This window comes from Aphidius gifuensis, linkage group LG6, assembly GCF_014905175.1.
Source record: "Aphidius gifuensis isolate YNYX2018 linkage group LG6, ASM1490517v1, whole genome shotgun sequence".
Taxonomy (NCBI): domain Eukaryota; kingdom Metazoa; phylum Arthropoda; class Insecta; order Hymenoptera; family Braconidae; genus Aphidius; species Aphidius gifuensis.
The window spans coordinates 733687-805775 of record NC_057793.1 but is presented as its reverse complement, the minus strand read 5'-3'; the positions used below and the strand labels follow the sequence as shown (position 1 = coordinate 805775).

At 26.3% G+C, this 72089-nt stretch overlaps 1 protein-coding gene across 4 annotated transcripts; it reads left to right on the top strand.

The window, feature by feature from the left end:
- The first annotated feature begins 29969 nt into the window (after positions 1–29969).
- LOC122858639 (endothelial transcription factor GATA-2-like) lies at positions 29970–68721 on the top strand. Of its 4 annotated transcripts, none has more exons than XM_044161632.1 (8): positions 29970–30593; positions 35565–36068; positions 42181–42846; positions 45356–45501; positions 60498–60632; positions 66441–66630; positions 66803–67002; positions 67209–68721. In XM_044161632.1, the coding sequence occupies exons 2-8, from the start codon at positions 35888–35890 to the stop codon at positions 67233–67235; spliced, it is 1545 nt and encodes a 514-aa protein (XP_044017567.1). In that variant the 5' UTR covers positions 29970–30593; positions 35565–35887; the 3' UTR covers positions 67236–68721. The 4 variants fall into 4 exon arrangements, with proteins under 4 accessions (XP_044017567.1, XP_044017564.1, XP_044017566.1 ...); XM_044161629.1 differs by having other exon boundaries at positions 42181–43290; XM_044161631.1 differs by having other exon boundaries at positions 30018–30593; positions 35568–36068; positions 42181–43290.
- The last annotated feature ends 3368 nt before the right edge of the window (positions 68722–72089 follow it).

Below are 72089 nucleotides of genomic sequence, written 5' to 3'. Positions count from 1 at the left end.
TTACCCAATTCCCAATAAAAAAAATAAATATTAAAATTTCTATTACCATTTTAATTTTATATTTAAACAATTTTTTAGTGTAATATTTTTTTAATTTTCACATTAGAAATTTCGGTTTAGAAAAATTAATATTCATAAAATTTGCAGTAATTTAATATTTGAGAGTAGTTCATTCATTTTCATAAAGCTACTTAAAGTAGTGCAGTTTTAGAGTAAAAGTAAATTGCCGTTAGCGCGTGTACAGAAAAATTGCTATGCCTATAAATTTAATACACAGAGATGGCAAGAAAAATTTAAAACAAGGTGTTGTAGCAAAAAAGAAAAAACCGAGGGGTATATACAGTAGAACGATTGACTGTCACAAATATATATAGAGAAAACGTTTCATCGTTGACTATGTCCCAGGGTATGAACAACTTGGTCTGGGGTTGTGAAATACTCTCGTGGGGTTTGTGTTATATTCTATCTAGTTATACTACCATCATCCACGAGGGAACTTTAAGCTTATGAGAGAGAAAGAGACACAAAAAATTATACCAACCAAGCCGAATCAAATTATACAGAGAAGTGTGTAGATTGTCAAGAAAGGGAAAGAAATAAAATGTCATTTGGAGAGTCAAATAGCCGGATTAAGAGACTCTTGATCATTAATTCGTTTGCCCAGTTTTACTAGCATTATAATTTTTATTGTTTTTAATTATATTGTCAGCAGTGTTTGTATATTTTTTTTTCAAAATTTAACATCAATTTTTCTCTGATAAAAATTGAATTTTTCTATTTGAAAATTGAAAATAAATTTTTTAATTTAAATTATATTTTTCAAATATTAAAAATTAAATCAATCAGTAAAATAAATATTGACAATCGCGAAAAAATCAATTGGTTTTTTTAAATCGATGATATAAAATTTGTTTTATGATTTTTTAAAAGTAAACTTCACGACGGGTTCTCATGGGACAGGTTGGCCCACCCATGGATCACGATTCACCTCGTGACAATATATTTTTTTATTTATATATTTTTTTTCTCTTGCTTACTACCATACAGTAATGTTGAGCTAAAAAAAAAATGAAATGGATAGAGTTCTTCGTGCTCATGACAGCGGGATGCCACTTCTCGAACTCTTCTTATTTATATATATTTTTTTTCATTTTTGAATGTTTCTTACCCTCACACATCTTGTCTACTCTGGTCCATTTATTGTTGACCAAATTGTAGATTACAGCATTGTTGTCAATTGTAAGATATCCCGTGGATTGGCATTATTCCACGCAAGAGTTCTCAACAAGAACTTTTCAATTCGTTATAAACTTATTTTTTTATTCCTTTTTTTTTTTTGTATACAAACAAAAGCGATGTATATTTTTTTGAGATCCTGCACTTGACTCTCTTTCGATGGAAAAAATCCGTCCGTTTATTTGTCTACCACTGACTCTGCAAATATAGAATCAAAAAATAAAAATAAATCTCACACTCGATTGATTATCACCTGTGTATAGCCACATGAATAAATTTTCAGGTAGCAATTTAAAAAACTCACCTTGATTTTTCGACTTTTCAAAAGCTAAAAAAATCAACTTGTCATTTTTTCAAATGGTCCATTTAAATTGAGCCAAAAATGAAAAAAAAAAATATATAACGTCATCATAAAACATTTTTACGATGTGAAATCCAGAAAATTCACACGCCTTTTCAATTGTCTGGATTGATATGAGGATAGCTGGTTATAATGTGTATCAATATAAAATAATATATTTGAAAGATATGTAATATCGACAGCGAGGTTAATTGAAATTGCCAATTTTGCGATTATTATGACAATGGTATAGCCAAGTTAAATAGATACAAACTATCGTAATGTCATAGCTTGAATAATTTTATTGGCTTGTGTTGGTTGGATATTTTAATGTAGTGACTTGTCTAACAGCCATTATATTAGCCATAACGAATCTGTGTACAAAATAAGGATAACCCAATGTCGTCACGGTTTTACTAGCCAACAACAATTGAAAGGAAATTATATATATATTTCAAAGTGATATATAATACTGTGGTCCAAGGGGATTTGTTTCTTTTTTTTTTTTTTTTTTTATTTATAGTATGATGCTTGCTTGCTTTTTTTTTTTTTATTTCTATATGTATTCGGTGGGAGGTATGAGAGGCTCGCGAGTTGCCTCTTCGAATGTGGGACTGATGATCTTGGATACCCCAAGATACTTATAAAGTGTTTACTCCTGTGGTGCAACACAACGCAGGGGCAAACCTTGTTTTCGATATATATTTCTTGGAAGGCATATTTTTCATCTTCGATTTTTAGAGGTTTTTTATTTATTTATATTTATTATTTTTATAGAAATGAAAAAAAAAATTTTAAATAGGCATGGAAGAATATAAGTAATTACTTTGAATTTTTTATTTTTCGGTTTTTAATATTTAAGGTTGTTTAAGGAGGTATTGTTATGATTTTTTTTCAATTAAATATGTCTAGTTTTTTTATTTAGCTATAATTTAATTGGTATTTTACATTTTCAATAATTAATTTTTGAAATGATTTTAAATTTAATTAAAATAAATTTATTTAGAGTATTTTTTTGGTAATTTATTTTATAAAAAGTTATATATTAATTTAACACAAAATATTTAAATTAAATTAATAATAACAAAATACAAGTATCCTGAAAGTTTTAGAAATTAGTTTCATTTTTTTTTATTTTTTTTTTCAATTTAGAAATTTGATATTAACTGCAGACGAAATTCGGGGCAGCTCATATTTGTTAAAAATTACAAAAATGATTTTCAAGTACTTTTTTCATAAAATTATTTTTCTAATATTTAAACAACAATAAAATACAAGTGTCCTAAAATTTTTATAATTTAATTTCAATTATTTCTATTTTTTTTTCAATTTTATAATTTTCTAAATTTTTTTATTTTTTGCTCAACGTTATTTCAGCTTCAAAATATATTTTCTAAATAAAATTTTCACAAAATTATTTTTCTAATATTTAAACCACAACAAAACACAAGTTTCTCAAAAATTTCATAAGTTAATTCCACTTATTTTTATTTTTTTTACACAATCCATCTCAAAACAAAATAATTTTAAATATAAAATGAAAATTAAAAGTGTCTTTTACATAATAAAAATGATAATGCAATATGTATATATTTAAATGCAGTGATGATAATCAATAATATGCCAGATGAAACTTTAACAACTTTAAAACTAATACCCATCGAAATGTCAAGACTCGATTAGCCGATTCATTGTGCCCTATGTCAATGTCCACAACGATATATATTATTCATCATCATTTCTCCCTTATTTTTTATTATACATATTTATTTTTCAACTTGGCTTTTTTATTTCATTTCAACTTGGCTTTTTGTTTCTCCATACGAATGTGGTTCTCGTTTGACGTTGTTAGTATTTTCTCTATCGTGTCTGTGTGTTCACTGTGTCCACGTCATTGTTAACTGGCTGAGGATTTAAGTGATTTTCAAACGCGTTGTACCATAACGATTCTGCCGATGGTGGATATATTATATATGAATAAAAGACAAGCTGTTTCTGTTCTGATTGAACAGGTTCGTAGTTATTTTTTTTTTTTGTTCTTTTCTTTTTCATATATTCCAAATCTTTTGTTTGAATTTATTTGACAATTTCTGATGATCCACTCGATGAGTCGACAAGTTTTTCCTTTTTTTCTAATTTCATCCAAATGTAAAAAATTTCGAACAAATTTTAACGAAATTCTTTGCTCGTCAACGAATCAAACCTGTCAGTCAAAAAATTTTGTTAAAAAGATTGAGGAAGGTTTGATTTTTGAAGAACCTTGGAGTCGGCTAGATGACCAATAACTTGCCAACTTGACCATCAAAATATGTCGACTAAACGTCACAACGACCATTCCAAAATCACCACAATGAACAATCGCATGTCTTTTTCAAAATAATCTAAAGATTGTAACTAGATATCTCTTTATCTATTCTCCTTTTTTTGACTAATGAAAATTAAATGGTTTTTCCCAAAGTATATATAATATGCTAAAGACCTAAAGTTCATGGCCTTTATAATAAAAAATCATTCCACTTTTCACATGGAGACAAAGAGAATGATAAATTACAGCCATTGGTTCATATTATTTTTTGAATCAGCCAATAAACATTCAGCAATGAAGTCAAATGTTATTTATTTATTTTCAAGTATACCTGCAGGTTCTCCATTGGACTTTTAGCATCAAATAAAAATGAAAAAAATCTTTAAATCGTGGCAGTTGTATCGATTACTCTATAGAATTTTCGAAAGTAACATTCACTTGATATTTATAGCTTTGATTGTTTTAAATAAAATTCAAAAATATTCGCATATTTATTTTCCAAACAAATTTAACAATATATTGTTCAATAAATTTTCTTCAAAATATCTAAATTTTTTAAAAATTATTTCTGTTTTTTTTTTCTTCATAACTTTATTATTTTATTTATATAAATAATTTTTTATTTTTTTTTATTTTTCATTGTCATTTTATCTCATCTAGTGTTCTTGATTTAGTATATTTATGAAACGATGTATCATCATTGTACAATAGATCATAATACACATTTGAAAATAAAAAAAAAAAAGTGTTCACCCTCAACAAAAAAAAAATGAAAAAATGGTTGATGCGCGTATGGTTTTTTTTTACAAGAGAGAAACTGGAGTTTTTGGTCTTCCTGGAGAGCGAGATAGAGAGAGAAAAAGAGAGGGCTGGAATAAAGCTTCCAGAGCATTCCCCACAGACAAGGCAATAGCATCCCTTAGCAACGCGATGTGTATATAAACACCCCACGGAATTCTATCGTATCGGAACTCGACAGATAAGTCTTATCTTTTCCCAGCAGAAAAGTGTATATCTTAAAAAAAATATATATATATTACATATAAAATTGACGGTTGTATACAGACAATTTTTTTTTGTTTGTTTATTTTTTTTTTTTTTTTATGTTTAAACATAATCATAAAAAAATATCATAAAAATGAAACAAAAAAATCATAATATTTTGATATCAAAGTTTTAAAAAAATATTTAAAATTTAAAATTAATTTATTAAGTTATTGAATAATAAAAATATATATTTAAGGGTATAATTAAATGAAATACATTAAAAATATATTTAAAGAATTTGATTTGGCACCTTGACTATTTTGTATGGGGTTACTGGTGTGTATAAATAACTGTTAGCACTTGGTGTGACTAAATCCAGGGGTTGGTTACAGCTTCCAAAGATACATATATACATGTATATAAATAGAGGGGTTGTTTCTTTCAAAGCAAAAAAAAAAAAAAAATTACCCCACTGATGCGGGTGTTTAGATCGAGGGATGAACCATAGAAAATCAGCTAAACTGTAGTTTATAAAATACCTTTTACGCTTGGTTTGATCAAACGAATATGTTATGAATTTACTCATATATACTTAAAATATATTATTCTGCAGCTTGTCTTATTAATGCTAATTAAGATAAAAAAAAAATATCAATATTAACCGATATAAATATTTAGAAGAATAAATATAAATAAATTATTTTTTTTTTTTTAGAAAAATCAATATTCCATTTAAATAGGTTTTTTAAAAATATATAAACATTTTATGATATTTTAAATTATGGGGTATATTAATGCAGATCAAAGGTGAAATTCCATGATGTAAAAAAAAATTTATATGTATGTATATAGCGAGAGAGAGAGAGAGGAGAGCGAGAGAAAGAAAGAGAGGATATTTATGTATATAGGGAAAAGGAGGATTTTACGTTTAGTTGGCAAATGACGAAGCTTCGAAAGACCCCAGTATTTTTTATATATGTGTAGAGTATAAAATGAATGGAATTAGTGAGGAGGCTAGCTGAATAATATCAGTTCTATCTGCGGGACCAAGACGGGTGAGAGTCCGTCGACTGAAACGTATCTTGCAAACGTATCTACATAGAGAAAACGGTATGCACACAGTTTTTATGTTAACCCGGACGACGGCTTCTCTCTTGCCCTCTGAAAAAAAAATAAAATAATCTCTTTCCTCTCATTTTAAATCAATGTATATATCCAAGCCACAAGCAAACTACTCAAAACTCAAAAACCTCACTCTCACTCAATATGTACATGCTTTAATCCAAAGCAGTTTTTTTTTTTTCATTTTTTTTTTTTCATATATACTTGGTATAAGAAAAAAAAAATAAATAAATAAAAAGAAAAACAGTTGGTACACATACTTTACATATGATCAAAGACAATTTTTTTTTTTTTTTTCTTTTTGTCAACGGATATCTATGTATGTATAATAAATATTCTCGAAAAAAAAAAAAAATATGAAAAGAAGTAAAAGAGATGTTGAAAAGGTTCATTAAAAGGTGTGTGCTTATTTTAAAATAAAAAAAAAAATAAAAAAAATACTCTGGCCACTTTTTATCTCCAAAAAAGTCCTCATTCGATTAACCCAAATGGGTTCTTATTAAGTCCTGCATTTTATTGACTCACTGTACACAGTATTTTTTGAGAAAAAAAAAGTATTTATATATTTTTTCCTTATCAAGTATGATCAACTTGAGTTTATGATTAAAAAAAAAAAAAAAAAAAAGTGTATATTTAAATGAATTGTATATGGCTTCTGTCTGTCAGAGTATATAAAAAAAAATGAAAAAAAATTAATGCAAATAGGTATATATATGTATGAGTTGAAAAGATGGCGATAATCTACAAGACAAGACAGCAATCAGAAGGAACAGGATGTTATCCCTTGGGAAACACCCATGCTTAACTTGAATTTATATATAAATATTATGCATTGACTAGAGAAAAGAATACAATAAATTCATAATAATAATTTTAAAATTAAATAAATTATTGTATTTTTAAATGCAAGCTATTTGGCTACTGCCACACCTTTTTTTTACAGCTATCTTTCTATTCTCAAGAGAATCAAATCATCCACTTAACTCACTATATATCCATCAATTTTTAAATAAAAAAAAAAAAAATGAATTCAGCTCAATAAACAAGTTCTTTGTATAATATTATTATTTTACTTTGAAAATTAAAATGACACATAGCTTCAAATGAATGAAAAATAAATAAAAAAAAAAAAAACTAATAAAATGGTTGAATTAAAATGAAATTTCCGGTCATCCATTAAGTCCAGTTAATATAGTCAAAAAATAAATAAATTGACCAGGTCATTCATGCTTTCCAAAACAGATAATATTATTCACAGATAGATACATCCTGACTGACACAGTGACGAGGGTCAGGTTTTGTTTTTTTGGATATTAAATTTTTCTATGGAATCATCAATATACGTTAAATATATATAAAAATATATATCAGTTTTTATTTTTTGTTTTTAAATTTAACAAATTGACAGATTCTTTTATTTTTATTCTTTATGACAACTTTAGTTTTTTTTTTTTGAATTATATTCTTTTGGGGATGCAAACTGATGGAATTGAGGATGAAGCCAGGTGGCGAGATTGATACCCCGTTGATTCAAGATTCTGCCTTCCTTGAGAGAGTTAAAAAATAAAAAAAAAAAATATATAAACTGATAAAGAACACAGAGGAAGACCTCCTGCAGTGATTATTCATTCTGCTACCACTCCTGCCAACATAGGTGCAGTATATTTTGACCCATACAAATGACCCTCATACAATTCAAATTATCAACTATTATAAATTTTCCAAATAAAATTTCATATATAGTATTTCCATCAGTCTGCCATGTATTTTATAATAAATTAAATTGCAAACAAATAAAATGATAAATAAAAGCTCAAAATTTTTGTGTGTGTATACAACAATCACGCGAACAAATTGAATTGTCATGAGATGATGGATATTCTGTCAATATTATGAAAAGCTTGGTAATTGAGAAATAGAAAATAAAATATCAAGGCAACATGTCGTCACTATGAACACACATATTGTCAAATATTATTGTAACAATATGGCTTCAACAATAGTTTTTAAATTACAGTCGTTTTATAGTCAAAATAATGTTGCCTGGTGGACCACAGAGAGACACACAATCACGCCTACAATCTAGGCTCTCAATCTAAAAAAAAAAAAAAGGAAAAACGTTGCGTTTATAGACAGAGTAATAGTTGAACACTGGGTGACCACCACAAAACTGCGTGGCAGCTGTATTTTGAGTTATCATGAATCACCGATCTGCGGATTTTCAGTTTTTATGAGGGACACATTTAGACCCCCACTAGGCTTCAAAAATATATTTTTTTTTTTATTTTTATTTTCTCTCAACGTCCAAGCGCATGTTTTTTGTATGGCGGCGTGTTGATGACTGAATGTCTTGATAGACTAATGCGTGTAGAAATGAAAAAAAAAAAAATTTATAAAAAATAAAAAATAACGATTCAAGGCACGTGGCTTGGTTTTAGATTTTAGATTGATAATTTTGATGATTCAAGATTTATCAAAGACTCAAATTAATACATAAATACAGTCTTGTTATTGATATACAAAAATATATTCTTCGTTGAATAAAAAAAGCTGTATGAGCTTTTTTTTTGTAAATCATTATTTTCATATATTAATGTGGTTTTCATTCTATAATTTTATGATGATGTTTTATTTATTTTTCATGTTGATTATTGTACATACGCAAATGTACACATATATTGAAGACAGTGTTGGACAGCTGTCGCCCGTTTATTTTTTATATTTTTTATTTTCATTGTCAAACAATGTTTGAGTGTTTTTGAACAGAGGAGAACACCCGGTATTGTCCTGACCGAGATCCACCGATTACGCGATCACGATACGATCTCATCTGCATCCAATTTTTATAAATATATATATTTTTTTTTTTTTCATTTATGTTTAAACTATTGCTCCCATCGTCTGCCTCCCCATTGACGCGCAGGCATAGTCAGTTTCCCTTGTAATGTATGATGAACCTTCAACCTTCAACTGATGTGTATATGAAGCTTGTAGCCAAAAGCCCTTCTTAACCCTAGGATCCAATAACAATCATTTTGCATGGATTTAGATTCCAAGATATATTCTCCAGTAGTTTTGTGTGCATTGATGTATTTTTTTTTTCTTTCGTAGTCTCGTTTCATTTGGAGAATATTATATATGCGAGCTTTTTTTTATTTGGGAATTGTACAATGGGGTGTTTGATATTAAATTTCCGGGAATAGCTGGAGCTTCATTGAGTTTTATCAAGCGGGTTTTATGATATTAATGCCATATTATGCGGTTAATATGAGAGCGTCGGACATCAAGGCCCTTTTTAAGAATTGACGAACGAAAAATTTTGGCGCCCGACGCTTGGGCGTCACTCTGACGAGACGGGACTTATGAGAGTTTGGGAAATAAATTTATAAATACCACTGCAACCACCGTGAAACTGACATTCAGATTATATCGAATATCACGCAAATTTTTGTTGATGATTCCTCAAGTCAATCATGATTATTGTATATTTTTTTTTCTGCGACAATATATTTTTTTTAAATGAAAAAAAAAAAAAAAAAAATTATATTATTGATTGCGTTAATTTAATATTGGTTTTGAGGTTTTTAAGCTTGTTGAAAAAAAATTTAAAACTGAGGAAGTTATCAATTTTTAGATGATTGATGAGTTTATAAAAAAATTTGAAAAAAAAAAATATTTAGTTTCCGGTTGTTTGGTTGTTTGATAATTTTGGAAATTTTAAGGATCCACTTGACACGTGATTATCTTTTTCGAATGTTGATTTAGTCCATTTCAACTTGTAGTAAAAAAAAAAAAAAATTAATCAACTAGTTTAAAAATAATTTGACTCAGATAAAGCTCTTATTTTGTTATTTTATTTTCACTTGTATATAGATAAAATTATTAATCACATTTGTAAAAAGAAAAAAAAAAGCGTTACAGAAAATTCTGAAAAAATGAAGATTAAGTCTGGCGACAGATAAAATTAGAAGAAAAAAAAAATATATAAAATTATCTGTAAGCCCTTGAAATGGATAACAAAACAGACAGTTAAAAAAACAATATTTATCACAACTCATGTGTCTGAGATTTAAAAACAACAAAAAAATAAAAAAAACATTTTAAAATTCCCGCAATTAAATAAAAAAATAATTTTTATACAAATAATTATTATTTACACTAAATTCATGTTGAAATAATGCTAAAATAAAATATTTATGAAATATAAATTGAATAAAAAATATAAATAAAATAAAAAATCATATCGTTGAATCAAATGAGTACGTGACACAGACGTCACATTAGATTTAAAAACGACATGGTGATATACAAAGGTATCTTGCTCTCATCTTGGTCCTTTTCTTCATCTCTCAACTAGTATAAATATATGAATACTACCAACACAACACATGCATTGTAAACACAAAAATATACATACAAAAATTTTATAGCCATGTACATTCGCACATTGTATTATTATACTCTGCTATAAATGAAAAGAGAGAAAAGCCATATGAACCAGTGGGAGCACTTGGTGCTTTTCGGTGACACACAGATACAAAGATTATCTATAATCTACGATAAACAGTGAGAGCCACGTTCAACCCTTTCGTATAAAACATACACAGATAGCATTCACTAAATAAAAAAAATATGTATATAAAAAAAAGAGTTGCAGAGAGAGAAAACGAGTTCGTTTATTTATACCCTTTCCTCATTGCCACCCTTCAATGAATTCAATAATGGCTTCCATGAAGAATCACTGAATGAGTTCATTGTTGATTTGTTCATCAGCTAAAATACATACTCAAATCATTGGACAGTTTGTTATATAAAAAAAAAATTGAATTAATAAAAAATATAAAAAAAAGAATTAAAAAAAATCTGAGCTTTTTTTTTTCTTTTAGAAAAATATTGTTTTATTTATTTATTTGTTAAAAATATAAATTTGGAATAAATAAAAAGGATTTGTTTATTTTCAATACAAATGTTAAATTAACTTGATAAAAATTTAATTTATTTTATTAAATTTAAAAATTAAATAAAATTTTTTGAATTTATTTAAAAAAAAATGCTTTTTTTAATTTTTTTTTTTTTTCACAGAAATTTAATGATATAATTAAAATATATTAATTTTTTATTTTTTTATTATTAATATAAATAATAAAAATTAACAATAAAAAAATAAATTCATTTATATTATTTTATTTAACCAAAAATCTTTCAAAATTTATGAATTTTATAATTTTTAAAATTTAAAAAACAAAAAATCATTAAATTTATAAAATTATCATTGGAAAAAAAAAATGATTAATTAATTAATACAATAATATAATTATAAAAAAATTTATATTAATATATTCCTTATAAAAATACAAAATTGTATAAATTTTTGTTTTTAAATATTTTTCAAAAATATGAAATTTAAAATACAGTTGATAATCCGTCGACACTTTTTGTGTACCAGTTAAATGTCGATAAGTACATGTTTATAATATGCATTACGAATATAAGGTGTACGAAAATATGTGTGTAAATATGTATAGATGTATATAAATATGAACAACATTGCCCTGCAGAGGTTGCAATAAGCCATAAAGATACCGTTGGGGATACACATCGAGCGCGCTTTAATACGTGTATCTATATAATATACAATGGTGAATATATACACAAAGAACAGAAAACTTTTGGTGAAACCTTGCTCATGAAGATATCTGTATTTCTCATATATTATATACACTGAAAATAATTATAGACGTGCACGAGGATCACGTTCATGATCCGTAAACTGAGCAGATACATGCGCAAGATGTGTGTGCATATACTCATTTTAAATATATTTTTTTTTTTATTTTGTAATAAATTTTATACTCTCTTGTCTACTTCGAGTGGATCAACATCAAAAATATAAAATTAAAAACTAATAAACTTTATAATAATAATAATAATTACACGTAATAATTTATGCTTTTTTTTTTTTTAATCAAATTCGTTGATCGTTACTTTTTATTGCGATTAAATTTATATATCATAAGTCAAGATTATAATTTTATATATATCAGACAAGTATCGTAGTAGAAAATTTTTTTTTTTAATATACCACCTGCAAAAGTCATCGTGTGTCGTCAATAAAGTTCATGTAAAAACCACAGAGAGAATTAAAAAAAAAAAGTGTTTTTCATATAAAAATATATATTTGTAATAAAAAAAAAAAATAATAATGATAAGGTATAATAAAAAACCGTTGGTATGAATTTATGAGATTCAAATTATCGCGGTTGCACATATAATAAGAGGGAGATTTCAAAACCACATAAATCGCAAGGTGCGATCAAGAGCAGGTCGCGAGTATGCGACGATAAATGAACGATGGGTATTATGAGCTGTGATAAGACTTTTAGCAGGTGCATCAGCTGCTTACTATTTGGAGACACCTGATACGTCTTTTTGTAATTTATAACTAATAATGTAATAATTATGCTAATTTTTAATTTAAACGGATATCAACAGGTACATGTAGAAAAGTAATTTCAAAAATTTAATTTTATATTTTTTTAAACAATTTATATTTGCTTATTATTTGGAAAATTTTTAAATACAAATTTTATAATATTAAAAATTTAATTAATTATTTATCATTTAAATTATTTAGCTATTTTCGAGACTCACTTTGATGATGTTCAAGTCTTCTGGGCATTTAATTAATTTTATTTTTATAAAAATTTAAATCACATATTTTTGAGTTTTTATAAAAATTCTCCTGAAAAAACGGTTCGACAGATATTTTTTAAATTTTTCAGGCAATTAGAAACATGCTTGAACAACTTTCAAAAAAATTTTCATTATGATCCAAGCATTATTTATTGTAAAAAAAAATTAATTGTATTTTGGGTTTTTAAAAATTCTCCCAGCCAAACGCTAGTCATTTTCTAAATTTGTCAGGCAATTAAAAAAAGGCTTGAATTATTCTTAAAAAAATTCTAGACATTATAAAAATAATGATTAAAAATGACACTATAAATTTCAATTATTTTAAATGACTGAAAATAATTATAAATAATTAATCTAAAATAAAAGACTAAAAGTTTTGTAGAAAAAAAAAAATATATTTTGAAATAATAATAATTGTAACAAATTCTTGTATTTTTTGTTTGAAAATATATACATATGGTCTGAATGGTTTTGGTAAACTGAGAAGATATATATATTATATGTGCAAAAAGTCCAACTTGTCAAGACAAGAATCTAGAAAATGAGACGATGATGGAAAATCTAAGACAAACCCAAGTGTATAATATATGTTCCAAAGGCATAAATGTTTACAGGGATTAGTAAATGTTGGATCCATCAATGTATTGTCATTTTCTCATGTACAATACATTGGTATTAAGTACACTCCTATTATTACGGCGCCAACTCTTTTTGTTTGGACTTGAGGATTAACCTGATCCCTAAAATATTCAACAGCAGGAGGTTAAAATCTTCACATCAGTAAAAAATTTCTTTTTTTTTTTTTTACAACTATACCTTCAGTTTTAGAGACACACAGATTTTTAGTGCTTCTACAATTTGCCACTTTGACAATACACACACTAACTGAGACAATAAACTTAAAAATGTCTCAGCCAAAAAAAAAAAAAAAATAAATAAAAAGGTGTCCGGTATACCGAAGATCTCTTGAAAGATTTTAGAAATATTTTTTTTCTCTTCACCAAGATGGGTGAGATCGCAAGATCTTGTCGTAGAATAAAAGTAGGCAATGTGGAGCAGAAAAACCATGCCAACTATAAGCTGAGAGAGAATTTTCCATTTCGGGTCATCTAAAAAAAAAAAAAATAAATAAAAAGGTAGAAAGAAAAATCTTATCTTAACCAGACAGGCGACATGAGATTTTGTCTTTTTTATATTTTTTCTTTATATAAAAAAAAAAATATCAGGTTTTGAATGAAACACATGTTATTATCAACGAAAATTTAGTTTATTTCATCGTCAAATTTATCGTACAGTTTAATTGCAAATGTTGTACCTGATAATATCAGATTTTTTTATTTATTTTATCTCGTTTTATTGCGGAGATGATAAAATTTAATCTTGATCAGTTTAATCATCAATACATGATATTTTTGGTGTAATGATTTGATAATTTAACTTGACAAAATTTACTCGATTATGTTGACTATTTGAAAGAGAAAAATAAATTTTTAGTTTTTATTTTTTTGAAATATCTGGTGGTGCTGCATACGAAAAGGATGTAGACGAATGAACGACAATTAACTGACATCACGTGAATTCTCTCTGTATATTCTAAATAAATAAATAAAAAAATTTAAAAAATAAAATAAAAAAAGGTGACGTTTTAATTCGCAGTTTGATTATTTTTTCAATTAAAACAACATTCTGAACATTTGTGGGTGGCTTTGACAATGATATTAGGTTTCTATGGTCGCAAGTTCATAACTGCATTTTTTAAAATACCAGTTTATCTCAAATTTACATTCGATGTTTGTTCACGATTGAAAATACATATAGTTTTTTTTTTTTTTGTTAAGGTATTTTTTATTTTTTTATTTTTGACAAATAATTTAAATTAAATGAGATATGCTAATTGTTTTTGTTTATTTAAATAATTTATAAATGATTTTTAAAAAAATTTTAAATTAAAAAATTTTCATTCTGGGAAATACAAATTATGTTAATCAAATTCCAGGGATTTTTTAAATTAAAAAAAATTATTTTTAAACAAAAAAAGCTTCTTTTTTAATTGTAGTATTTTTTGTTCGAAAAATTTTTATTTTTATTAATTAATAATTGAAGAAATTTGTTTTTTAAAATTTTTTTAGTATCACAAAAATTATTGCAATTAATTGGCATTACAAAATAAAATTTTATTCAAATTAAATTTATAAATTTTGATTTGAAATAGTAATTATTTTTCCAAGCTAAAAATTTTTATTTAGCCATGAAGAAAAATATTTAGATTGACAGATAATCATGTTTATTTTTTATTCGTCTCTATTTAATTTTTTGATTTTATTTTTTTAAATTTACATGCAATGTTCTTATGTTATCTACATTCACTTGCTCATTTCATCTCACTTTTGTTATCATTTTTTCTGTATACTATACAATGTTTTTTTTTTTATCCCCTTGATTTTTATTTTACATTTTCTATATACGCGAATATCTGTATTCTGCATATATATTTTTTTATGTTTATATACATTGCTGCAATGTGAATTGCAAAGGGAATGAAGATTCTATATTTCTGTTAAAAAACAAAAATTGCAAAAAAGAAAACACACTCACTGTAAAATAAAAACACAAAAATATAAATGTTATTTGCCTCGAGCTTTTGCTGTTTTTTCCTCCCATTTTCTTATGCATGTATATTCTACAATTGTGTATTTAAAATTTACATTTGTTTCTCAGCTTATACCTCGAAATACACGTGCAATAAAAAATTTTCATATCCCAGAAAATTTATCATTAAATCTTTCCCAAAAAAAAAAAAAAATCTTCCAGAGCGCGCATATATAAATTTAAAAAAAAATTTAAATTATATACACATTGTTTTATATTTATACACTTTTATTTATATTTTTTTTTTTTGCAAGCTAGTATTTTTTATGTGTATATGTAAAAGTATATGAAAAAAAAAAATAAAAAATTGTGATATGGCGTGCGCGTTGCCCGTGGCCACGTTTCTCATAAAAATGACCTTTTTCCATGAGAGCGTGTGTTGAGGCCATAGCCAAAGCGTGCGTGTATTTTGCTTGGTATAAAAGTAACGGGCAAGGGTGGTGTATATCTGGTTGAGATAACAGCGATATCTCTGATATATTGCACCGTGGTGTACCACATTCTCCCTCTCTCTTTCCCTCTTTGTAAATTTGTATATTTGTTGCTGCAAAGGGTCGCAAGCTGCAACAGTACAAAAAATAACAACATTTAAAATAAATAAATAATCAATTAAACAAAATTAAAGAAAGAAAAAATAATAAAAACATGATTAACATGAGCAAACACAAAATTAAACAAATAAAAATTAAGGGATGAAATTCAAATGAGAAAAAAAATAATTTTCACTTGTGTGGTTTTTAAAATACAATTCTATTTTTTTGTAATAATATTGTATAAAAAGGCGATGAAAAAAAATAATAATGAAAAACTTTGAACATTAAGAGTGTGCAAATGTGTTCCGCAGATATTTTTTATTTTTTATTATCATTTTAAATAAAAAAAAAAAAAGTTGGATTATGTATTTTTCTTTGGTGCGACAATGAAGAAAAACAAGTTCACCACGTTATACTTATACTCTGAAAAAAAAAAAATTTCCGGCACTTTTACATTAGTGAGATAAGTTTTGAATAGAAAAACGTAAAAAAAAAAAAATAATAATAATAAAGAATAAAAAGAAGAAACTAAAAGAAGGGGGCAACAGCAGCAGCAGAGATGAAAAAAATAAAAAAATATATAGAGTTGGGATAGGGTAGGAAATCGGATTTTTTTTTTTCACCCTTTCTTGTAATAAATCTGGCCGCGGGAATTAGTTTGGAGATAAAGTATAATATCGGGCCCTGGGCAAAGTGACGTCAGAGGCTTCTAGTATTTATGGCATTGATAGTGTCAGTCGTGTGCGATGGTGGTGCCTTTTGCTCATCCTCCCCTTGTTTTATCCTTCATACCGATTCTTCCTTCTAACCTTCCCCCAAAAATAATCATAAAAAAAAAATCTTCAAAATTTGAATTATTATTTTTATATAAATATTTCTTATCGAAAATTTGATTATCATTTTGATATTTATTTTTATCTATTGACATCTTTCAATTTCCTTTTTGTATTTAAAAAAAAAAAACAATTATTGTATAATTTAGAAATTTAAAAATCTAATTTTTCTTTTTATTTTTTTTTAAATTTAATTGTGAATATATTTATTGGACAATGTGAAGTTTATGTGCAGTCACATATACAATTGACATGTTGGCAAGTAATTAAGAATAATATAAAATTAAATGATAATTTAATGTTAGATGACACTGATGTTATAATATATAAAACCAAAATAAGACATATATAAAACCACACAATAATAGGGCAAAATAATCGAGGGGTTGTTGATGGACCACCCGTTGCGGTAAATTGGCCAAATCAAATGTGTTGTCCATCTGTTTCTCTGTATATCATTGTACATATATACACACACTTGACAATATATACAATTTAATTTAAACACTTGCACAAATGTACAATATCTGTATGTGTATATTATTGAGTCAATATTTTGATTGTCAACTTGTTTACGCTTGGCTAATAAACCTGCTGGTGTTGACGATAAAATTTTATCATTGTTGTCATATGTGTTACTCTACAGTGTAACACCCTAGAAATCATTCTTTCATTCTTTCTATATATAAAACAGTTGGACCTTTTAAAAAAACATTTAAATAGTATTAAATATTTTTTTAAAAATATAACAGTGATTTATTTTGATATATTGTTTCAGTTGTTTTGTAGAAAAAAAATATGCTGATTAAAAAAATTAAATTTTATTTTATTAATTAACAACGAAAAGGAAAAAACGTGAATTTTGTAATATGACAATTGAGGGTCTGGAATCTGTATAACGTATTATTGCATCCAGACCCTCAATTGTCATTTTTACAAAATTTACGTTTTCTATAGTATCGAGGGACGTATACTGAAAATATCATTCAAGATATTATTTTTTTAATGATTTTTTTTTATTATGTGAACTTTTACATATTTATTGAGTATTCAGAAGTCATTCATTTTATTATTATTTTATCGAAACGACCCTTATCAAAAATAATATTCTAAATACTGAAATACAAGGATGCTATTCTCATTTCCGTCAAAGGTGTCATAGACAATCTGGTTCAATACCATAGTTAAAAATATATTTATGCTGGTATTTACATTTTTGATTTTTATTTACTAGCCTTTTGTACAAGCATTACTATGTTTATTTTTTATCTGAAATTAAAACTTTATTATTTAAAATATAAATTTTTATTACTATTTTTAATGAATATCCCTGGTGGAAATTTTTCTCCGACTTTTTACGAAAATGACCCATGGTTTGAGAAATCGCGGAGAAATGGGTCGAAAAAAATTTGATAAAGTCGGAGAAATATTTCCACCAGGGATATTCGTTAAAATTAATAATAAAAATTTATTTCATAAATAATAAAGTTTTAGTTTCAGATAAAAAATAAACATAGTAATGCTTGTACAAAAGGCTAGTAAATAAAAATCAAAAATGTAAATACCAGCATAAATATATTTTTAACTATGGTATTGAACCAAATTGTCTATGACGCCATTGACGGAAATGAGCATCCTTGTATTTTAGTATTCGGATATATCACAAAGTATATAGATTATCTTAGATGTATGATAGGTATGATTCCTATAAATAAAATGAGTATCTTTGTCGATGATATGCATTTTTTGGTTTCTTGATACAGAATGTCTGGATGCAATAATACGTTGAGAGCTGTATTTTTGGAGCCCTCAACGTGTTATTGCATCCAGACTCTCAATTAAATTATTTTGTTAACGATGCAACTCGAGTGTTGCTACTGTTGATGTAATCTTTCTCTGATTATCCAAAATGTTATTAGTACTTCAGAGTATATTGAGCCATTGATTTGTGTGAAATTATTAAATCTTAGTTTGGCATATATAAGGCTACCAAACATGTCATGAACAGTTCATGATTATGTGTGTTGATTATAATAGTTAATAATTATTGGCTTGACTATACATCTAGACCATCAAACTTCAACAATATCTATATATAATATTTATTGATAATCAATACACTTGTACACGTAGATTTGATGCTACCAATTTGCGTAAATTAGACGATTCACGTTGTATATATACCGAAGGACATACACACCTAGGGTTATCATCGATAATTTTGTATATATATATTGTATAACTATGCTGTACTTACGATTATATCACAAGTTCCACGTTCTTGGAATAATTGCATCCATTTGGCTTCGATAGATATCATATATTCACATCAACATCTCAATCAGATTGATCTAAATCTTTAAAGATTTCTATTATTATTATACATCTAATATATAATATCAATCTTTATAACTTTCATCTTGATTTTTTTTTTTTTTAATAATAAACAATATTATTATGTAATTTTTAACTTCAGTTATTATACAATTGAATTTATTTTTAACTGTAAAAATTGTTTTAATAATTCAGCCTATTTAAATAAAATTAATAAAATTTTAGCCTATTTAAAAATTAAAATATTTTTTTTTAAATTAAATTATCATTTCATATTTAATGTTGTAAATCTCAGATTGACTTTTAAAATGCATCATTGTTATCTGCACATTATAATTGTTATTATTAATCTGGTAAATCCACAAAATATTATATACAGAGAAGAGAAGAGAAGATTTGAAATATTCCCAGTAGCAGTATGTCATTGATGAATGACGTAATCACAATTTGCTTTGTTATATATGCATACAAGAAGACTGCAAACACATATGTCTATATTCATTCCCAGGTAAAATTAATTGTACTGAATTTGGCTGTATATATTTTATGCCAACACACAAATGGATAAGATAAAATTTTTATAAACTCAAAATAATTATTGTGTTTGTGTGTGTGCAATTTATAATATATTCGCGAGATGGGTTAATTGAAATTTAACTTGTATGTGTGTGTGTTATTTATACAGTGTATGTGTAGTAGATGAGATAAATCCCAAAGCACCGATTGTCAGAGAGTCAGAGAGTTATGATACGATATTACGATGCCCAGGTCTCGTATGTCAGATTCAAATTAATTTCAATGTGAAACTACATATCCAGAAATTATCCTTTATCGCGTGCATATATATTAATGAATCCTTGAATATTGAATTTTAAAATGAAAAATTAAAAATATTAAAAACTAAAATACTTGTGGGAGATGAGAAACAAGAGAGATTGTGGATTTCTGTTATCAAAATATGTTGAGAGATGATTATAAAGGTGCCTGATTATATCTACATTATTACTTGATTATTATTTTGAATTATAAATTTGTAGAACATTCAAATTATTAGTTAATTCAAGGGACAATTCATTTAAACAAAAAAAAAAAAAAGTTCGAACAATTTAAAACAACTTTTTTTTATTATTTAAATAATTGTTTATTTATTTTTGGGGGTGTGCGAGTATTTGAAAATTCGAAAAATAAAAAAAAAATTTCTATCACCTTTATTTTTCAACTACTATCAATCCAAAGCAACCCATACAATAATTAAAATATCTCCGACAAAAAAATATGAGTTTATAATTATTTTGAAAATTTTGTTTTTTTTTTTTTTTCGATTATTTTTTTCTAAACAAATGGACTATGATTGAAATGTCGAATAATTCGATTTGAAGACTATTCGCACATCCCTATATTCATTTAAAAATTTTTTTTTTTTTAATAATTGCGATTTAGTAAGATAAATAAAAAAGCTTGAGTTGTGTTTTTAAATTTTTTTTTACTCTTTGAAACAATCCATTGATTGAATCTGTAAAAAATTCTTATAATTGTTTTTTTTTTTTACAAGTCAATTGAATATTTAAAGAGAAAGAAAAAATATGCTGACTTGATTTTTTTTTTTTTTTGTGAATGCTAAAGTCTTTGTGCATTACAAAGACTGTATACTATTATGTACAATTTATATACAAGTTTCATAACCCTTGTTCTTTCGGTTGAATTGATGAAGGGGTGTCCAGCCTGCTCTATCAACATCTATTCTCAGTTAATACGTGTCGAGAACACACGTTTCATCTGGGCCACGATTCTTACAATTTATCGAGTATCCATCGTCTCGTTAAAGTTGCCACTTAACGTTACGACCTGTCAAACACTTTGTGAGCACCTTCTTATATATACTGCATATACTTTTTTTTTTTTTTTCTTTTATTCTTTTCCCATAAATAACTATAACACGTGCATGTATATACTGTATACTTGTTATGAAATAAAAAACCATTGATTGTAAAAAACAAAATGAAAAAATTGCTGAGAAAGTAACATTTTTATTTATTTTTTTTATTTAAAGTTTATAATTTTTTTTTCATTTAAAAGAATTCTGTTCGGCCTTGCGTCAGATAACAAGGAGGTGTGTCTGTTTCATCTTCATGTTTTTGCCTCGTTTTTTTTTTTTGACCCTCTGAGACTTGGATTTTGAACTAAGTGAAAAAAAAAAAAAAAAAGTGCAAGCTCATCTTTTGAGCATCAGTTGGAAAAAAAATTTGTATACAAAATTCTCACGGGATTAAGAATAAAAGTTCATTTTAACATTTGATTTTCTTTGTTGCAATAAGAATATATACCACTTGAAATATCCAAGAGAAATTAATTTTTTTTATTGATATTTTACGGGGGATGATGAATACAGTTGAATATAATTTTACCAAAAAAGTGAAAATAAAAAATAGCTATGATCAAGAGCCATGAAAAAGGAATTTTAAATATAAAAAAGACAAAAAATAAAAAAAATTTTTACGTTGCATTTAAAAAAGTCACCCTTGGTTTGGGGATCAAGCTATGGGGATATAAAATATACCTAGAGAATGGTCGTAAAGTCATATAATGAACAAGGCCATGAAAAAAGAAGACGGTCGTTGGATCAACCGGAATAAAATCGTTATTTACGAGGGTTGAAATCGATAGTCCAGGCACATAGTCGATCATGAAAACACGCCAGCATTTACAAAGAAAAAAAAACCAAAAAAAAAAATCTTTTTTCTTATTTTAATAGTTTTAAAAATATTCAAATACATTTTACAATTTTCTATTTTCACTATCAAATTTTCTTTTAATTTTTCTTTTTAAAAACTACCTCAAAATTTAATTAAACTTGTTTTTTTTTTTCAAATTTTTAAACACTATTAAAAACACTCAAAAATAAAAGAGATTGATTAGTTTTTTTTATTTTTTTAATGAAAATTTTTATATATAAATATCAAAGCTAAGAAAAGAAAATAAATAAAAAGTTGACATCAAGGATTTTTATACATTTTTTTTCCTCACACAGCTTCCATGTCTCTGGCAAGATTTTACGGTATTTTATGTTGTTTTACCGTCCATAAATCAGGACCGGTGAAGTAGAGAACCATAAAAAAAAAAAAAAATAAAATAAAAAAAGTCTTGAGACAAGACGATCTGAGTTGGCTCACGCGCGTACATTTTGCCGCAATCCTGCACGTTTTATGAAATTTAAACTCTCCTCCTCCTCCTTGATGATAGAGACCTGCTTGAAAAATCCTGGCAGGGGGTAGTCGTTTTATGTGTGTGCATTTAACATTTTCATTTTCTATCTTTTCTCCACCCTTAAAGCAGCTCTAAAGACTCTTGTCTTGGATATTAACAATGCCGCTTATAACAACCCCTCTTTATACCCTTGTTCATCATTTGATTTGTCTCTTTTTTTTTTCCTCTTTCTTTTCTCTTGAACGTGTATAATATTACGATATTTTGGAGTAAAGGTGAGAAATACCGTTTACCTGAAAATTCCAGTCTCGTTATGTGTCTGAAAAAAAAAAATAAAAAATATGTATCCCCTGCCATGAGACCAAGGCCAAAGCTTGCAGACTAAGCCTTCTCTCTATGTCCGAATAGAGAAGATTGACATTGGCGTGCACAGCTTGATGCACTATGAGAAACACAAGAAAAGCCGATAATGTCAACAATGAAAATTTATACACTGAGACAGGTGTCTTGTTCACAACTATTATTTTTTTTCTCATTGCAATAGTGCCCTAGTTTTACTTAAACACTATACAGCTCTATTATTATTGTTTAAAATATTTTTTTTCCTCAATTAAAAAAAAAAAAGGAAAACACTGTAAATGTGAAAATGAAAAACAAACTATTTTACAATTACTGGAAGAGTTTTTTTATTGTTTAAAATATCTTCAGAATATTATTGGTAATTTATGGAATTTATTTTTAATTAAATAAAAAAAGTACAAAGAAATTTTTCCCCAAATTCGAAATTATTGTTTTTCATACTACAAAAATGCTCGAATTCTAAAAAAAATACCACAGCTTTGTTTTAATTATTTTTAAATATTTTTTTTGATCAATTAAATGAGGATAAAAATCAAGAATTAATTTTAATATTTCGAAATGTCCAAGATTTATTTACACACGTTGAAAAAATTTCTATCTGATAATTTTTCTTGTATATTTAAATTTACACGTGTAAGAAAATTTAACAAAAAATATTTATAAATTTAATTAGCATCGTAAAAGTCATATGAATCAATGCATTTGTATAAAATAAAAAAAAAAATATAGAAAAAGGTTACGGGAGCTGGCGCCTAGTTGACAATGAATTCCAGACGAATTCTACCAAAGTCTCGCCAACACAAAGAAAACTCTCAGGTAGCTAAAAGAATTGAATACTAGTCGGTCTTTATGTGTCTGTATCCACATAAAGCAAACTCAATAATCCTCCAAAAATAAAAAAAAAGGAACAATGAGTAGAAGAATTGAAAAGAAAATAATAAATATTAGAAAATAAAATTTACAAAATTTACAACTATTTGGAGAACGCAACGAGTATATTACTTTAAATTTAAAAAAAAAAAATTAAAAAAGGGGAAAAGTCTATATTACATCAGACATTTAAAAAATATTTGCGACAAAAATTACAAGAAAAGCATACAAATATTACACAGTTGAAATGAAAAAAATTAAATTAAATTTTTCAACAAAATGATAATTTGCAAAAAAGCTTGAAAAGTGTTGTATAAATATGCAGAAGTCTGATACTTGTTATCTCTGACACGCCCACGACATCGTGTAGATGCAGTCAGTATCTCGAGGCTTCTCATGTCGGCACCAGTTAATACAAGATAAGTGACCGTTTAGATGATCTTTTACTGATAAGTCTTTTACTCTCCAACATGCATTATTTAATTTTTTATTTTTTTATATTTTTTTTTTTTTTAAATAATACAATAGTTGAGTTAAAATTATTTTATCAATATTCAACACCTTTATAGTTGATAAATAATCTGTCTAATTTTATTCTATTTAATTAAAATTTTTACAGCTGAAAAATTTAATATTTTTAATTAAAAATTAATAAAGATTTTTATATTTTTTTCTTTTTTCAATCCACGTAATCATTGTTAAATATATTTGTAATTTTATAAAATTTTTGAATTATTAATTTCATTTTAAAATGAAAATATTTTCATCTAAAATTAAAAATAACCAAACAATTTGGCAGACATTTAATCAACCTCGTAATTTATAAATTAAAAATGTAAATCTTGATAATTAATTTAAAATATAATTTGCATATTTATATTTCAAGTGTAATTGTCTGTTAACAATTGTTGATTAGCCATGTATAATTATTATTTTCATATATAAATGAATTTCAAAGATAAAATATATTATTGGATGAAATAACTTTAGTAAATGCTTGAAATAAATATGTTTCAAATATATATGAAACTTTGTTGCTTCTGAATTTTTCGATAAATTAGCTTGGTATTAATTTCTATTAGCTGTCGATTAATTCATATGTATTAGTATTTAATGCGGTAGTCAAGAGCTAATTACAGACATAATCTTCAGTTTGAGAAGGGTTGTAGTTTTGGACTTTTGGAATGCTGAATATGCATTGTGTTAGTTGAAATAAATATACGGTTGCGTCATGATGTATTTTATTTATACACATTATATTATGTATTAATAAATGTAAAATGTATGGTTATATGGACTCTTTGATGTGGGATTCACTCAAATCTTTCACGGGTGTCAGTCAAAGGCGTGGCTCTTTCTTTTCTTTCTTTTCATGGCTTTTAATCTCTTACGTCATTTTTTGCTTCCGAAATAATATTTTTAAAGGTACGTTTTATTTATTTATATGTTAATTTTTATTTTTTATGTTACATTTATTATTTTTATTTACTTGGAAATACTAAATAGTAATTTAATATAACTATAAAATATTTAATTACTTTTTTTATATTGATAGAAAATTTAGTTAATTGTTTAAATTATTTTACAGCATTTAAAATTTATTTTATTCAATTGACAAATAAATTTAATAATTCATCAAAATATTAAATCACATATTTTATTACCTTCTTGAAAATTAAAAATAAATAAATAAATGTTTTCTTATTTTTTTTATACTATAATTCCTAGATAAAAATTCAATTTGTTTATTTTTTTTTTACAATTGAATGAATTAAATTGAATATTGCTTCTTTGGATTTATATAAAAAGAAAATTTGTCTTTAAATATTTAAAGATTGATTGATGAATATCATAATACCCACAATCAAAATAAAAAAAATAAAATACATAAACATGATATTGATTTTTTTTATTTAGTATAAATATATCATTTCTAGTATGTTTTATTCTTCTTTTTATTATTGTAAATGTTTATTTCCTTGTCTTCTTCCATTTGAACACCCAAACCGCAAATCCTCCAAACTCCATATAAATATATCTATTCAATATATTCTCATATGTATATATTTATTGTATTTTCTTCTCGAAAAAGAAGAAAAAAAACATAATAATGCGTCGATTCATCGACCACGAGATAGTCATCGACAAATGTGCAGCAGAGTCGAACAATGTTCACATATATATTTTCAAGTGGGCGACGGATCTTACAACAATCCGAGACAACTGGACACAAATTCATCCTTGATTTTTTTGTCTCCTTAAAATTCACATTGTCAAAATAAATAAAAATATATGAAAAAAATTTTCTATCAACAAGTTTTTCAAGTGCCATGTATTTTCTATTCATTCATCTTCAATTATCAAAAAAAAAAAAAATAATTTATAAAAAAAAATTTATTTATGTCAGTTACTATATTAGAGAGCATATTTTTCTATTTTTTTTTTTACTTTTTGCTTAACCCTTATTCTTGATCATATCACGATGAAACTATTTCATCAATCACGTTTTTTTAAAACATTTTTTTTTCATTTTTTTCTTTACAAGTATTTTTATCCAATTGCTTTATTGGAGGCTTTCAAATTTTTCTTACACACTCCTTTTCAAGACGTACATATACATCTAAAAAGGTTTTTTTTTTTTTTCTCTCCCATCAGGGTAAAACTTTAAGGTTCATCAAGATAACACGCACGACCAAGTCGTCCATTGTGCGCCCTTTTCTAGGCATACGTAAGCTTCCGCCCCCTCTTCAACCAGTTCAGAGTTCTCGCGCAGATTCAAGGCATTCGTCTTTTTTTTTTTATTTATATTTATTTTTTTTATTTTCATACATTATTCTTTTTACCATTTTTTTTTTGTGTTCGTCTTTTATGTACATATACAGTGTATGACAAAAAAAATATATTCAGCATTACTATCCACTCGTGCGATTTTAGTTTTTCATTTTTATGTGGATGCTTCATTTGTTATGAAGATCGATTTTACATCAAGATTTATAAATCTTAAAGAGACACAGTTATGATTTTTATCGATTTTCATATTTCTATTCTTCAAATCAGCAGATGATTTACTTTTTTTTTAAGTGCATGTTCTTTTTTTTTTCTATAAAGCTCTAGAGTATTTTTATTTTCACAAAATAAACGACAAAAATTGTGCTTCTTTTGCCATAGAAAAATAGAAAATAGAAAATTGAGTTGTTTTATTTTTATCAGTGGGGTATGGGGTCATTGACACTGACGAGATTTTAACTATCAATTAATTTTGTTGATAAAAATCCCATAGCCAATTTACAGTGTTTTTTATTTGTAAATAATTAACTTGATATTGTCGAGAAAGCAAATCATTGTTGACCTAAAAAGCTGATAAAAAATGTGAAGGTAAAAATATTTTTGTTTTGAATAATTTCTTGGAATATTGAAAATAAAAAAATAAATAATTATGGGTTATAATATACTGATGATATGACACGTGAAAGCCACCACATTTGACACCCTATATTTATAAATCTTCAGATAAATCGCAGACGAATGAAAAATGAAAATTAAATTTCCGTATGATTTTTTTTTCCTTTAAATCAAGAGGCGCCCCAGCAGTTTTGTTTGGCGCGACAGTATAAGGGCGTAGCAAAAAGAAAAAAATTTTAAGCTCAAGAATTTGGAGCTTGTCTGCAAAGATCTCCGCCTATTTTTTTTTGTCTTTTGCTTTACTATATTATACATAGCAAAATAAAAAAAAGAAAAGAAGGAAATAGATTCACAACTGTGTCTAGAATTTATTGTTTGAAATAAAGTGGTTTTAGAGATAAGGATCGACCTTGGCACGCAGCTAGCTGGACGTCATTAGTGTATGTCATGAAGTGTTTAGCGTCGGCAGTAAAGCTTCAAATGACTCTACAATTTTTTACCAGCAAATTCAGTCGAGTCATTATTGAAAATTTATTAACCTTTTTTTCTAAAATATTAACGATGATTCATCAAAGCTCCACCAAATTTTAATACTAGTTCAAACAATTATAACCCTTGCAAAAAATGAACAGGAAAAATATTGCTCAAAATAATCTCGAAAGTTTGATATTTTTATTATGAAACTTTATATACACCGGTATATATTTTTCAAAAAATTTTTAAGTTATTATCAGTAAAAGTTTACTGATAATTTTTTAAAACTTCTTTTTTTCGACGCCTGATATTTTTCGGTGGTATAGTCATGGAAATATATAAAGAAAAAGTAAAGATAAGGGAAAATAAAAAAATAAAAAAATAATATCCCAGAGGAATCTATGAATAAAAAAAATAAAAATGTACGTTTCTACTTCGAATGTAATATGTATGTATCTGTATGACTCTTTCATTCGTAAACTTTCTTATCGTGTTCTGAAAAAACTTGGTGTCTCTAGGGCAGCACAATAAAAGAGCGCACTTTTCTCTCACCAACTTGCAAATATTGCAATTGAGCTTAATGATAACTGCCTCAATATTTGTATAAAAAAAATTAAGCAGAAATTTTGAATTAAAAATAATAAATAAATTTCCAAATAAATGTAAAAGCTTTTAATGAAAAATAGGTAGAAAAAAATACAGGGTCACAAATGTGCGTGGCAAAATGACATAAATAAAAAAAGCTCGATGTTAAAGGTCCGAATTTTCTTGTGAATTAACAAAAAAAAAATATATAAAGTATAGAACAAATAAAAAAAGGGTAGGAAAAAAAAACGTGATATAAAAAAATGAATCAATAGGCGGAGTTTTTCGTTGACGCACCGCAAGAGGCGCTCACTGAAAATTTTCCAGTGGGGGTAAAAGCAATAGGCGGAGTCAGTCTGATTTAGAGCCGCCATTTTGTGACAATGAATGAGAGGGGGTATGACTATCTGATTGGCTGATCTACGGACTTCTCTTCGTCCTGGACAAGCTTCTACAGATTGTTCAGTTGTCTTCAATGCAACTCCAGCCACCTGGCAACGTTATATACAATGTTTTCTCTGTACTCAGTACTTGAAAATGCTCTCCCTCTTTTTCTATGCTCATACAACTACCACTGATACAGCCTTCCCTCTCCATGGCTTTTACATCAAGCCTACAGCTGCTTATGTCTTTTAAATAATTCATCACATGATAAATCTAATTTTCATCAAAAAAAATTATAAACAAAAGCCTTATAATTTTATTTAAATTGAGAAAATATTTATCATTTGCGATTCTGATGATTGTTGGATAAATATTAATGTGCATAGCTTCTTGTGATATTTTAAAATTTATGATTTATCAGATTAGTGTCCATTTAAATGATTATAAAGTTAAGATTATTTACTTAAACATAATAGAATAATAAACATGACCTAGGTCAACCTGTAACTCAATGCGTGTGTCACTTCCGCAGTCGCATCCTCGCACTCAGATTACAAACTTGAGATTTCAAATATGGGCGTAATATGTATATATAATATCGTGCAACCTATCTCATCTTGATAGTCAGCAAATTTATCAAGATTAACTCCTCACGCGTTTATAGGCGTTTGATATATATCTCAGACTTGATCTGTTTCTATTTTTGGCCTATGTGCCACATGACTACTTGTGTAATTTTGATTTTTGTTTGGTTTATATTTTACGGACGTACAATAAATCTAGCGAGGAAAATGCTTTAACTTCATAATTTTTTTTTTTTTTTATGGCATTATCATTCATCGGGCTACACAATATCACGCAATACAATTCTATATCTACATTAGTATATATGGTACATGGCAGTGCTCAGGATGCGCGTATACATTTATCAAAATAATGGGCTAAATTGTGAGAGAAAATTTTCACGATGGAACCATATAGAAAAACCACTGGAGTAATAAATTTACATTGGTTCTATTGAATTTTCCAGAGCCAACGTTTGTGAACATTTGAACAAGTAAACACATAAGTTGCTGTACTTATTACATAAATTATGAGCTTGAATATATTTGTGTTTATTACAAATGATATACGACAAAAGCCAGCCAGATTCGTTCAACGAAAAACAAAATTATTCCCATGTTTTTCAACTTGAATTATTTTTATTGTTTTACAAATAAATATTTGTCATTTTATTTTACAAAAAGATAAAAAGTTCTAGCCCTATAACATTATTTTTTTAGATGGACTATCTATTGATTATGAAGAAGTGAAAGAGCAGTTTATTCTAGTCAAATATATCAACATAATTTCAGCTCAATTTTCTGTAAATATTTTGTAACGTGTTGCACTAAAAGTTTATTATTTGTTTGTCGACATTGAGCACTGACAAAGAATGAATAATGCTAAAAAATTGGCAAAGATATAAAAAAAAATTTTTTAAATAACACAAAAACTAGTGGGGTTATTTGAAAAAAGATAGAAAAAAAAGATAATAGAGGGGGTAAATCAGGAGTAAGTAGCTGGAGTTAACGCCCGTGTGGAGGTGGGGCCGCGCGCGTCGAAGGCGTTTCCACAGCGATACGAGCGCCACCGATAGTTTACCGAATAATACCGATTGTATACGAACGTGGGGGCCTTGTCATGTTCGTGTTTTCATCCGCTTTAGTTCCGCGCCGGGTGCCACGATAGTTGCATCGACGAGCGCGTGCGTGTTTTTTCAAAACGTATATTACAAACTCAGTATACAACTGTCATTTCATCGATAAACAGTTAATACAAATCATACACAAAAATTATTTGGATAATTGAAAATTAAAAAATATATTATCGAATTTTAATTATAGAAAATAATTGCTAGTGCAATTGTTGAACTTTTTGTGTATTTTTTTTTTGATTTTTTTTGTTATTTAATATTGTTTTTGGAAATATTATTTCAATCATTAATTGTTTTGATTTTTATGGTTTAAATTTTACATGAAAAGACAAGTGAATGCTACTTTGGACCATTTTGTTCAATAAATTATTTTTAATTAATAAATTTGTGGCAAAGATTTATCAAATAAAAAAATCTTGAGTATCAACAATGTGTTGTGAATGTGTTTACAGTGCAGTGGTTTAGTGTTTACTATCTGAGTGATTATAATAATTTTATGATAAATAATATTGAGTAAAAAAAAAAGATAAACAAAACTCCCTATTATCGTGTTTGGTCAGTTGGATAGAAATACTTGCGAGATAAGGTAAGGGAGAATCATCATCATTACCCAACATATCGCAGCGATAAGTTTTTTTATTAGTGTTTTACATGATCGGTTTTATTGGAACGCGTAGATTTTAAATTCAAATAATTTATGATTGATGATTGATAGGATTAATCAACGGTGGCAGCAGTGTCGCTTGTGTCAATTTTCTACCTGCAATTATATTTTCTCTAATGATCTCGGTTTGATAGAATAATCATTAATCAATCTTGCAAATTATTATAATTTCAATTGAGCTGTATATTTTAAATTACACTCGATTATTATTTTCATGCAAAAATATAGTGACAGCTTTGTAAAATAAATAGGCTACAGTAATTTGTGAAGTGAATTTAATTAGTCCAGTGATTTCTATTGTCCAACAAATATTTCGACTTGATTTTTTGATATTTTTCGAAAAAAATCTCATCTAAATTGTTATTGTTGGCTTATTTGTTTTGAAACAAAATACAGCTAGTGCTAAAGTGCCGACGGAACTATCCTCTTAAAATTCATGCATGCAAAATAATTGCAAATAATTCTTCGAATTTGATAATAAATATTTTATCATTTAAACTCATCTAAGTAAAAAAAAATATTGCCCATAAATTATGATGATGTACAATATATTTTTTCTCAATAATATCCTGACAATTATTTGCTAAAGCGGCTTTATATCACAGTACTTAATCCATTTATTTTCAAAATTGATGAATTTTTTTTCCCTCTGGCAAAACAAACGGAACCCGTCAATCTTGTTTTCATTAAAAAAAAAACCAACAATGTATAGCAAAGTTTCAAGCCGAGTTGCTCGCTGATGTGTGCGTTTAAATAAATATCATGTACAAATTTTCAAAAAATAAATAACTCGAAGAACGGGTGGCCAGTTTCGATGTACAAGCTAAAAGAGAATATGCATTACATTGAACAAACGTTCCGTGTATATACCCTTAGCATTAGTGGAAAATAATTGGTAATTTGCAAGTATAATAATCAGCCTCGACTTGTGTTTTCATTTATTAGCCGCGAATTGCTACCGCTTATTAGTGCAACGATGCATTTATAAATATAAAACTTTGTTTAAATAAAGGTGTATATCATCAAGTATTCAAGTAATTCATTCAAATATTCCAAAAATTCATCAATTGTTTTATTTTCTTTCCAATAATGGATTCTTAATTCTTAATGCAAATTTATTTAATAATTCAATATAAATTTTGATTGTTTCAATTTTATTTCATCAAAATATTTCTATACACTTGTCAATTTTTTTTATCCGAAATTCTACTTGCTCATTTCAAATATCTCTCAAATTTTGTTTTTATTTTCACATCAGTTTAATACCAACTTGAAACATGTAATTTTTTAAAAATAATTTCAAGTAATATACTTTATCAAATTACACAAAATTTTATACAGTAAATGACGCGTGCGACGGTATATATAAAAAAAAAATACAAAAAACGTTATAACGCCAGGCAAGGTCCTACACCGACCTCAAGGTATTCCTTTTTAAACGTTGTTTTCTCAAAGTTTTTAAAATCATTATTATATATTTTTTTAAATCCTCTTTATATTTATTTTTTTTTCTCCATCGATATTAGGTTACCATCGATACAGAGGTATTGGTCCTTATTATATATTTTTGGATGGTTTTGTCATCTTCTTCTTGCTCTCATAAAGAGTTTGGATCCTGGTTAGTCTCTTTTATATTTTTAACCAGTAAATATATACATTGTTCTCGCCGTCGGGCGCCGATCGCATCGTAGCACAATATTACAAATACCAATATATATTTTATATGTATAATATACCACCGTGTATAAAATATAAATACCAACACTGTGGGATACACACAGAAGTTGAGATGGAATATTCGATGGACCACATAGTATCACGATGAGAGAGATGAGCAAAGAGAAGTTAATCTTTTTTTTTTCTTTTTCGCTCACAAGGTCGGATTTGCCTTCATCCAAGTACAATTTCGTTCAGTCAGCTTCACGCGTGTTTTTATTTTTTTTTTTTTTTCGATTCATTTTCTTGCCTGAGAATGTCATGGGCCAATACACCTATTGTTCCTTCTGTCCGTTCACGAGATTATTTATTTTTGAGTTATTTTATCGTTTCTTTTGTTTTCATGTTATGGACTTTTTTTTTTACTCGTTTTCTTCATTAGCCAATGCTGTTTTATCTCACCAACAATTATTCCACTGTCCAGATCAGGTATCGTTATACATTTTTGATGTCTTCTATATGAAAAATTGAAAGAATTTCTTCTTTAAAAATTCAGTCAGCTAAAAAGTGTTCTAATCATATTTAAAACTCGTTTTTTTATTATTTTTTTTTTTACAGTTTAACGATAAACATATAATTTATTTATTAACGCAATTATATATTTTTAAAACACTCGTTAATATTTGAAAAAAAAAAAATATAAAAGTGTAATTGCATTGAGATATTACAGTTAAATGACAAGTTTGTAGTTATGATATTTATTGCTTTTTATATGAGAAATTGTGCATAAATATAGGCCTTAATAAAAAGACTCGTTAGAGCGTGTGAATAGATATTATTTATATATAGACATATATTTTTTTTATGAGTTTATTAAGTGTTTAAGAGAGAGTGAGAGAGGGAGAGATTGGCACGGGCCCAGCTTTCACGCGTCCAGGCCTCAACATTTTTCCTCACGTACATATTATTTCCTTAATAATTAAAGAAAAAAAAATGTAGAATATCAAACACCCAGCTATTTAAACACCCAGATTGACCTGTTTGTCATTACATAAATCTTGTCCACAAAACCAAACGAGCAATTGATCATAGGAGAATCAAGAAAACTCTTGAAAAAAAAATACTTATAGTTTTTTTTAAATTTAATTTAAAAATAAATAGATATCAGCTATCAGGCACGTGACAAGTCAAAGTTTTTCGTTAAAAGTAACATTTTTATTTCTCAGATTAACCAAATTTTGATAAGATTGCTGAACGACCAAAGATCGGTCCTCGATAATTCAAATAAAAGTCGAACGATGACAATCTCTTTTTTTTTTTTTTTTTCATTATTATTTGTGATAAAAATTTATATCTCATTGTTACACTTGGATATTGGTATTTGTAATAAAAAATTGAATATATTTTTAATGACAATTAACTGTAAATTAATGTATTTTGTCTGATTAATTTTATTCAAATTGTTGAGATTGACGATTTAATACTTGCAGACATGATCGTGTCGATGATATATTGCTCACAATCTATCAATTTATTTTTAATTTTATAATTATTATTTATTGTCTAAATTCAATGAGATACATGTCTACATTTTGTGACAAATTTAATTATTCATTGATCATTAATTCAGCTGGTATTTAGCTTTTTAATTTTTAATTTTTAAATTTGTTCAAATTTATTTATTTTATGAGTTTTTGTCGATATCTTGAGTAAATATTAAATGTATTATCTTGCGAGAGCTTCCCTGCAAGATTATCAATTTTTTTTTTTGCTTTTTTTTTTTAATATTAAACGCTCAATGTCAATGGTTTATTCTCTGAATGTTTTGTGTCCCAAATCAGTTGTGAACCCGCTCTTGTCTCGCATACCAGATCGTATCGTAGTTGTTGCTTCTTGAAGCATAAGTCTTTCACGTAACTTTTTATTCGTCAAACAAGTATCTCGCTCTTCAAGTTCACATTTATATATCCAACACCTAGATGTAGGTATGTTTGTGATACATACAACAAACTCAAAACCGGTACATCTTTCACTTCCAGTGTGTGGATTTAATTTTGTGAATGTCGTTTTAACTTGATTGCAAAATTATATTTATTTATTTTTTTTTTTTTCGAATTCATAATCACGATTTCTCCATTGTTGATTTGATTGATATTTGTCTGTGATTTTTTTTTTTTTTTTCTTTGCGCCGTTTACTGTGTAGATACATGTCAATTTACCTCATTTTTTATGTAAAATATTTTGTAATTTTTTAAATAATCAATATATATTCAAAGATATCATTTAAATTTAATCGAATTATTGTTAAGAGCATTGTAATCATGCTTGAAAGTCTCGCAGTGATATGCTTCAATATTTTAACCAGTTTCACATTTAAATTTTGTTAATTTTATTTTTAAAGCTTTTAGTCTATTTTACGCACAAATTTATATTTTTTTATTATTTCCTTTTATTTTTTTATCAATGTACAATTTATTTGACCGTGTCGTGTTCTTGGAATTAATCTTATCATCTTGTTTTTTGGCTATAATCTTATCAATCATTGTTTTCGAGTATTTTATTTTTTGTTGATGAAATATTTTATGGCCCGCAACTCCCAAGTCATTTATTTTCATTACTCTAATCAAACAACGTCGTAATTTCAATCAGTTTTTTTTCATGTTCTGATTGAAAAATTGTCAATCAATTTTCCTTTTTTTCCAAGTAAGAAATTTTATTATTAATTTGTTAAATATTTTTTTAGAGATCATGGATTGTTTTATCTTGTTGAAAATTATCTTGTTAATCTAATCAAAATATATCAAGACTGAATTTATTTTTTCATCATCTTGTAAATTATTTTAGTGATTGTGTGTTTTTCTAATATCAAACCAAGATCATCAGCCAACTAATTAGCAATTAATTTTAATCCTCATCACGTGTATTATATTTTTCTATATTTTTTTATATTTTTTTATATAGCAACAGTCAATCTTTTGATACAATCTATTGTCATTCATCCTTTTACATCATCAATAGTGTCAAATTATTATTTATCAATTTTTTTTTCTTCTAAAATCAAGTAATTCTTATAAAACTGGTTTTAAATTTAATAATAAAAAGCTTATACTCCATATCTGATTGATTTTTATTGTTGTAAAAACTTGATTTTATTCTTCAACATAAAATTATAATTTAAAAAAAAAAATATATACTTCTAAATTGTAAATTAATTTTTTTATTTTAATTTAATTTCAGAAGACAGTCAGTGACATTTTTGGATACAAAATGGACTCGATTATAGCTGAGGCGTGATCCTCGAGGATTTAAATTTAAAAAATTTATTAAATTCACAAATTTCGTGATTAAAAATTCTTTTTTTTTTTTTTTTTTTTAATTTTTTTATTTATTTAAATACACATATTTAAAAAAAAAAAACATTTCAATAATTTTTGGAATTAAATACAAAGGCTCTAGTCTCACGTGACACAATCGTGATTATATCAATTTTTTAAATTTTAATAATTGTACTGGAGCGCCTTCGTAGCGCACGGTAAAAATCAATAAAAATTCTCGACATAATGGACATGACCAGTGAGTCGAGCGCGGCCCGGTGGTATGAACCACCGCGAACCAGTCTCGAGCCACCTTCTGGTAGTGGTAATGGTGTTTCTGGAGTTGTTGGTAATCCAGATTACAGAGGTTACTATCCACATGCTGGACCAGCTCCTCATCATCCAGCAGCAGCTCACTATGCACACAGTAAGTTTCATCAAATCATTTTAAACATTTTCCAAAAATATTTACATTATTTTTTTTATCTCTATTATCTTTTGTGTCATCAAATTTTAATTATTAAAAAAAAACCCAGTAATATGCTGCAGTATTGACTCATCAGCATAAATAAGCTGACCTTTGGGCTTTTTAATTATTTTTAAATTTCAAAAAAACATAAAAGCCAATTCATAAGTATAACGGAATATTTGATATGTTTTTTTTTTTGCTTTGCTTTTTACTAAATGAGATATGTCTTGTGTAAATATATACATATAACTATGTGCACATGTATTTGCACTTTGGGTCGATCACCCTTTGTGACTTTTTTTCGTTAGTTTTCTTGGCATGTGCCAAGTATTTAACACGCTCTACCGTAACGAGAACAGCATCAATGTTATCATATTTTAAAATCAAAGTTTTTTTTTCTTTTTTATTTATCTTACAACTAGTCTTTGACTCTCAGTGTATAAAATATATTACCAAGGGAGTGTGATTCAATACTGACAGTATCACTGATATAAATTTATATATAGTTACGCCGACGGGTTTTTCATGGAATAAAAAAAATACATGCACTAAACATCAGACAAAATGATGATCATTAGACTACGTGAACTTGCCAATCGCGTATCATTATTAATTGTCAAGTGATTTCGATTTTTGTCAATTGTATTTCGATATATTTTTAAATATACACAAACACAATTGCAATATAGTTTACCCAAAAATGAAATATAATAATACAAAATTTAAAGACCGTTTCCCCTATATATGGGACAGGGTAGGAGGAAGGCAACATTGTAACTCGATCTAGCCGCTTTGGATCGACATCCCTCGGAATGCGATATCTCTGATTTATACCGACCTGCATGGATCATATCCGACTCTTATTCCTTGTAAATATAAATAAACTTGAAAAATAAATAATAAAAAATTTCAATAAATTAAATTCACCATATTAGCAATCAAAAAAAATAAAAATGAATTTAAATAAAAAGTTATTTTGGAATTTTATATTTTACAAATGAGCTTGCAATAAAATATATTAAACAAATTTAAATAATCGTGAGAACAAAATAAAAAATATATACAAAACCATCTGGTGATGGTGATGGTAAATCACATGGACAACGAAAAAATAAAAAATAAAAAAAATGACGTGTAACAGCGGGTGACGGGTCACGAGTACATGAAGATAATATTGAAAAGGGGTGTGTTGTGAGAGGGGGTCGTGAAGGGGTTGTAAGGGGGTTGTAAGGAGTGATAGTAGATTGAGGTGTGTAGCTAAAGAAGGGGTGATACACGGAGAAGAAAAAGAGGCGTACAATAGATATATATACAGTGGTTGTAGCAGACAGGAAGGAAGCGCAACCAACCGAACAGCCCACGGGGTCTGGAAAGAGGTAATTACAGACCACAGGGAGGCGCTTCTGATGATACTTTTTTTTTTTTTTTTTTTTTTCTATAATCTTCTCCGTTTTATGGTAATGAAAAATTTCCTTCTTGTAAATTCATCAAAATTGATTGAAAAAAAATTTTTTTCTTTTTATTTTTAAATATTTATTTAACATTTTTTTTTTGAATTTTTTTTTCTTTGCAATTTATTAATAATTGAGATCGAATTTTGTAATTTTTTCATGTGTTAGTTTAAAGATTAAAAAAATTATAAATTCATGTGATGTGAACGCAGAGTAGATGTGAATAAATAAAATTAAAAAAAAAAAAAAAAAACAAGGGCTTTAACATCGCGCGAACGATGAGAACGACGCCATCTTGTGCAAATGCACACGCCAACTGAAGGCGGAGCTAACTGGAAATTCAACTAAAGGGGTCATCTTTTGATTTGTATTTTTTTATTAAATTTTTTATATAATTATTTTCAAAATTTTGGTTAAAATATTATTTTTATATTGCCAAAATTCATTATGAATTTTAAAATACATCGCGGCAAATGTTTTTGTAAATTTTAAATTTAAACAAGAAGTGGTCTGACTAGTGTTGGTCTTTTCTACTGCTGCAGCTGTATTCAATTGAGTTGCACAATTAAAAAATAAAAATAAACATATAAAAAGGCCAGTTTTAAGTGGATCCTTAAATGTATTTTTCAAGTTTCCATTGAGTCAGGATATTTATTATTATTTTAATTTTTTTTTTGTTGTCAAGATGGTCGAGTTTACGAGTTATTTTTATTTTTATATATATATGAACAAAATTTATATAGGTATGTCGAATATCTGGGTTAAATTATATATTATTACTTATAATCCAGGATATAAAAAGGATATAAAAATGAAGATTATAAACGCTGCTGGGGGGCATTATAATAAAATGAGACGTTATCTTATATAAAACAGTTAATTTTATTATTATTGTTATTATTAAATGCGTTCATTCACCCGAGAAAAAAATTGTACGATAGATATTATTCATAGAATCAAATATTTATATAGTTATTGTTTTTGAATTGTTTATTTTTTGATGGTGAAAATGAAAAAAACAAATATGGATTTCAATTGAATTTAGAGTTTTTTAATTTAAAATTATTATATTTTATTTTTAAAAGTGAATTTGTCTTGATTCAAGTTAAAAAATATGTAATTTTTGTATTTATTTATAACTTTTTCTTTCGTAGAATTAATTTATTTAATTTTAATAAATATAGAATAATGTAGCTTTTTAAATACAATATAATGTGTAAATTTGATTCTGTGAAAAGGCTTTAAACGCGCGAAGGCACTCAACCGAATGGATAATTTGCTGTTTGTTATAATATTCTTAAAGTTTTTTTTTAAATAAATATAAAAATGTGTGTGCGTTCGGAAGGCATGAAAGCGAGAGCACGAGCCGAGATTATTATTACAAATGCGTGTATGTACTGTTAATTTGTTGAAAATGATTTTAATCTTTGAAATCATGATAATAATAGAAAAAAAAAAAAAAAATGATTTAAATTTAGCAAATTAAAAATAATAATAATGAAAGTTAAAGAAAAAAAGAAATATAAAAACAAATATTCGATACAGATGAAATATAAATATATAAAATTTTTTTTTTTTTAATTTAACATCGAAATTCCATGCATGCTTGAAGGTGACATTGATCGATCGAGCATCTTTTTTAATTGCGTCATCGATTAAATTAATAAATCCATATGAAAAAAAAAACGCTTCATCACTTTGATAATTTTTATCTATAAAAATTAATATTCTAAATATTATATAAAAATTATTAACAAAAAAAAAAAAAAAATGACTCGAGCTTTTTTACTTGATTTTCTTGAAGAAAAAAAAATTTAATTTTTCAATTTTCTGGACGTAAAACTCGTTGGTTTTATCAATAGGGTGCGGTGCGGAAATCGCACGTTTAAATTACGTGATTGATTCTCTCGATCAGTTACAATAAAGCGGCAAACAGTAAACATTGTCTTATTCTATTTGTTAAAATACGCGAGATGCATTGATATTACTTCTACTTCTTCTAAAAAAAAAAGCACAATATTCCAATTTTTATTTACAATAATGGTCTTCTTTATGTATAAATAAATAAATAAATAAATATATTTTAATTTTTATGATTGTGTGTGATGTGCATGTGCATTAACCGTCGGCTTCTTCTGGACTACATGTCACATGTATATATATTTTCATGTATGTGTGCAGGTCTAAGTCATGAGTGACATTAAGGAATGCAACGACTCTTCTACTCTCTCACATATCAAATGCGCGCATGTTAAAAATTAACTCTTGCGTGCAAAATACATTTTATAAAACCACCATTTTCTTGTTTTCATCCAGACCATTGCCCATTGATTACAATTATTATTAGGTTAATCATAAAATCAGTGTTAAAATCATTGTTTATTTATTTAAATAAAAAATTAATTTTTATATTATTTAGATGAGCTTAATTGACCATAAAATTTTAACATTAAGTAATATAAAAAAAGCTAAACTCAATTTAATTTTTTTTTTAAATATATTAAAAATGAGCTTGCAAGCTCAATTTAAATTTATCATAATTTCAAAAACTACATAGCTAAAATAAAATTATAATTTTTTTTTTTTTTCAATGGATAGAAATTAGAATTATCTTGAGCCATCTTTTGATGTGATATATTTTCTTGATATACACACAATTACATGTAATAGTAATATTTAAATTTATCATGAATATTCATTAGGATGTTATAAAGTGGAAGTACTTCCTCAATGATTTTAAAAAATATTTTGAATCTATAAAATTATCTGGTAATGTGAATTTTTCGCTGTCACACTGTGCAGTATATAAGTTGTTGATTATATATTTTTTAAATAATAAAAAATTGAACTGTTTATCTCCTAGGGCAATCCACGCCCTCCCTCTTCCTCTTTATTTTTTTTCTCTTTTATATATGAACATGTACATGTACACCCTTAACAATCTAATGGCATTTTAGATTCAATGACTTTCAAGTAGCGTGCGTGGTTTGAATTTTCTTCAGCAGTTATATGATAATGTTATATTCCCTCAGGACTGGTATGTCTATATGCTATATATATGTTAAAGTCTTTGTAAATTCAAGTTGAAAAATAATATAATAAAATAAAGACAAAAATTTAAAATGTCGTTGAATTATCAAGGAAAAGCCGGCACCGTATTGGATACAGCACCAAGTTGGATTTCTAATATGGAGCTGTCTCGAGAATCCTCATTTTATCCACTTGACTTTTTTACATCACACATACACTACCATGTTTAAATCCAGCAAAACAAGATCAACTTTTCTTCGTGTATTTTTATATTTATTTTTATATCTTGTTGTTTTATTTTATTATTTATTTTTTTGTGTACTTGTTCATGTGGAATATATTTCACGGCACATTTTTTGGTGAGCTCCTGTGGAATCCTGCGACATTTGTCAATGTAACGATCGAGATACTATACAATTCAACTGGTTGGGCGTGTGTCACACCAGTCGTATGACCATCAAGTGATCCTAAATGAAAAAAAAAATTAAATTAAATAATAGTTTTTATATATTTAAATGATTTTTTTCATCAGTCAAATGACATTTAAAATATTTCAAAAAGAATATTAACAAAAGAGAATTGTAAAATTGCTGGAGAACAACAGCTGACCAAGCAACCATATTGCTGTTTGGTATAAATACAGAAACACGAAGGGCATGTGTGTGCATGCTTGATTCTTGGTGAAAGATAAAATTCTTCAGTTGACAGAAATATCACCGTGATAAAGTACTCGGAGTTATGTCAGTTTAAACTTGCTAAAAATTGTACAGAAAAAAAAATATTAAATAAATTCACTGGCCTACTGTTGGCTCGAGTTGCGTTAAAGGGCGGCAACTATTGAAGTATTTTTTTTTTATTTTTTTATTATATATACTTTTTATTTTCTTACCACCCTCGCTACATATCATTTGTTTCATCCAAGTTGTCTGTGATAAATGCTCTTTGCACAATTATTTTTTTTTATTTCAAAAAAAGACAAATTAAATTTGTAATAAAAACAAAAATGTGAAACGAGTCTTGTTTCATGATAAATTTACAGTAGATTATTTTTATTTTAATTTTGATGTCGACACTTGTTAATTTTTCAATGTTACAGTAGTTTTTTTTTCAAACAAAATTTATTAGACATTGTATAAAAATATATATGTTGCATTACAATAGAAACACAGTTTGATTGTGCTGAACTCTGAGAGTTGTAAAAAAAAAAATAAAAAAATAAAATCAACGTTCAATATATTGATCTTTATGTACTTGCTTGCGTCTTCGACTATTCGTGCCAGGTAAGCTCAGGATAATAAAAGCCGCGTGTCAAACTGATGCCAAATGCGAAAGAATCTTTTTCGTTTGAATACTTGACTCTATTGTTTTTTTTTTTTTTTCCTTTCTATTCAAACAATAAAACCACAGAGTAATAAAATACAATAACAATAACAAAATAGAATAAATAATCAAAAATAAAAAAAAAAAAAAAAACTCATGTATATACAGTATATGAATTTAGAATCACGCAAAGCAATATAGTCTTTGATGAAAATATAACATGTCAACTTACAAATGTTTATATTTAAAATATATATTTTTCATTGCAGGTAGAATGTCTGGTAGTGGAGTATCAAGTGGACCAGTTGGACAAGTATGTCGTCCACATTTTCATGGTTTACATCCATGGTTAACAAGTACAAGTGATACATCAAAAGCATGGGGTTTTCCATCAACAACAGCATCTACAGGTGGTGGTGGTGGTGAAGATAAACCACAAAGTCCACTTGGTTCATCATTAGCACCAACAAGTGGTAGTTTATCAAATCATAATGGTACAGCAAGTGGTGGTCATCATTTATTTTCATTTCCACCAACACCACCAAAAGATGCAACGCCTGATAGTATAACAACTAGTACTAGTTCAACAAATAATAATAATAATAATAATAGTAATAATAATAATAATAATTCAACAAGCAATAATAATAATAATAGTAATAGTACAAACAACAACAATAATAATAATAATGGAAATAGCAATACACTTGGTTTGGGTGATAGTAATTATCAAGTAGCAGTTGCACATGCAGCAGCAATGGCTGGTGCATTTATGCATCATCAAGATACATTGGGTGGTACATCAAGTGGTTCATGTGATGTTAAACCATCATTAATGCTTGGACATCATCATGGTGCACCATCACCACCACATCAACATCAAAATAATGGTGGTGGTAATGGTGGTAATGGTGGACAAGTTAAACAACGTGAAGGTAATAATCAAAATGGAAATACAACAAATAATAATAATTCAGTCAACAACAATAATCAAACAACAAACCAACAAGCGAACACCAATCAGCAACAGCAACAGGATTATCAAAATCCTGGTGGTACAACATCACCCTCATGCAGAGATTCCTATCATCCTTCATCCCATCATCATCATCATCATCATTCATCCTCTGGATCACAGTATGATCCAACTGGAAGTGCCTATAATATGTATCAACATCTACAATATCCAACTCATCATTCACATAATCCACATAATGGTACATCAATATTTTCAAATTCCCATCATTCAACAACTGGTGTACCTGGTATTAGTCCTGATTCAAAACTTCTTGGTTCCACGCATGGCAACACCCCAAATTCACCCGGTTCCCAACAACAGCAGCAGCAAAAACCAAGGAACAAATCCAGAACGTCCGCCGGTAAGCGGCTTATTATTTTTTATTATTTATTATTTAATTTTAATTTTAATTATTTATTTTTAACTTGGTTTTAAGGTTTTTTTTATTTTTTATTTTTTTTTCATTATTTAAACACTGGGCTTTTTTTCGTTTATTTTTTTTATTTTTTTTTGGTGGTGGTTATTTATTTTAATTTAAATAAAAAACTAATTAATTTTTATTTTATTCTTTCATTACTTTTGTTATATTTTATTTTTGCTTTTGGTTTATAATTTATTTTTATTTTTTATACTAAAAAAAAATTGACGTTATCGGGCAAAATATTTTTTTGGTATTTTGATTCACAATTTATTGACCTGTTTTTTTTCAATGGCACCACAAATAACGCGCGCACCTCGATTATCGTGATAGACTTTTATTAAAAATATTTTTTTTTTTTTATTTTGTCAAAAAATTAATTAATAATATACACGATAGCACGTTTTTTTTTTCGATGTCGTGTGGCTATAAAGTAAAAACTCACTAAAGCAAAAAAATCACAAAATAATTTCAATGTGTTTTCTGTTTTTTTCTTTTGAATTTTCTATTTATTTTCAAGACTGTTTCCAGAGTAAAATAGGAAAATAGCTATTTGTTCGTCAAATTAATTTAAAAAACAAAAATAAATTAAACAAAAAAATTTATAAATATATAAGTTTTCACTTGAATTTTGAAATTTCAGTAGCTAAAATAATTTACGAGTCTTTCCATTCGTCGCCAAATGGACAAAAAAATATTAATAAAAAAAATAAAAACGCAATTGTCTGACAAGGACAAACAACCAAAGAAAATAACAAAAAAACTTAATCAATAAAAAGAATAGAAAAAAAAATAAAATTAAACGTTTAATCCTTTTCAACTTGTCATTATTTAATACATGATATTTGCAAAATGAAAAAAATAAAATTAATCATACATAATAAATAAACACACACAAAAACAAATAAGCCAAGTCAATTGCAAAATACAATAATTGATCGTATGCAAAATTCTCATGGATATAATCATGAATAATTTAAATGTCAATTCATAAAAAAAAAAAAAAAATAATTACTTAATTTTCTTCATTAAAAAAAAATAAAAAAAAAAAAAAACATTTTTTATACACAATTAAATAATTCAAGAAATCTTTGACGTTTCATCTAGCTCTGATGTTTTTATCACCCCTTAATCTTGAGTGAGTACATCATAAATAGCCCCCGAAAAAGAAAAGAAAGAAAAAATATAAATCCCTGCCACAAAATCGTGAAACATTGACCCCGATTAATTTTATCTTTAGCTACCATAAAATAAATAAATTTGCGCTAAACAAAATTACAAGAAAGACTTAAAAGAGGAAGAAAAAAAATTGCGTCAACTAGAATACTAACATAATATTGAAGAAAAAAAAAAACGACATGTTTTTTATAATGCTGCTTATTTGATCCTGATCAAGCTGGATCTTCTTCATCAAATGGACTGCAGGTCAAATCGAATCCACTGTGTCATTAATCCTCTCTTTGGCTCCTCAATATCCACATCACTAAACACTCTTAATAACAATAATAACTCCTCTTCTTCTTTTTTTATTTTATTCTAATCCATATTTAATAACAGTGTGTGTGTTTGTGTGTTATTATTTTTTATTTCCAACACAATACATACTCCATTTTTCCTATATGAAAAAAAAAACTGCTTTTGCTCTGGTAATCGCTTATTGGTATGTCAGCAATGCATGATATTATTAACAAAATATAATCACGTTCATCAAATTGAGACATTAAATAAACACTAAATTATCAAAAAATTAATTTACAATTATAAATTATAGCAAAAATTGTTTAAAGCAAAAAAATAGTGTCTCAATTTTATGATCTGCTTTGAATCTTTTTATATAAAAAAATTTAAACCAAGTAATTTTCTATTTGGTTTTTTTTTTTCACGCGATCTTGTTACACTTTTAAAATTAAAAAAAAAAAATTATTTATAATAAAATAGTTTATTATTGTAGTGACAATTGTATAGTACTAAATTTTTTTTATTTTTGATTTTTTTTCGTCGTTATTAGAGGGTCGTGAGTGTGTCAATTGTGGTGCAACATCAACACCATTATGGAGAAGAGATGGAACTGGTCATTATCTCTGCAATGCTTGTGGACTTTACTACAAAATGAATGGACAAAATAGACCGCTTATTAAACCCAAAAGACGTCTGGTAAGTTGAAAAAAAAATATATAAAAAATTCACTGCACTATATTATTTATAAATCAATATCAATTTTCTCTTTTGTATTATTTGATTGATGTCATTTGATGTATGAACATTAACATAAATTATCCATAAAAATAAAAAATAAAAAAATTCAAAAAATTAGTAAATAGTCAGACATGATAAACAAAAAAAAAACCAATCTTATTTGTCATTTTATATCTATATATGCTCAATAAACCTTGACAGTAAAAAAAAAAAAAAATCATTTCCTTCTTGGTGTAAGCTCATAAAATATGTATCGGTTTAAAGTGCCGGTTGTCGCATATTGTGACATGTCACGTGCGTATGTGAAAGCCTATAATTTTCTCCCATCACCCATATAAAAATAATAAATAATTTTTATTATACATAATTTTTTTTTATACACAGCAATTTTCATTCCCACTAATATCGTAAAAGTACGAATAAATAATTCAGGTATTAATAAATAAATTTTTCCATGGTTGAATTTATTCATTGTCATGGAAAAATTAATACAGCTTTTATCGAAATTGTATTAATAATAATTTGAAGCTTTAATAATCATCGATAGATATTTAATTATAATTTTTTCAAGTTTAAAATATATTTAAAAAAGTGTGTTTATTTTATTGTTAATGCTCTTGGGAGTTGGGACATAATTGATTTGACAGGAAAGTGATTTTTTCGACGATTATTGCCTGTCATAAATTCACGTGGAATAAAATAACCCAGTGGTGAATGAAGGGTGGAGGTGAAACACACAACAGGAGGCAAATGAATATGAAAAAAAAAAAAAAAAAAATTAATGTAAAAAAATATTTGAATATGATGGATGGTTGCATGAGTATACTGGACATTTTTGTCTCTTGAAAAAAATATAAAAAATGATTATTTGAATATTCTGTGATTTGACAATAGAAAAAAATGTAATATATTGTTGTTGATGGGTAGAATGTCACTTTGAAAGATTATTGCTCTATTAGTTATTTTTATTTATTATTTATTTCAAAAAGTAATTAAAATATTTTTTTTTTCACGTATTTATTTATTTTTTTTTTTTATCCATGTGTCGTTTATTTCATGTACATGAACAACAATGTGTTGCATTTTTAGTGAGTGCACAGAAGCTGAACGTGGGTTCTCGGTCACAGATGGGTCGTCTAAAAAGAGACTATACGATAACGATCTTGAAAAACAAAGCAACCATCGGGTTCAAGCCCCATATTTATTTTTTTTTACATTTTTTTTTTTTTGTATATTGTTAATACTCACACGCAGTATATTTACACAACAACTCTTTGAAAAAATATATTTAACAATATTGAAAAAAACAAGTTATTAGCTTTTAAAAAAATTATTTTTTATTATTTTTTTATTCAACAAATTAAAAAGCTATTAAATTGTTTTCTAAATATATTTTTCTATTCTGCTATTCACTTTCTTTGATTTATTAAAACAATGAATAATCGCGTGTTAAAATAAAAAAAATATAATTATTTTAAAAGTAAAACTCATTGCGTGTTTCGCGAGATGAAAATGGAAGTTGAAATTGGTGAAATGATTTTCTTATTTTTACTTGACACGAGAAGAGTTACTTACTGGAACTTTATTGAATAAAAAAAAAAAAAAAATAACACAAGGATTTGATATAGTTTTTTTATTTTTTTTTTTTTAATACTTTTACCTGATGAACAGAGCCAGTAGACTTCCACCCCTTGATCGGACAGATAGTAAGGGTTGAAATGCAACCCTCTGGTCACATGACTATGTGTACATATATTCTATGCAAACATTCAAAAAACTCACACACACATTTTGCCGTATTTGATCCTGCGCAAAGATAAAAAAACAGCTGGGAAATTTTCCATCTCTTCTATAAATTTTTTTTTTATTTTTTTACAATGCTACCCCACCTTTACAATTCAGGGGTGGTTGTTACTATTTTATATATTTTTTTTTTTTCGAGGGCAGAACCGTTACACACTCCTCCTTATTCATAAAATAAAAAATGGCGTGTAATTATTATTAAAATTATTCAATAAACAAATCAATGAAATTTAAAAAAAAAAAAATATATTTTTCAATTTAATAATTAATTTTAAAAGTTAATTTATTTATGTTTATTTATTTAATAAAAAAATTCATTTTAGATAATAATAATTAAATGATTTTTAAAAATATTTATTTTTGAATTTTAATTTTGTTGCTCCTGCATTCTCAAAGTTTCCTCGTTTATTTTAATTTTTTTTTTTTTTTCGTGATTCTTATCGATAAATATACTCCTGCAAGTTACGATCGTCCTAACTAAAGTCACCAACATATTCCGTTTGCAAGTCAGTGTTAACCGTTATGCATTCATTTTCATCTCACTTGTTTTGAAGTAAATCCTTAACATAATACACACATGTAACTGGCATCATTAGTGCACACCCTGTCTGATAAATGCATCATTTATACTCTCAAATGTTTCAACTTGTATATTTTTTTTTCTCACACTTAAAAATATATACAAAAGAATTTACTATTTAGAAAATATTACCTATCTCGTCGTCATGTAGTTATTTAAAAAAAAAAACAATATATTAATTACATTTTCTATCAAGTTTTTATTTAATTTTTTTTCTTTTTTTTTTGTATTTAAATGCTGATGGATTTTGCTGTGTAAATTATTAGAAATATCGAGGATTGAATGAAGCTAGGGTTTTATAATATGATACTCGCTGAAAAGTGAGAAAAGGAAAGGTCTTGACCGTGACATATTATTTTCCATGTTGAATTTACAAATAAAAAAATACTCAACTTTGTAAATACATTTTAAATTAAAATTAAAAACCATTTATAATAAATATTAAATACTCGTTATACAAATCAGTTCACAAGAATACAAAAAAATAATAATACAATTTTATTTAAATTTTTTTTAAAAATATAAACACGAATTTTGTATTATTATTATTTTAAAAATCACGTTTAAATTTATAACACACGTCTTAATCTACGTGAACTGAAATATTCAATTTTAACAACACCAAAAATTACAAAAAATGTATTTCAACTTTACACCAACAAAAAATAATGTTAAAAAAAAAAATCATACAAAAAATTTTATATAGAATTTAAAAGATGATAAAAATTTTTTTAAAAAATTTATCATTGATATCAAAAATAAATAGTATCAATGCATTGTCCAGTTTAAAAAAAAAAATATTTTTCATTGTCCAAGGTGCTAAAGGCTTCATACAAACATGCCAACGCATTTATATAAATATCGTGCACTTTTCACTTCTATTTACCTTTCATTTTTTTTTTTTTTTCAATAAAAAAATTTTCACACAGTAAATACTTTTCACCTTTTAACATTATAAAGATATTTTTCTATTTATATATAAACATTTATAAATAATTTTTTTAATAAATTCGATTATTGTTTATATATATTTTTAACTGGGATCTCTTGCATAATGATTTCTGCGTACGCAAAATTGATAATCGATTCTCAACAGAGAAGCAAAACGCGCCAGAGTGGTTAACGCCCACTGGAGCCTTGAATTTTGCCTGGAGATAAAAAATAAAAATATCTTTGTACATATAAGTTCTACTAGTATTCTGACTTTATACTCTTCTCAATATTCATTCGTATATATACACACCACAGTGAGATCAAGAACGAAAAAATAAATGAATATAAAAAAAAATAAAAAAAATAGCCAGGACACTGAATTATGTACCAGATGCAAATAGCCCAGCAGTATTGTCCGCCTCGGGCAAGCAAAACGTTCGTCTTTTATCCAGAAAATAAAAAAAAAAAAATATAAAATAAATAAATGTCTGAGATTTGCATTATGAACTTTTGAACTGTAAAGTTTTCTAAATATACACAATGGACGCATACATCTAAGATAAAAAAATAAATATTTTATTGTTAATTCAGGTATTAGGTCAACATATTTTCTTGTTGATCCACAAATATTATTTAAATAAAAAAAATAAAAAACAGAGGCGAAAAGTAACGTGGTATCCAATTAGATGGGCGTTTCACATTATGTACATTGTGTTTCTCTTTTTACTTGCTATCTCTCTCTTTCTCTCTCTCGTGGTGTATATATTTATTTATACATATGTTAAGTGTATATAAATCTTGGCTTCACTTCTTCGAGATATATTATACAAGTGAATACGAGTGAGAAGCAACAAAACGAATCATGGTAACCTATTAACTTGTAAATTGCTTCCGACTGTGGGCGATACAAATGAACAGAAACACATAAATTCTTTAAAAATAAAACACTTGCTAAAATTTATATTTTAAATACAATTTTCAATGTCTTTAAATATTATAAACAAAAAAAAAAATTATCTGGTATTTATTAGCAATATTAAAAAGTGTTTAAATAAATCGAAAAAATATATTAATCAAATAACGGACACGTGAGTTTGGTAGCTGACAGCAGGGATTCTTCTTGAGGCGATTTTAAGGCGGACATGCCTGTCAGTCCAACGAAAATGAAACAAAAAAAATAAAAATTATGAAATTCATGATGTATTAAATAGGATCTAACTACCGTTCGATAATCAATCAATTCAAAAAAAAATTAGATCACAAAAAGTATTGATCAAAATTAAAATATAATTGATCTTTGAAAATTTTTGATAATAAATTATTCAGATAGATCATTTTAGAGGTAGAATATTAATTTTTTTTTTGGATTTATCAATGTGGATATAAAAGAATAACTGAATAATCTCCACCCTTATTTTATTTTATTTTTTTGTCATTATGTAATACGTCCAATCGACGACAACTGTGTTACAATTCAGCGAACGTTTCAACAATATGAACAATGAATTGCGCAAATGCACTGCGCAGTTTTTCAAATATATGAATTAAAAAAAAGAGTGCATTATGAGGGGGTAGGGGTTAAAATTCGAATGACACAAACAACTGGGATTATGATGTAACCATAATGTGTATCAAATTCGAATACCCTTTTTTTTTTTTTTTGTGTTCACTAAAATCGCACTTGGGTGTTTATTGTGATGGGGGGTCTTCCAATATCGTCCCCTGGGAAATGTGCATTGCGAGAAAAATAATATAAAAACTAGGAAACAACGGCTGATGATGGGTTTTGGAATATTCAAGTATAGAAGGGCAAAAAAAAGGCACAGTGGTTGGTAACTTGGTATGTGTATTTATTTTTATTTATAAAAAAAAATATTGTATGTCTATATATGTGTGCTGTACTCGCCCCGAGGGCAGCTGTGCTTCACTATCATTGGCTACGATCTCTCGACATCCCATACCAACTACGGGAAATAACACACCCTTCTGAGCAATCAAGGACCAATCCAGCAATGTCTAAAATCCAACAACGACATTTTTACTTATAAATACTCTTTTTTTTTTTTGACATTTTTATTTTATGTTATTTAATGAAAAAAAAAATTAAGTAAATGAAATAACATTTCAACGAGAATTTTGTAAAAAAAATTGTATATTAAAACTGGCGTGGGGAAAATAAAATGAATTGCTTCGCAGGGTTCATAAATTCAACGCTGTAAATAAATCAAAGTCGCGCGAAAAATCAATTCCAAGACACTTGCTAGTATTTTTTTTTTATCTTAACACATAAAATTCCAGTGAATTTTTCATATTTGTTTCAATTTTTTTCACATAAATAACTTGGATTTTATTTTTATAATAAAACAAGACTTGCGCAGATAATTTCAGAGTCCAGTCAACTTTTTTTTCCACACAGTTCATACAAAAATAATATCAGTAAAAAAAAAAAAAAACAAAGAATTGACACAGTTGAAAAGAGGGGTAGAAAAAATGAGTAAAAAAAAGGAAAAAAAATTACACAAAGAGTAAAGTCAATACGCTCGCGCAGTCGCCAAGGTTGACCAATGAGAATTTGAAAATTTCGCGCATGTCAACTGTGTCGTGCATTCACCAGAGGGTTAAAAAAAAAAAACAAAGAAAACAATCTAAAGATTGACAAGATAGTATTGAAATAATTTTTTTAAATCAGGCGTTAAAATACTGTAACGAATTTTGATTTAATAAATTAAAAAATTCTTTTTAATTATCATTTAATTCTTAATTGAGTATAATAAATATGTATAAATACAAAAAGAAAGCACAGTAGTTTGGTGAGAGCATGATATGTTCAATGTATAAACTGTACTAAAAAAAAATTGTATAAAAATATATCCACACAAATAAAAATAACAAGAAAAAAAATAAAAATAAAAAATAAACTTATTATATATCTTGAGAATGAAGCCAATTAATTAAGGTGTAATTAGTCACGAGTCTTTAACGAGGAGTCTTGGGAAGTTTATATATATTCAAAGTACATATATAAAATTAGAAGAATATAGTGTATGTATATATAAGTACTTTAGTGAAGCGGATAAATGTCAGTTTATATATTCGACATTGATTCACGTACATTGCCAGGATGACATTCCACAACAACAAAATTATGTTGGCTGGTACTTGTTACCCTCCAGCTGGTTGTATGAATAAATGTGTGTGTGACGAGTCACTGGATGTGAACATAAAGAAGCTAAAAAAAAATTGTATATATGAAGAGTGCCACTGAGAAATAAAAAAAAAACAGAGACAAAATTTTAAAGCATGCGGCTCGATTAAGATTCAAACGAGGCGCCTCACTGGAACGGCATAAATCTCAAAACTTCTGAGCGTGAATATTAGAAGGCGGGGTGGTCTTTGCATCGAAACAATAATTTGTTTGGGTCGCTGTTGGTGATCCTGCAAATGTTTTCTTATTATCAACTATTTTTTTTTTGTTTTTTGCCATGTTTTTTTATATTAAAAATTAAAAACAACAACTAGCTTGTTCATGGGTTTTTTATTAATGAAAATTATATCACACTACGATGATATTTGCTAATTTATTTCTATATAAATCAACAATTTATAATCAAAATTTATCGCAATTTATTTGTATATACATTAGCATTATACTTGTAGTGAAAATAAAATTAAAAATAAAATTGAATCGAGCATTGATGAAAGTTGATTTGCCTGGAGGAATTAAAATACTTTGCAACAATACAGACAACATAATGATGCTATAAATAAATAAATTTATGCCACTTATAAGTGTAAATAATTATAATTTACTTTTTCTTTTTTTTGATATATTTTTGAACAATATATTTTTGTTTTATTTAAATATATTTATATGACGACGATGATGATGATGATAGAGTTTTTGAGATTTAAATTCAGGTATCAAATAAATGTGTATTTTTTTTTTTTTTTAAATTCATACGTGGAACTTTATATTCCACGGCCGAACGATAATTTATACGCCGCAAGTTATAGCTGACATTAACATGAATTACACTATCGTTGTGTTGAGCTATTGCCATTAGTTTTTAGATATTATTTTTATTTTTCTCTTATATACATAGTAAATCTTTGCATCACTATTTTTTTCATGAAACATTATAATAAATAAATATATATGTTTAAATATAACTGTACCAAAGTGCCACTTAAAATTTAAATAAACATTATTTTATTTATTCATCGTTAACCTTTTAATCTTTTGTCAAACTCATAACTTGATGACAGTATTTATTAATTAATTAAAATACAAAAAAAGTTGATTATTATTTTGCATTTTAAATTGTTCTATTTGCTAGTTGAATGTTGATTTACAATTGAATGGATTTTTAAAACAAATATTTTCTATTTTATCATCCAATCAGTTAATCACATATGAAAATCATGAAAATTGGAAAAATAAACAGATATAAATCAAATTTAATTACTCATGATGATAATGGTGTTTATCATTTGAAAATAAATTATTTTATTATCAATTTATCAAGCGCGTATTTAATTGTTTATTATTTTTTAATAAATTGCATTATTAACAGGCTAATTTTTCTGTTTAAAAATCACAAAATATATAAATTTAAATAATATATAGTTCCTGTAAATTAAAATGAAAAAGATAATAATTTTATATTTAAAAGATGCGGGTGTCCAGCCTTGCGCGTAGTAGATCGAGGCTCTTGGGTGTGGCACAACTAAAAGTTCACTAGAACACGTGAATGCATACAATAAAATTTGCACAAAAAAATAAACTAAATGAATAATATATTTATTGTTAAATAAATTATAATTTCAACTATTATTTCAACTATTAAAAATAAATTTTAAAAATTATTCATTCGAAAAATAATTAGTAGAATTTTACTTAGAGAAGAAAATTAAAAACACATATGTGTATTTGTCTAATGAAGTCAAAATTATTATCCTCTTGAACGCATCATTTGGCTCGACAAAATAATTCAACAAGTTTCATGATTTTCCAATAATTAGACACTATTTTCTTATCGCTAATTTTTGTGTAAGTGTGTTTTAATTTTGCAACAAGATTTATCAACACAAATACATTTGTACATGCAACTTGCTGGATATGCCTTGAAGATTCTAAAAAATATCTCCACACACACCTTTACATTCGAAAAAAAAAACCACAAACAATAATAATATTCATTTTCAAGTTGCAATTCTTTATAACGCGTTTGAATAGTTGAATATTTCTCAGGATCCTGGTGTACCAATTATAAATTAAAATACAACTCAACATTTTTTATTTATTCTATTTTAAATTATCGCAAGTTGTTTTTTTTTTTTCAATACATTATCTAGTATTTTAATTGTCAATAATAAATTGTAATTAAAAAGTTAATTATAATTTTTGAATTTTGATGAGACATGTTTTGAAGAATGACGTAATTTTAGAAATATAAAAATTATTTATTTATTTATTTTGATGATTGTATGATGTGCGAGTTGTAAAATCAGTCAAAGTGAGGACAGTGATCTCTAGTTATTTTAATTTATAATCATTTTATATCTACAAATCAAGTCAAGCATGAAAAAATTTAAATATTGTAATCCCACTCAAAAACAAATCTGTTTCTATTCAAATTTAATATATAAAATATTTATTTTTTTCACTTATATTCAATTGAATAAAATATTTGTTTTTTTTTCTTATTTCAATGCTGAAATGATATAAAAAAAATATATTAAACTCATTTTCCTGGTTATACACAGAAGTAGGTGAATGTTGAACGAAACGGAACGAGTATTAACATGATAAACAATATGCCACGAGAAAATAAAGTTACCAAGTTGAACGTGTGTCAGGTAAAATAGGTGCGTCATAGTTTAGTAACTCTACATCGTGTGTATGCCATACTTATATTCACATATTATTATTATTTTTTTTTAAATAAAGGATATTATATACCGAATATATAAATTGTAGAAATAGTAAGGTGATACATGAAATAACACAGCCCAGAGAGTGTCACCAATGTCCATTTATTCTACTTGTTGTCACAATCGTTTATAAACTTGCTGAATATACATTTTTTTAAACTCCAAGAAAAATATATTTTATAAATTATTAATCGTTTTATGTCAACGATGTTATTATCATAAAAATTGTGAAAAAAAAATTCAACATTTGCAAGTAGTAGATTTGGAGAAAAAAAATTTAGAAAAAAAAAAAATAACACTAGTCAATTCGTCCTGCGGCGAAGAACAACGCGAATGAGTGTTGGAATATCTCGTTTGACTGTATTCACGATAAAGAGGGTTGGCATAAAAAAAAAGTAAAAAAAAAAAGAGGGCAAAAGCTGACTAAGGAGTAAGGTTTCAGTAGCCTGAATATATATTTTATTTATAATCCATTGAAATGAGGAGCGAAAGCGATTCACCTTAAACTTTTACTCATTTTTTTTTTTTATTTTTTTCATTTCGAATGTGCCAAAAACACTCAGGGGGGTAAAACCTCGTAACTCACTGCCCACGTAATATTTTTTTTTAAAAATGTTTTTTATTTAGTTTGAAAAAAATTTAAGAAGCAAAATTCAACAGTGAATATTTTTGTACAATTTATTTGATAATATAAAACAGGTGAGATTAAATAAAAAAATTTAAAAAAAAAGCATTAAATGATTAATGGATTTTGAAATGAGTAAAAAAAAGGTGAATAAAATTGATTCACTTATTTAATGGAAATTAAAATGATGTAATTTATTATAGACAAGAGAATTTTTTTTTGTGTGTGTGTGAGAATAGTGCATGCAACGTCCATTGTAACGGAGAGTGTTGGGGATTTATATACACACGTCTTCATCCAGGCACAACTTCCTGGATGCATTAAATTTTTGTCCTCGTCAGTGTGCGAATAATAATTGTCTTATTCGAGACAACAACACCTTTGTTTTTGCCCAGCCAGCCGAACATTTGACACATTTAATACTATCATTTTTAATTTTTTTCTCCACTATTATATCTCTTTTTTTTTTATATATTTAAAATGATAATTTAAATTTAATTTGAGTTGATTTATTATCTGATTTTAATTGTTAAATTTAATGGAAGTTTTAGAGAAATAATTTTGACAAAATTTGATATTATTACAGTGTTTTTTATTATACTTTTTAAATTTTTTTTTTGGGTATTCTATAAAGGGTGAAAAAAAAAGTCAAACATGAGTCGAACATTGCTGGCGATTTAAATAAATTCAAGTATAAAACAGTATGGAATTTTTATACCAACAAGATACACATAAAAATTTATTTTTTTTCATTTTATTTGGTAATAACTTTGGTCAAGATGCAACTTCATTGTTGTGGATTAATCGTGTATTTTTTTTTTTTTTTTTAAGTAGTATAAATTATTTTTGTCAGACAAATTAATATTTGAAAAAAATATAATTTATAATAAAATTAATTTTTTATATTATTTGAAATTACATTAAATAAATTACAGATATTTTCAACTAAAAAAATTCAATAAACAAATTTTATTAAATTAAATTTCATTTAGAAATAAAACTCATTGACTTGTAATATAAAAATAAATAAATTCAATAATTTATTTAAAACAAACAAGATAAATATAAAATTTTCAATTTATAAACGAGTGATTGTAAGACTGCTGTTTACCAATACAGCCAAGCAAATAGCCTAGTGTTAGGAATGTGGTATCACTACTTGTCACAAGTTGCACAGACTCCAGTGCACATGTTTTAAATACATACAAAAAATATCATATACACACAACTTTATACCGTACATATTATCAAAGTAAGTTTCTTCACACTCACATATATATACCAAGTTTCATTGACGATATTCAATGTTAATTTTACAGCATCATACACTTTGATATATATTTTTTAAAATAAAAAAAATATCCATACACTATTTGTCATTGGTGCCAGAATAATAATTTTATGTACAACAATAAAAATGTCCAAGATAATCAATATAAAATTTACTTGATCGCTCACTCTGTCTACTAAAGTAACAGTATGATTCACAATTTATAATTTCTTTTATTATTGAAAAATTTAAAATGACGTTTTTCAACTTTTTTGCAATATTATTCAACTATTTATTAACATAATAATTTTATTTAATTCAACATAAATTTTACAATAAAAAAAAAAGCTATTTACAAATTTTTTTTTGTTATATTTTTACATGTAATTTACACAAGTTTATTTTAATTTATATTTTCTAAAAGTTTAAATAGCTTAATGTATATTGTTTGCATATAAAATTGACAATTGAATAAAATAGTAAAAAATATTTCTGGACAGTGAAATCATGGATATGCTTAAGCAATTTGTATCAAGATTAAAACAATGTTGCCCACTGTATACATATATCCGTGATAATGCACAGAGTCCTCAGAAATATATATGTACAGTTGAGAGAGGACACGCGTTGCCCCAACCAAGAGGGCTTCTAGTCACGATTTAGTCAAGGATAGAGATACTTATCTTGCACTCTCTGCGCGGCCTCGCTCGTAAGCGCTCGTTTAACTTGGCGCATTACGAACTTGCTATACATGTATATATTTGAGATAATTTACTCTCATCTTTTTTTCTTTTTGATTTTATTTATATACTCGATAATCGATTCATCCCCTTTGCACTGTATATATTCATCCAAGAATCCAATGATGCTCACTAATTATTGCTGGATACTGTTTTTAATTACTGGATTTATTAAGAATCTCCCACACAACTTTCATTTACCTTTCAATTAATCATTTTATTTTTATTATTATAAATAAATTACAATATTAAAGCATAAAATAATATTTTTTTTAAAGCTTAAATTTTATATTTTTTTAAAAAATAACAAGTAGAAATAATTTTAATAAAAATTTATACAGCTATTTTTTTGTTTTAAAATTTAATATTTTTTTTTTTTTCTCAATTGAAAATTAATAAATACATCAAGATGAAAAAATAAAAAAAGTTATTAGATATTGTGACGAATCAAATATATTTTTAAATACGCCCCCTGTTATGCTCTTAATAACAAGTCATTGCGCGTAATTAATAATCTTGCATTTTGATTGGTTTAATTTAAATGATCATATTGATGCGGCAATTAATATATATCCACGTTCATTGGCCTCACTTTTATGCTTACTATGCCAATCAATTAATCGATTCATCTCTTCATAACAAGAATTTATAATATACAGATGAATTGTTGTTTTTTAAATTTATAAATTTCATATTCAACGCTGGTGTTCTAATGTTTTTTAAAAATTAATTTTTTATATTTTTATTTTTTAATTATTAAATATAGTATTGAATTTTTGTTTTTCAATCCAGTTTGAGAGTTGTGAAAGTGACACGTGGATTCGTTATTCTCACTGTAAATAATATTTAAAATTATAAAATATAAATTTACAAATGTCATATTCGGTATGTCTGGGAAGACACACTGCAACCGGTTTACATTAATTTTTTTATTTATTTATTTTCATCCACACAATATTATGAATATGAAAATAAATTTAAAAAAAAAAAAATTACAACTTTGAATGTATATATACACACCAGTGGCAATTATCCAGCACTCAATCGTTCCTCGATGGTAAATAACCAATAATTTGCATAATAAATCCTCTGACTTTTACTTATTATTTTGCATTATTTATTAAATTATATTTATTTTCATTATCGATTAACTTTTTTAATAGACTTTATTCAACTAAATAAAATTAATTAATTAAATCGTTTTACATTTTGTTTATTTTTAAATTAATTATTTGCAATTTTAAAAATTTTTTAAAAACATCAATTCTCATTGAATTTAAAAAAGATAGAAAAAAATACATCAGATGTCAGTTTTAATAACCATTAGTTGTTTCACTACAAAGATTTGAAAAAAAAAAGAAAAAGTTTTTCAAATGTGAATAACAAAACCAGCCAACACACACAAAACTGTATCGATGAATTATCAGGGTGTCAAAGATCTAGAACATGATAAATTGTGTGTGTAAATGTATTGATGAGGTGGACTTGGTATTGATTTGGTTTTTATTCGAACCAATCAGAGCGCAGAGGCTTCTTTATATTGAGTGTACACATAGAAACTTACAATGGAAAATTCTATATTCGTCGACCCTTTTTGCTTTTTTTGCCACTGGTTGGGTTTATCACACTGATAAGATCCTGGTGATAGAGCATGATTACACACAGACGTTTTCAACCCTTAGCTGTAATCATACCGTCACCATCAATTCAAAGAATTGCAAGACCAACTAAATATGCATTTTTCAAATGAAAATCTTTTTTTATTTTTACATGTTTTTATACTTTTCAATTTATTGTTGTTATTTTTTTTATAAACATCAATTTGCTTATTGATTTGCATAGAATTTTTGAAATCAAATAAATTTTCATTTGAAATAAAATTAACAACTGGAGCAAAGAAAAAAAATGGCCAATCAATTTTGATATTTTTAAAAATATATATTTAAATAAATAATAAATAATTTAAAATTTACATTTTTTTTTGTTAAAATTTTCTTGGAAATTGATGATATTTTGATATACACCTCGTGTATGTATATATTTATACGAGTCATCAAAGAGGCGCTCAATAAAATACCAATAACTCCCGCGTGATCGAAAAAAAAAAATATTAAAAAAAAAAACATATACACTGGTTGCATTGAAGGACATTTACAATGGCTTGATAGATACACAGTGAATATATATGCCAATGAATTTAATATCATATACATGTATATAGCAGTGACACATAATAAATACTTGGCATCAGCGACCTCATCCATACCTTTCTCTCTTTTTATTATATTATTATTTATCCATGTACGTACACATGTGAATATGTGATTCCACGCAATGTATGTGTATATACCTATATGATTGGAATGCATCTTGGGTCGACGTCAAATGTACCATGTCATCTTGGGGGTTAAGTGGTCCAGTCACTGGGCTGGGTCGAGCGGAATGAGGATTTTAAATCGGGCAATCCTTCTCCTCCTCTCTCTCTCTCTTTTTTTTTTTTTTTTGATTCTTTTATTTTGATGAAAAGTGGCTGGCTTTATACCTGATCCAAGTCTAAAATCATCTCTCTACCTCTTGCACCATTTTCGGTTGTACTGAAAATATATAATAAAAAAAAAAAAAAAAAATTAAGCATGAGTGTGTGGGAAAAGGTAAATAAGCTATTGGATTTTAAAGGATAATAGACCTTTTTAGTTAAGTGTTTGCCACTCGGGGGCACAGGTGTCAAGATTTTGTTCATTTTTTTTTTTTTTTGGATATCTCTTTTTAACGGGACACTGAAATACGAGCATATATCGGAGTCACGAGTTTTTGTCCTCGTTTTTCTCTTCGATCTTTATTGTCAAATAAAAAAAAAATTATAAAAAAAATTATAAAAAGGATTAGGAAGAGACTGCAAGGCGTCCATTGACTTTGTTGTCTAATTTTGACCGATCGATTTTTGGTCTTTTTAAATTTTCCATCAATCATTTATTTCTATATTAAAAATTTGTCTTTTTATTATGATTAATTTAACTCCATGTATTCAACTATTCAATAATAATATTTATTTTTTTTGTATTATTACAGTCACTTCAAAGTGCAGCAAGAAGAGCAGGCACAAGTTGCGCAAATTGTAAAACTGCAACGACGACGTTGTGGCGAAGAAATCAGGCAGGTGAGCCTGTATGCAACGCGTGCGGCCTTTATTACAAACTTCACAACGTAAGTACACATACACATATTGACCCAACAATAATATTTTAAAACTCTCGTATATACAAAGTTGAAGAGACGTGATAAAATCGCATTGTTTGCGTCATAAAAACAAAGACAATATAAAATGAAAAACAAGTTTGTTGGTAAAATATTTAAGAGGGTTGTTTTGGCAAAATTGCTGTTCAGTATTTTATCAAGGGGACTTTTCTTGTTGCATCAATAATTAAGGTGTCGTAAACCGGATGTGCTGACGATGGGCAAGTAAGGGTGGAGCGTGATCAACTGCGTGTGACACAGGAAACACCGGAAGTTGCCTCAATAAACTCATCGAGTATCCAAAATAAGACAGTGATTTTTTTTTTTTATTTATTTTATTTTTTTATTACTTGAATCTCCATTGTATAACAATATAAATATCTAGTAGAATTATTTTCTAGAGACTGTTACATTCTTTATACCGATTTCCGTCAAAAGGAAATTCTCGTATCCTTGATGTCACCATTGCTATACTTTTAATGCACGATAGGGACATTGATACTCGATCAATTGAGAGAAGAATTAGGTTCCCATCAGCACAAACTCCATACAATAAAATACTTGAAAGATACAATAGCGAACCCGATATATTACGACCTTTTAACCTCTCTTTTCTGTGTACAAACTATACACTTCACTAAAATTCTTTTTCATCGTTTGTCGTAATGACCGGTCTTTTTGTCACAAAAAAAAAATAAAAAGAAATGATCGTTTCAATTTTTTGCATCCGGAAAAATACCCTGTATCTATTACGCTTCTGTAAATAATTTGAAAAAAAATAAAATTCTATTTTTCATTTTAAAGAATATATAAAAGACTGTTTTTTTTTTTTTTATTTATTTTTTATTTTTTTTGTTATGATGAGGATTGAGGAGTAGCACGCGTGCACATTACCGAGTAACTGATTCATTATCAGCAATAGCTAATTGGCTCGGTCGATTCGCCTCAAGAAGCCAGACATACATTTGTCAAGTCTAGCTTAAAAATCATATCTACTGTTTCAAATGCGCACACACTATGGCCCCTTTTAAAAATATACCTAATCGTCAAATCATGCTGACAATTATTATATATTTTTATTTTTATATTCACTGATTATTATCAACTGAGTAATAAATTTTCACAACGGTCACTCAACTCAAATTATACCCTAAAATCATACAAAATAAAATTCAAAATTAAATAAATATATATATATTTTTTTCAAGTGACATGTCAATGATTAATTATTATTATTTTTGTTTGTAAAATAAAAAATTTAATTGATTTTAACATTGTGTGTATTTTTATATCAATATTCAGAAAATGAAAAATACAAATTTATAGAGATTTATTTGGCTGCTATACAGACACGTTTCTCGGTAATCATTAATTAAAGCAAAAAAAAAGGGTTTTAAAAAAATGAGGAAAAAAAAATTTTTTTATTTTGTTGTCGCAGTTGTTAAATACTCCTGCGACACGATGTATTTTACTTTCAAGAGACTCAAGTCTCAACCGCAATCTCCGAGAACTTGTCGAATAAATTGCCGAATAAGGCTCTTGTGGTCAGTTTTTTTTTTAACACAATTGAACAGTTTTTTTATGTTTAAAAATAAAAAAAAAAAAAACCAACAAAAAAGCTACTTTTATATGCTTAAATAAATTAATCAAATTAATATAATTTTTTTAAAATTTATAAACAAAAAATTTTTTTATTTTTCTTAAATTAAAATGATGTTATATGTATGGGCAAGAATTTTCTTGATGGACAAACAATCTCGTGTTTCATGTTTGCTGGAAAAAAAATTTTAATAAATTTATAATTCACCCCTTCTCCCTGTGTTGATTTCAAACCACCCAACTCCCCCTGTGTCACAATAGTCACTTTTTTTTTTTTTATGTGTGTGACCTCAAACGGATGTCGTGACGAAAGACGCTTGAATAAATATTTTTTTTATTCCCTCGCTTTGTCCTCTGACTTGCAAAAAAAAGCATATTTTAAAATTTATTTTAATTATTTTTTATTTTCTTATACATGTTTTATTATTATTTTTTTTTTTTTTATGAATACTGAATTTGAGTATTTATTCAAGGGTTGTTTAAATTTATTGTCACTTGTTATTTCTTGGAAATAAAAAAAGCCCTGAAAACTGAGAAATATGTAAAATGTTAATTAAAATTTTTTTTTTTTGAGAAATTTAGATCTAGTAAATACTTGTCACATATTTTCTTACTTGAAATTTTTATAAAACTAAAATGAATTGCAGTATAAAAGCCATAAAAGTATAAAAACATTTAAAATTTAAATAAAAAGTAAAATTATAAATTCAATTTCAACTATGTAAATATATTTTTTAACGTATATTTGTTTCAACATAAATAATGAATATCAAAAGTTTGGAAAAAAGGTATTTTTTATAAGAGGACAAAATATAATAAATAATGAGACGAGTTGTTTCTTGGAAATGTCCTAGTGCGGTCTCTGATTTCCAACTGGTTGATTCGAGCCATCTTCTAGTGTTACATTCACCATTCTGGATCTCTGGATCGTGTGACCCTCAACTCTTTTTTTCAACTTTTATTTCCTGGAATTTTTTATTCACTCTACATAATACATATTATTATTATTTATTTTAATTTAATCACGATGACAATTTTAATTTATCAAATCAAAAATAATAATTATCAAATGATAATTTAACAATTTTATTTATATTATTTCATCGAGTTTTTTAATGAAGATGTAGTCTAGATTTTAAATAACAATTTCATCTATTTTTTTTCATCTAAATTTACAGATTAAATTTTGAAATATTGACTTGATATAATCGCAATTGGAATATGTGTGCTTCCTGTCTTGATACTTCTTGCTTATTTGAAAAAAAAAAATAATATTTTTATGGCTTTTGAAAATGTATATAAATATAGTTGGAAATATACTGAGAAACATTGGTACATTGCACTCGTGATATTTTCCAAAGATAAGAAACTATAATTTTAGGACTTTCTGCACTCTGAAGATGATCTCAACTTGGTGATCAGACAGTTGATACTTCAAGCTACTGTATGTCGCTTTTTAATCTTGATTTTATATTTTATATATTTAACAAGTATTAAAATACATCTAAATGATATTTTTAATTATACACATCCAATAAATTCATTTTATATTTTTTTTTTATACAAAAAATATATTTTTTTTAATGACAGAATTTAATGATTGATTTATTCAATACTTAACACACGCAAGCACAACTTCCGGTCCTTTTAAATTCCGTCGGTGTACCGTCGTTAAAACGCACATATATTTTTTTGCATATTTTTTATTTTCAACTAGACACCGTTATGTTCTGCCCATAGATTTTTCATCGATGAATCAAACAATGTACATTTTTTTTTTGTCTTATTCGTCAGCTAAAACTCAAGAAAATTGTTGAATTATTTTAAAAATAACAAAGACATTGTCATCATGCATCAAAATACAATTTAATTTTTTTTTCAGTATGAAATTTGTCAATAGAATGGTATTGCATAGCATTGACCTTGTCGAAATTAAATACACACTGTAAAAATGCATGTTTTTTTTGCATTTGAAAATTATGTATATCAAAATTTCAAATATGTATTTGTGTATATAAGCGAATTTATTCTGAAAGCGTGCTGTTGCATCGTGTGCGATCACATCAATCGTGGTTGTCTTAAATAAAAATTCACCTTATTTATAATTCTTCTCTGTTATTTATTTAAAATTCTCCATAACATTGTCTCACTCACGTATCTTTTCGTTTGCACCTCCAACATTTGGACACCCGCAAACTCGATCGGTCTTGGTATCCATTAAAGCATCTCATTGTATTCAAATTGGTTCAATGATATATCCAATGCGACGGCTTCACAAAACTCTGCTTCGATTTCCAAAAAAAAAAACAATTTTATTCGTGGGAAAGGGGGAAAAATATTAGCTCAACAAAAATATAAATAAATAAAATAGTTGTTTATTTATAAATAAATAAATAATTACTTTTTATAAATTACAATTCAAATAAAAAATAATAAAATAATTTGAGAAAATATAAAGATTCATCCTTCCGGCTTGAAGTTGTCTCTGAAGTGCCGGCTAATTTAACAAATTCGTACAATTGCATTATTCCAAAACGAGTCATTGACCGTCTGGTCAATAGAGGGCTAACTGGAAAAATTATAAAAAAATATAAATAACATTAAAAAACAAACAAAAAAATTATATTGTAATTTAAAAAAAAATTTTTTTTTTTATGGTATGCATGCAAGTGAGACAAAAAAGAAAAAAAAAAATGTTTTTTGGTGTATAAAAGTTACAAACACTAAATAAAAAAATTAATATAAAAAAAAAAAATGAAATCATGAGACGCATCACATACGCATCTTCTTATCCTCTTCGTTCCTTTAGTCTTTATAATACCGGGAACCTTTTCTCCATGTTGGCAGTTGCGTCACGTCGCGGCAACTACAAAGTCTCGACGAGAGATTCTCTCCGCCTTATACTATCTTTTTTTTTTTTTTTTGTAATTTTTTTTTTTTACTTTTTTCACTGTCTTTCGGGTCTTTCTTGGTGTACAACAATATATACTTGCATATGTACATTTTATATTTTGTACTTTGGTATTGCACACGAAAAAAAAAAAAAATACTCCAATCGGTTTACGGTAGAAATAACAACGGTAGAAAAAACAAGATGATGCCAACAAACAATTTAATCAATAACATATATTTTTGAAATTTAATATCATCAACTTGCTAAATTTAATAAATATATTTTTATTAAATATTTAACTTGGCAGTTGAATTAAAATACAATATAAATTTTCAATTTTTTAAACTAAAAAAAGCTCCTCTTTTTATTGTTGTAATATTTATTCAAATAAATAAATTTAAATAACAATAATTGTAATTTTAGTTGTAGAATTTAATACAATTTTATTTTACTTTCAAATTTTTTTTCCTCCAGTTAAAAATAATATTACATTGACAACAAAATGACACTGTTAATTTTTTTTTATTACCCTTATTTCTTGATGTATACCAGAGTCAATTTTAATTAATTAAAAAAAAAATATTTGAAATAACTTTTTGGCTTGTTTTAATAAAAGTAGTGTGACATAAACTTGCATTAATATATAAAAATAAAAAAAAGGGCTGAGACATGGTGGAACGCGGGTGACGTTGTCGACGACGAATTGCGCCTGCGAGGGCTGTCGATTTGCTAATTGTAGACTTGTCGTATCTTTACTTGTGTCGTTCAAGTTTATAAATACACACACACACAAATGTCGTAGTAAGAATCTGAGGGATTTATATTAATTGCAACTCGACCTCCTCTCTAACTATGTGTCTTTCAATAAAACCTTGGAACTTGGGTCTTGACGTTATACTGCTTGTTCATTTGAAAATAAAAAATAAAATAAACATAAATAATGAAAAATGTTAAAACAATGAAAATTAAAATGAAAAAAAAAAAATGTTGTTAAATGTGTTGATTGGTTGTCGTGTGGTTAATCATTACCCACGTATACATGCTGTCAATCGATCGATTTATTACCATGATGCACTTAAATTATGTTCACTTGCATATTGCAATTACATCAAGTTCTTTGGCTGTATACAGCTCATTGTTTTGAATTTTATTTTCTTCAATAATCCTACATCACATGTTGCATATTTTTAATTTTTTAATTATTATATTTTTCTATCTATTTTACAAGTTTTATTATTTTTAAATAATTTTTTAAATCTAATTTCGTTGTTTATTTGCTGTTACAGGTTAACCGACCATTGACGATGAAGAAGGAAGGAATACAAACGAGAAATCGTAAATTATCATCAAAAAGTAAAAAGAAAAAATCTGGTGGTTGTCTAGGTCTTGGTGGTGTTATGGGTGACATGATCAAAGCAAGTAGCCATTTGGATATGGACAACAAACCATTTCACACTGGATTTGGTTCACCAATGGGTAAGTTTATCATGAATTTTCATTTCTTTAAACAACTTTCAAGTGAAATTAGTTGATTTTAATTTATATTTGAATTTAAAAATAAATTAAATAGCTTATTTTTGTATTTATAAAACAAATTCTTAGAATATTTTTAATGAATAATTTGTTGTTATTTGTTTGTTTCGAATAGGCACAACACAGCATCATCATGCAATGCATCCTGGACTACAGCATTACATGTATCATCCAGGTGTCGGTGTCACGGGTGGTCTACATCAGGGTTTTGCACCACCAGCACCACCATCAATTCATCCTCATTCACATCCACATTCTCACTCACATCACATGTCAAGTCTATCGAGTCTTCAACTTGCCTCAACGAATGGCATGGTAAGTTTCAATAATTTTTACAAATAAATTGTCTTCAATTGAAAAAAACAAAAAGACCAACTAAATATCAAATTTAATTTTCAACCCATCAATAAAATAAAAAAACAAGCAGATTCAAAATATCCACCAATTATCAACCTAAATTTAAACAATCTTCATGAAATTTTAACTCATAAATATGTTTTTTTTTTTTTTGAATGTTGCAGGGCACTTGGCGAGGTGACTACACATGAATGAGTCCAAGTGATTTTGAAACAGAATTGTCGGCAGTAGCTCAGGACACAGCCCACCATTTTCTGATATATGCATAAATTTTTATTTCTTTTTTTTAATGCTCACTCAATGGTAATTCGTGTAAACAATATAAAACAAAAAAAACCACATACACAAAAAAAAAGAAAAACTATTTATACATATATTTAAATATAAATCTTTTTATTTATATAAATATATATTGGATTGTACACATAGTTAGATAAAAAAAAAACCAGCAAGATATGAAAAATAAGTTTAAAACTTTTTTTAAATTGATATGCGGTTACTCAATGTTTTTTGTTGTTTTACATTATTGAATGATTATTATTCTCTTATTTAAATATTTAAAGTCTCAAATGACACTTGTCAAGTGTTGATAAAAAAAAAAAAAAAATTATATATTATACAGAGAATTATTAATATTATATATTAAAATTATTATAATGTGTAATCGTGCGGATGAATTCCTTGTAAATATGTAAAGTATATAATTAACCGAAGGGTTAAAAATAAACCCCCGGCCCCAAGTACAAAACGAAGTCAGCTACTATCTTTATCGAGTCGTTATGTTACTGTAAATAAGAAAAAAAAAAAAAAAAATTATTAAAATAAATTATCATGTGATGTAAGGTATATGAAAAGAAAAAAAAATTTAATTTTTTTTTAATTTTTAAGGGTATGAAACCCAAAAAATGACATTTTTAAAAAATATAATTTTTTTTCTTTTTTTACCTCGTCGCAACACATAACTTTAGATTCGTATAAATGTAGAAAAAATAAAAAAATAAATATTCCGTCGTTTGCGTACAAATACGAGACACGAAGAATTATAGAAAAAAGTCCTCCCGCCCTTTTCTCTTTCTACTTTTTATCTCTCTTTCTCTCTTTATCGATGATTATCGTGCAATTTAAGGTAACGAGCAAAGATTTTATCGGCACTATGCGACGGCTGCTCAACTCGCGTTGTATCTTTTTTTATTTATTCATGTTTTTTTTATTTTATTTTTTTATTATCTTTATTTATTTATTATTATTATTTTGTTTTTTCTCGTCTTGGTTTCTCTCCACCCTTGTTTCTTCTTGATGAAAAACATGAAAAAAAAAAAGCAGCAGCAGCAACAATGAAGTTTTTATTTTAAAAATATATTGCAAGATATATATTAAATACATAAACAATTGAAACATTAAATGCAGATTAATTGGAAGAATAAATGAAATGAAAAAAAAATTTTTTTAAATGATTTTAATAGAGTTTTATAAGCAGGGCAGTTGTTCGCTTGGTGCTTTACCTCTTCGTGTGTTTTACCGGCTAGCAAATATAGAAAATAAAAAAATTTATAAATTATATATCAGTTATCTTGAGTGGTCATCGGATACTTTGGTCATTTCTTAATGTTAAAATATTAAAAATTAAAATGTTTTTTAGTCAAAAAAATGCATGAAATCCCGTCAGAAAAAAATCATTTAAATATTTCATTAAAATCACGTCAACGTTACGTGTGATTTTTATATTAAACTAGAGTCTATTGTATCGTAACAATTTTTGACACAGCAAAAAAAATATATATATATTTAAAATAAAGAAAAAAACAATTGCAACATCAATAGTAAAAATAAAAAAAACATATAAAGTAAAAAATAAGTGAATTCTATTGGTAAATAACCGTCAGAAAATAAGTGATTGTGCATTATATCATTTGGATAATCAAGATAAATTTATATAGATAGTCAAAGTATTAAAAAATGAATGAATGCGCTGATAAAAAATATATATATTTAAAATAAAAAATATGAAAAAGCTCATGTTTTTTTTCAGATATGTATGTCACCTATATATAATAAAAAAAATCGAAGATAATTTTAAATAAAAACAACATCATAATGTGATTGTCAATAATAAACGTTACTGTAGAAAAATTAATTAACACATTTGGCAGAGACAAAATACAACAGCTCATATTCACAATAAAATATAAATTATTGAGACATCCAAAAAATGTCAATTGAATTATAACAAGAATATGCCAATTGAAAATTAAATAACAAAAAAATATTTGTGATATTCCAGAAACAAAAATAAAAATATAAAGTAATTAATTTTACTTAATTTTAATTCAGGAATACTCAAAAACGATCAATAGAAAAATAAAAAAAATAAAAAAAAAAAAAAAACAAGAAAAAAATGAAAAAAAAAATAAAAAAAAAAATGGTATCTATATTATAGAGTATTATTAGGGATGTAGATCGTAGATTGTAAAATATGATTTAAATAAAAGATAAAAAAAAATAAATAAAAAAATACCAACTACGATGAATGGATAAAGTGAAATAAATAATAAATAATAAATAAACGTTATTGTCGGACAGAAGAAAAGTGAAAACTATATTAGAAATTAAAAATAATAAAAATGTTGTCTATCGTGTATGAAGGCAAGCTGAATCCGACGGCAACGGTGTATAAAATGAGTGTAAGATATTATTGTAAAAAAAGTTTTAACTTAAAATAAATTAAATGATAAATCATAAAAAATAAAAAAATAAAAAAAAAACATAGTATTTTTTATTTATAATAATTATTATGCAATTGATTAGAAAACCCAAAAAAAAAATGTTTTTTTTTTCATGAATTTATAGGTTTGAAATTAAGGAGTAAGTATGAGTAATTTATTGTATCAATTAATCATAAATTATCAAGTTACGACAGGACATGTACACACGGTTTTCTGGTTCAATTTTGATACCGGTAAATTTATTATATGTCAGTTGTATATTTATTTTATTTACTTATTAATTATTATCTAATAATAATTTTAATCAATTTTTTATTTTTATTTTTTTACAGTTAATTATTGAGTTTGTTTTTTTTTTTATAATGATAAAATGAAAGCAGTGGTTGACGACGTGTTTAAATAAACTTATCAACGAGATTGTATTGATATGTTTTTAGCGATATATATTAATTAGCTGTGAACTGTAATTTTAGTAATTCAATTTAATTTTATATCATATTAATTCTATTTTCATGCAAATTAAACTTTTACAATTAATACTTAAATTTCATTTATGAATTTTCATCGTAATATAGTTGCAAAATAATTTATTTATTGTGTTTTTTTTAATTATTAAAATGATGTTTATAATTTTTTTTTGTTTTATAAAAAATCAAATTTTTCATTTCAACATTTTTTTTTTTTAATTCATTTCTATATTTTTAAGACATATTAATTCAAAATAAAAAATATATTTTTTCATAGAGTCAAGACTTTTTTTAACTTGATAAAAAAAATATAAAATTATTAATATTAAAAAGGCTTATATCCATTTTTCTATTGATTGAAAAAATTAAAATTAAAATTTTTTGGCAACTTTTATCATCTTCATAGTCTTTGTTATATCAACACCTGGGATATACGTCCTTACATATTTTTTTTTACCTTGCAAAAATTGTGAATTTTCATAAAATGTTAATGATTTTTGTATTTAGTCTAAAACAAAAATTTTATGGTTTTTTTACTGCCAAGAAAATTAAAAAAAAAATTGGTGGTTGAATGCTCTTGTTGATAATTGGATGATATTTTCGAAATAAAAATTTGAAAAATATATTTGATATATATAAAATTGAATGAGAGTTTATGGTTTACCTTCTAGGATTATACCTGTTGTTGGTTATTTGAAATCCAGGTGCGTCTTTACATTTGATTCCAGCGATGAATATGAAAAAAAAAATGAAAAAAAAAATTGTAAAATATATATAGGATTGCACCAGAAGCTTCAACAACAGTATCATCACCATGTGGTTTTAAACTTAAAAAATAAATATCCCCGCAAATCCGATGCCACGTAAATCCCCGCGAGTCTATTGTCATTTGTAGCACAAGTCGGTTTCATTTCATGGTGAATTAAATTTCGATGCAAAGTTAAGTCTCGGACAGCTGTTGTTAAACGGGGGTGACTCTTTGCGTGATACTAGGGCAATGAAATAAAAAAAAAAAAAAAAACTAGGGTAAAAATAAGAAGTACATATAAATCGAAAGTTTTTCTATTTTTTTTTATTCACAAAATTGGATATAATAGATTTTTATATACATAAAAGTGACCGGGATTACGCAAATCCCATTTTGGTATACTCTTGACATGACAAAGTCGCTGGAGACATAAAAAAAAATAAAAAAACAAATTAAATCTTGAAAAATATATTGCCTGAAAATTAATCTGCAAGGATGGCAGAATTTTTTTTTTATTTATAAATTTACAGTTGACGAATAAATTTTATCAATGAGCTGCTTGACCCTAAGCAATCTGTAAAATTTTCAAGGGTCAACCGGTCAATTGCACATCGAGTGGAAAATTTGGGGATTTAAAAATCATGAAAATAATAACAACAATCAATCGTTTGAATTTGATACGAAAATATATATAACAAATTAAACAGGAAAATTATATATAAATGGGAAAAAAAGTCATTCAACTTGGTGCTTAGATTAAAATTCCACAGAATTAAATGTTTAAGATCAGAGTTTAATGAAACTTAAATAAAATTATGCTAGAATAAACAGTGTAGATGGTTTTTTTTATTTTCTTGATAAGTCAATGCACGCAATTTCATTTAGAAAAGATTCAAAAGATTGGAACTGACAGCCACTAGATAAATCTAGTAATTGTCAGATTTTATTATTATTACTTTTAAAGATTATTCTCGACTAATTTTGATGTTATCAATCATAAATTTAACATTGTTTTATAAATATTTATTTATACATAAGAAAAATAAACAATAAAATTTAAATTTAAATTTATAAAATTGATATTTTATATTTCAATTAAATTTTAGA

Excerpts from the sequence above, each read along its gene's own strand:
- LOC122858639 (XM_044161629.1), top strand. The coding sequence starts at position 35,888 with ATGGACATGACCAGTGAGTCGAGCGCGGCCCGGTGGTATGAACCACCG. Across the intron at positions 45,502-60,497 it reads TTAAACCCAAAAGACGTCTG|TCACTTCAAAGTGCAGCAAG; the intron begins GTAAGTTGAAAA and ends GTATTATTACAG. Across the intron at positions 67,003-67,208 it reads TTGCCTCAACGAATGGCATG|GGCACTTGGCGAGGTGACTA; the intron begins GTAAGTTTCAAT and ends TGAATGTTGCAG.